The 72,089-nt window shown below is 45.4% G+C and overlaps 1 protein-coding gene across 1 annotated transcript; it reads left to right on the forward strand.

The window, feature by feature from the left end:
• Positions 1-36,545: 36,545 nt before the first annotated feature.
• On the forward strand, positions 36,546-48,201 carry CFAP161 (cilia and flagella associated protein 161). The gene is made up of 7 exons (XM_060120691.1): positions 36,546-36,664; positions 37,503-37,592; positions 38,115-38,347; positions 39,588-39,672; positions 44,250-44,408; positions 47,491-47,564; positions 47,970-48,201. Exons 1-7 carry the CDS (start codon positions 36,596-36,598, stop codon positions 48,199-48,201), a joined length of 942 nt encoding a protein of 313 aa, XP_059976674.1. The 5' UTR covers positions 36,546-36,595.
• Positions 48,202-72,089: the final 23,888 nt, after the last annotated feature.

The raw sequence follows: 72,089 nt of genomic DNA on the forward strand, positions 1-72,089 counted from the left end.
CTCCCAGTCCATCTTCCCCCATCCGCCTCCCCCTTGGCAACCGCAGTCAAATCTTGGTCTTGACTGGGATGGTTAAATAAGATTGAAATGAATTGAATTACTTATTTTGAAGAAGGAGGTCAACGTACTGGGCTTTTCTTCTTTTCTTCAGACCCTTCCAAGGATTCTACATGTTGGTTTCAAGGCTAGTCCCTCCCACAGCAATGCCTGCCTTTCCATTTGGAGCGTTTACAGACTCTGCCATTCCTTCATCCTTCTGGCTGCACTTGTTCATGGCGTGGCTGTTTTCCTTTGCTGCGAACTACCTGTGTTCAGTAACTCTGTTGTCCTCATCTTCACATCCCTCATGGCTGGAGGCTAGTTTCCCGTCCTCCGTGGACTCTCATTTTCTGTGAAACGTAAAATCTTCTATTCCTGAACATAATTTTTGACTTTATTAAAATACTGTCTAATCCAGTTTTTGGCAGAGGACTCTCTGGGCTGTATTTATTGGCAATATTATTATCTACTTAAGCAAAGGAGAAAGAAATCAGAGCTATTTAATGAGGTCCAAAGCCAAGGCAGTCCCTGGAGTTCCCTTTGGTCTCTGCCTTTTCAAATTACAATCGAAACTATTATTGTGTGTAAAGAGAAACAGAACACAGGATCCCTTTGAAGAAGGGAATTGCTGTGTTTCTTTTGGGATGTTCATCAGCGTCTGTCATGTGGGAGTCAAGAGCTCCCCTGTGTCCTGTCAGGTGTTAAGTTCAGCCCCTGAAGTATTTGGAAGAGTTTGTCTCTGTTTGGAAGCCATAACTAGCCTAACTCATCCTAAGTCTGGGGCCAAGAGTCACGTTTCTCCAGACCACCCCTCCTACAAGATTTCTTTGCAAAGAAGTGTTCCCATAAGGTTCAATTTATTCTGTTTGGTCAAACTGCGTAGTTCCCCGGCAGGTTAAGAAAGGGGGAGAACAGAGCTTCAGGACATGCATGGGGAAATTATAACATTAGACTTTGGGAAAGTGACTGAAACCCTCCGTATACACATACATATACGTTACTTTATATTTTTGTAAAGCTCACCAGTGCTCTCCTACCCTCACATTAGGAAATATATTGGTGTCCATTTAAGACAAAAACTGTCTGCCTTCTTGGAGAGTGAGTGGCATGTTTCATAAGAAGTCATGATTGGGACTTCCCTGGTGGTCCAGTGGTAAAGAATCTGCCTCCCAACGCAGGGGACGCGGGTTCAATCCCTGGTTGGGATACTAAGATCCCACATGCCGCAGGGCAACTAAGCCCGCGCGCCACAACTACTGAGCTGGCGCGCCTCAAATAGAGAGAAAACCCGCACGCCACAGCTAGAGAGAAGTCCACGCACTGCAAAGAAGGGCCCGCACGCCTCAACGAAGATCCTGCGTGCCACAACTAAGACTCGACGCAGCCATAAAAAAAAAAGAAGTGATGATTTCTTTGGAGGAAACACCTTGATGAGATGAGGTGGAGAAAGACACAGCCCCTTGAGCACAGCCTGGGTGGCAGGGATGAGTTGAAGGAAGCCCTGAATTGCTCTGCCTGATCATGTGGGAGAAATTTGGGTTTCCTAAGTTATCCCCAGAAAGAGAGAAGAGCAGGGGGGCTTATGTATACCTGCAGGATTCCTTTGTCTTGTTCTCTGCTTGAATGTACTTGGCACATAGTAGATGCTCAATAAAATGTTTGCTGACTCAACGGAAAGAAGCGGGGGATGTGAAGAACTCTTGGGGAAGGCCCTGATTGACTTCTCATAATTTAGGGTCTGGGAGCTCAAGCCATTCAACTTGAATATCAGAGGAATGAGGGACCCAGAAAAGTTGGAAAAGACTGGAATTGGAAACCTTTGGCTTACATTCATTTTACAGATATGAAAGCTAAGCTCAGAGAAGTGAAATGATCTGCCTAAAATTATTATGAAATTTGAGTAGGAGCGATAGGGCCTGACCCAAATCACCCTTCTCTGAGTTTTGTCCTGATTATTTGTTGCACAGGTGGTCACATTTTGTCTGTCCCTTCCTAGGCTCTAACTACTTTTTTTTCTTTCCCATTATGGTTTATTACAGGATATGGAATACAGTTCCCTGTGCTACACAGTAGGACCTTGTTGTTTATCCATTCTATATATAATAGTTTGCATCTGCTAATCCCAAACTCTCAATCCATCACTCCCCCACCCCCTTCCCCCTCAACAACCACAAGTCTGTTCTCCATGTCTGTATGTCTGTTTCTGTTTTGTATACGTTCATTTGTGTTGTATTTTAGATTCCACTTATAATGATATCATATGGTATTTGTCTTTCTCTTTCTGACCTGTTTCACTCAGTATGATCATCTCGAAGTCCATCCATGTTGCTGCAAATGGCGTTATTTCATTCTTTTCTATGGCTGAGTAGTATTCTATTGTATATATGTACCACATATTCTTTATCCATTTATCTGTTGATGGACATTTAGGTTGTTTCCATGTGTGGCTATTGTAAATAGTGCTGCAATGAACATAGGGGTGCATGTATCTTTTTGAATTAGAGTTTTGTCGGGATATATGTCCAGGAATGGGATTGCTGGCTCATATGGCAATACTATTTTTAGTTTTTTGAGGAGCCACCGTATTGTTCTCCATAGTGGCTGCGCCACTTTGAATTCCCACCGACAGTGTAGGAGGTCTAACCATTTCTTTTGGGGCCATAGTCTCACTTAATTGAAGAGTAAAAGGAAATGGAACCATGCGGTGGGTTCCAAAGTGACTGAACTATTGTGAAGGCTCTGTTCTTCAAGATAACTGTATGTTTTAGAAGGGAGTAAGGTATCAATAAAGTCAAGTGGCCATGGATTGCCCAATGATCTATTTCAAGGGGACTCTTGGCATGAGATAGAGATCCACACCAGCCCCTTCTATGGTTCATTCGTCTCCTAATAGTCTCTCAGTCTCAGTGACTGTTAGTGAGTAATAGGTGTTATTTTCATGCCTGGTAAGTGATTCCACCAGATCTCAGGGCCATGTCCTACCAGGAGAAAGGGACCAACGTGCTTCTCAAAAAGTACATTCACTGGGGCAGTGGATAAGAAATGAGAGGAGTGAAAGTTAGCTGTGATTAGGCAGTTGCTCAGAGATATGGCCCAGAAATTATAAGGATGGAAGGCTGTTGACTTGTGCAGGTGTCCCATTAGCCTCTGGCTGGGTTCTTGCTGGGTGAGGGAGCAGAGGTGGCAGACGCTTGGACTGGTACCGATTTGGGGCTCAGCAGTTCCTGATGAGCGAGCCGGCTGTGTGGCTGGGGACAGGGCTCCAGCAGACTAAGGAAAGAGGTGACGCCTAGTGGGAGCTCTCGGGGCCTCACGGTCTTGGTGGGAGAGCTGGTGGGAGAGCGGGGAGAGCTCAAGAGGAGGGAGAGAGTGGCCTGGATTCAACCTGAGAGAAAAGAGACAAAGTCGGCGAAAGGGAGCAATTGAAGGGCGGGATGCTGGAGGGTGGGCACCGGAGAAGAGGCAGGAGGGAGGGATGGGGAGACTGGCACAGAGAGCGAGGAATTCTGAAGTGGAAGAGGGGAGACGGTTGGAACCCCGCCAGATGGAACCCCGTGGTGGATGCGTTCAGACGGCAGGACGGCCAGGCAGCACCGTCGGACCACCCAGCCAGGCACTGGCCAGTGTTCAGATCCGTAGTGCATCCAGACAGCACTGGATTTCAGCGGCTTTTCCCATACCCTGAGGTAGCCTGAGCGGGGTGCAGAGAATAAACGTGGTTAGAAGGTCAGGGACGCTGGGACAAGATGGCAACAGGGTCCGTTTGCAGGGGCTTTTCGTGCGTGGTGCAGCCACCCCTACCATGTCTGGCCTTCCTCTAGGGCCTGTTCTTTGTATTGACAGAGATGAGCATGGAGGAGGCTCCAGAGACTTTTTTTTTTGGGGGGACTTGCCAAGCGGCACGTGGGATGTCAGTTCCCCGACCAGGGATTGGACCCACACCCACTGCCGTGGAAACGTGGGGTCTTAACCACTGGACTGCCAGGGAAGTCGCCCCAGAGACTCTTAAGATCGAGTACCCAAGGAACAGCTATGGCCAAACTGGGTGATTCTTGTTCTCCAGACCTTTTGGCCAGTCATCAAACTCTCAGGAATAAAAAGATCATGGACTCCAACGGGCCTCCTTTAATGGATTTTTTTTTTTTTAGGAGAGGATCAGATGCTTCACACAGCAAGAAAGAATGCTTAAGGTTGTTTGCAGGTGGAAAGAGATTTGCATTGGGGCACTTCAGGGCACTCTTACAGAAACATTCACACACGTATGTTCCACCACATTTTTGTTTGATGCTGACGTGGCGTCTGAGGAGGGTTTCCTGCATCGTCAGGTTTCCCAGGTGTCCTGTGAGTGTTGCCCTTCAGCTTTGCAGGGCTACTCTTTTTTTTTTTTTGGCGGTACGCGGGCCTCTCACTGTTGTGGCCTCTCCCGTTGCGGAGCACAGGCTCCGGACGCGCAGGCTCAGCGGCCATGGCTCACGGGCCCAGCCGTTCCGCGGACCAGGGCACGAACCCGCATCCCCTGCATCGGCAGGCGGACTCTCAACCACTGCGCCACCAGGGAAGCCCGGGGCTACTCTGTAATGTGATATCTGGCTTAGTTTGGGCTCCAGCAGAAGTCGATCCCGAGACAAGGGTTTTGGTGCGGGCATTTTACTTGGGAGGTGAAGAGAGGGGCGTGGGGAAGTGAAACCGTGAAGGGAAGAAAGCCAGTGAAAGGTGCTTTCTCAAGCCCATTGCCACCAAGAATGGCCAAGACTGAATCCAGCAGGAGACTCTGGAAGCCAATGTAGAAACACACCTCAGAGTTATCCCTTCTACCAGGGGCGAGGGAGCTGGGGTATTTATGCCCTGCCTCTCCTCACTCATTAGTTGAGGGTTATCTGAGGGGCAGGAGGGTGTACATGAATTCCCCTTGTTCTTCCATGCTGCTGCCATGTTGGTCACAAAGCCGCAGTGACGAGAGAAAGCCCCTAGGCGAAAAATGCAGGGCTGGTACTTGGAAGTCAGCAGGTGGTGTCCACGGAAGTGGTTAGGGTGAAGGTCCCACCAACCTCTGCTAGGATAGCCAAAGAAAACAGTTGCACCTTCCTTTCCCACAGGCTGTGGGGAGTCCTGTGGGAAAGTCTCGAGACCCTGGGGAGTCTCGAGGGTCCTGGCCGGGAGGGGGGATTTGTATCCTGTCAGTCACTTCTCACACCTGATGTACTTTCATGACTCTGTTTGCCAAGTCTCCTGCAGTGGGTGTTGTAGCTGCTGTTGTCTTTGATTCGCTTTATCATACTTATGGGACAGCTCCTTCCCCTGCATCCTTCAAGCCACGGATGACACCTGTGTCTACAAGAGCCATTCACAAAAGATGTGGGGATAATAGATGGGACCAGAGGACAGCACAGAGGAAGCAGTAACTGCCCTACCATGCCCCCGCACCCCAGACCTCCCCACAACCATTTAACCCTCTAGATTCTGGACAGCTAGCTCATAGCCGGGATCAATTCTCCGCAGGGATGGTTCTCTATCTTTCCTCTTCTCTACAGCTTGGGGCCCCCATAGGCCCTGTCTCTTGCCAGAGGGAACCACCCCAAATTCCTGTCAGTAGGTTATGCAGCTCAGTTTCTCTCTAGGCTCACCTTTCGTAGCTGAAGAAGACCCATCAAAGTGTTTTTATAAACAACAAGAATCACCTTCTCCTTATAAAACACATCAACAAAAATGGCTGAGATCGCAGCCGGCTTTTAAGTACAAATGCGAAAAGACGTCGTCACCATCCTTCAGAGCCTACAGACCAAGGCCAAGAAGAGACACACGCCATATAGGAATGGCCGCTAGAACAGAGGTATGCGCAAATTCATTTGGAGTTAGAAGACCCAGTTCTGAGACGTAGGTCTGCTTCTTGCTAATCTGGAAACCCTGGAGAAGTCATGCACCTTCTTTGAGACTGGGGAAAGTCTTTGCCAGAGAGGCAAAAGTTTATGCTTGACAGCCGACAGGGTAGGACCCGGAACGCAGGTGTACCAAGGACTGGTTCACCGCCCCTTTCACTGGACCATGTGGCCTCTCACTGCTTGGACATTCAAGAAAGCTCCAAAAGGAGGAAGAGATCATTGCATGTCTGAACTTCCCACTATGTATGGAAGGCTTATGTATGATAAAAGTTAAAAGCACAGTTTTCTTAAGCACCATTTTTTATGACTATCACTCTGATGAATAAACCAGAGACTTGTTAGAGAAACCCTTTTCCACTAACTGGGGAACTCATTAGACCAAAGATAATAGCGACAGCTCTATGCCAGCACATCTGTGGGATGTGGAAGAGAACAGAGAAACCTGTTAGAAGGATGATTCTTGTCCCACAGCAGATTTCCTAATGTTTTTCCTAATTTTTCAAGCTTATGAATAATTCACCGAACAGTCTGAACTTGCTGTAGAGACAATTTTTTCAAAACCTCCACTCTTTGCCTTCAATGGCTCTATGACAAATTTCTCATTCCTTTTCCTTAGTGGCCTATCAGGCAGATCTGATGCTTTGGTATAAAACTTCATGATCACATTAAATTGAATGCCCACTCCCCTCCTCGCCCAGCCTGGCTCCAGCCTGAGGGACCTGGAGTGGATGGGATTGGGCTTCTCTTTTACACACTCTGCTCCCTCTTCGGGGTCACCTTCTCCTCCAGTGCATTGAGAATTGATGCTACTAGGGCCGTCTCTCTGTTGATGGCTGTTTCTCCATCATGGCTGTCTGGGTAGCAGGTGCTCAGTGATGGCTCCTCTGTGGGGCCCATGTGTGAGTCTTGTGGAAGGTCCTTTTGGAAGGGGCCTCTGACCTTCACAATCCCCTGATGTAGGAGATCCATTCTGGCCCGGCCCGACCTCTGTTTACTCCCCTAAGCTCCGACCTTGATGATCTATCCAGAGATTCCCACAGATGAGGTTCTCCTGTCTGCTGGCCATCCCTTCTGAATGACATACAAGCAAGAAGACAGTCTTGACTGCTTTTGTTGTGTCTACCCCTCTATGGGAAATCCATGTATCCTTGACCCTCCAGATTGTGGGAATTCGAGCGGCCACTCCCCACCCACTTTCCATCTGCCATTCCTCTCCAGTTCTCTTTCCCTCCCACTCCAATAGGCATGGAAGCATGTCACCACTACTCTGACTAAGCAACCATTCAAGGGGAAGAAGATGTTAATTTCCGCCTTTTCAAGCCCCCCAGGCACTATGTGTGGTGCTCTGGGGCCGCCCAACATCTGGCACTGGGAGTGGAAAACCCCCAGAACTTCCCAAAGAGTTCGGTGACTTCTGATTCCAACCAATTTTCCAGTTTCCTTCCCTGTCTCCTGGTCGTTGTCTGCTTGATAGATAAGAGTGGGGGGAGGGTGGGTGATGGGACCCAGCTTCCTCTTAGTCATCTCTGCAGGGGGGATGATAATTATTTGAATTGCAAACTATGTTTTTCCTCAGCAGAATTTCTCAGTTGCAATAAAAATAAAGTTCCACGGAACATCCTACTACAATTAAGGTCATTAAACATTCTCACTATATCAAACAAATGTATGAATTAATTCAGAGTAATGCACCGACGAAGCAAATGAAGCCTCAGCCTCAGGTGCTCTTCCTCCCGTGGACCCCTTCCAAGGCCCTAGGAGGAGCCCTGGAAATGTGTTCGCCTGGTCGTATGTGTTGACACAATTTAAGCAAACATGACATTTTTAACCAAATTTGGGTAGAATGACTGTCTCTTTCCACTTTATCTTCCTCTCTATTCATTTCCCCTTGTGTCACCTGGTGTTGGAGTGACAGGTCTACTTGGGATCTGTGATTGACTTAGAGATACATCTAGTTTGGGTTTGGTGGGATACATTTTTGTGATTCACAGTCCTTCCAAGTAGAGTTAAATCGGTTTCTCCCCATCCTGTGTAGAAGAATGGCTTTTAGGAACACTCATTGTCTGATTCATCAGCACCATGTTGTCACCAAGTGTAGGGCCAGGGGTTGTACCCTATGTGAATATGCCCTACGGCCACCAGCACGGGACGTATCTGGGTATCAGTAGTGAAACAAAGTTTGAAATACACTCAGACTCGGCCCAGATTGTTTTCCATATGCAACTGTAAAATACAGTCAATTCCAAGGGACCTGCCCACATCAGGAAAATAAATTCCGGTTTAAACTTATGATAAAAGCAGCATCAATTAATGAAGATGAATTTTTCTCATATACAAAAGAAACCTGGACCAAGAGGTTTCCCCAAATTTTACAATTCTAAAACTCTATGTGATATTGCTTGCTTTATTTATTTATTTATTTTTGGCTGTGTTGGGTCTTCATTGCTGCGCGCGGGCTTTTCTCTAGTTGCGGCGAGCAGGGGCAACTCTTCTTTTTGGTGTGTGGGCTTATCATTGCGGTGGCTTCCCTTGTTGTGGAGCACGGGCTCTAGGCACAAGGGCTTCAGTAGCTGTGGCATGTGGTCTCAGTAGTTGTGGCGCACGGGGCTTAGTTGCTGCGTGGCATGTGGGATCCTCCCAGACCAGGGCTCGAACCTGTGTCCCCTGCATTGGCAGGCAGACTCTCAACCACTGCGCCACCAGGGAAGCCCTGATAGTGCTAATAATGGGCTGTAAAGCTGAAAAAAACTTTTATAACCCATTAACAGTAATAAACAATTTTGATCAGCCATGCCAGAGGAAAGACTGAATTTGTTTTCTATTCTTGCTACAGAAAAGGATACTGAAAATGGTCATCATATGAAGAAGATACCAAAGAGCATGCAGCCAAAGACGTAGGGAAGAAAGTATTAAAGAGGGGTGTCAGGCAGTTAATGAGTGAAAACTGTTATTTTTTTCAGCGTTGTGAATTTGTTGCATTTTTGCCCTTTAAACAATGATGATTTGTTTTGATTCCCACTCTTCCCCCCATTTGAAAAGGTCACTTTCATATCTAGTTTTGTTTTGGTGATTTCATATTCTTTCTCTCTCTTTTTTTTTGCTTGCTGTACGCGGGCCTCTCACTGCTGTGGCCTCTCCCGTTGTGGAGCACAGGCTCCGGACGCGCAGGCTCAGCGGCCATGGCTCACGGGCGCAGCCGCTCCTTGGCATGTGGGATCTTCCCGGACTGGGGCACGAACCCGCGTCCCCTGCATCAGCAGGTGGACTCTCAACCACTGCGCCACCAGGGAAGCCCCATATTCTTTCTCTTAATGATGGTTCCTTAATTTTAGCTTCAGGTGTCACGAGCCTGGATCAACCTTGGTTATCTACTATGTGTTTGGTGTTGCAAGGCATTGCTGGAGGTGCCAGACTTGGTCCTTGCATACAAGCATTTTACAGTCTTGTTAAAATAGTCGTTTTCCATGTCTGAAGAGTCTTATAGTGAAATGGAGTCTCCTCCTTGCTACAGGTAGGAGTATCGTTGGTTGGAACTCTTTCAGCTTTGACGCAAAACACTGCCTAATCTTTGACCTACACTCCTGGAAATTATCCTAAACAAATAATTTGTAAGGAGAAGAAGCTCCACCTTCATCATTGTTTTACTATGTAAAATCTGTGAGGCATCTTCATCTTCATATCCAAACTTCATGGAATTATTTAGAAAATGATGGTGCCTGCATCTTCATCTTCTCTTCCAAGTTGGGCAATCAACTTGGAAAAAATGCTTATACAGTTGTCCCATATATATCCTCAGGGGATTGGTTCCAGGATCCCTGTGGATACCAAAATCCACAGATAATTAAATCCCTTATATAAAATGTCATAGGGGCTTCCCTGGTGGCGCAGTGGTTAAGAATCTGCCTGCCAATGCGGGGGACACGGGTTTGATCCCTGGCCGGGGGAGATCCCACATGGCGCGGAGTTACTAAGCCCACTTGTCACAACTACTGAGCCTGTGCTATAGAGCCCGCAAGCCACAACTACTGAGCCCGCATGCCACAACTACTGAAACCCCTGTGCCTAGAGTCTGTGCTCCACAACAAGAGAAGCCACTGTAATGAGAAGCCTGCACACCGCAAAGAACAGTAGCTCCTGCTCGCCACCACTGGAGAAAGCCCGTGTGCAGCAATGAAGACCCAACGCAGCCAAAAAAAAGTCATAGTAGTTGCATATCACCTAGGTACATCCCATATACTTTAATACCTAATACAATGGTACATCCTCCCATATACTTTAATACCTAACACAATATAAACGCTAGGTAAATGGTTGTAAATTCAATGTAAATGCTAGGTAAATGGTTGTAAATACAATATAAACGCTAGGTAAATGGTTGTAAATGCAATATAAACGCTAGGTAAATGGTTGTAAATGCAATATAAACGCTAGGTAAATGGTTGTAAATGCAATATAAACGCTAGGTAAATGGTTGTAAATGCAATGTAAACGCTAGGTAAATGGTTGTAAATGCAATGTAAACGCTAGGTAAATGGTTGTAAATGCAATATAAACCCTAGGTAAATGGTTGTAAATGCAATATAAACGCTAGGTAAATGGTTGTAGATACAATATAAACGCTAGGTAAATGGTTGTAGATACAATATAAACGCTAGGTAAATGGTTGTAAATGCAATGTAAACGCTAGGTAAATGGTTGTAGATACAATATAAACGCTAGGTAAATGGTTGTAAATGCAATGTAAACGCTAGGTAAATGGTTGTAGATACAATATAAACGCTAGGTAAATGGTTGTAAATGCAATGTAAACGCTAGGTAAATGGTTGTAAATGCAATATAAACGCTAGGTAAATGGTTGTAGATACAATATAAACGCTAGGTAAATGGTTGTAAATGCAATGTAAACGCTAGGTAAATGGTTGTAGATACAATATAAACGCTAGGTAAATGGTTGTAGATACAATATAAACGCTAGGTAAATGGTTGTAGATACAATGTAAACGCTAGGTAAATGGTTGTAGATACAATGTAAACGCTAGGTAAATGGTTGTAGATACAATATAAACGCTAGGTAAATGGTTGTAAATACAATATAAACGCTAGGTAAATAGTTGCCAGCGCAGGGCAAAATCAAGTTTTGCTCTTTGGACCTTTCTGGAATTTTTTTCTTTTCAAATATTTTCGATCCTTGGTTGGTTGAATCTGCAGATGCGAAACCCGTGGATACGGAGGACTGACTGTATCCCATATTGAGTAAACATATATTATGAAATGATTTGCACACCGTGACAACAATGTGTGAAAACGTCTGCGTTTGGACAGTGACTGGAAGGGAACAGGAGAGCGGTTGTTACATCAAAGTGCTAGGACTATGGGGGATTTTGTTTTCTCTTTGCTTTTTCTTCAGTGCAGCCATGCTGTTTTTTACATTCGTTTTCCAAGGGAAGAGAATCCAAATGCCCTGGGTGCCTGCTGTCTGGGCTCTTCCCATTTGACTGCACATTCTGATCTCCCCAACCATGCCCACAGGAGCACACTCGTGCGCGCGCGCACACACACACACACACACATTCTAATACACACTCACATGCACTTTCTAGCCACTTTAGTCTCTCCAGGCCCTGGCATCTACAGTGCTGGCTCCAGAAATTAGAAAACCCCTCACACCTACCCTCCCACCCTGCAAGGGCTGACTTTTCTGGCCTGAGCTGAACCGTGTCCTACTGGGCATGGCCCCAGGTCTTCCCAGAACAATGAGAATGCAGGCTGCCCTTTTCAGGAGTTGCCCCTACTTCCATTATTGTTCTTCCAGAAACCTCTGCCTAACTCTGCCTCATTGCCCACATAGCACCTGTACATGCTAGAAATGCTTTTCTGTGTCTAAGTTTCTAGAAGGCTCCATTCATTTCTTCAGGTTACTAGAAAGGTGACCAGCATATCTGGTATCATCCCAGCATATTCCTTAAAATGATGGCTTCATAGCTGGAGGGAAATCAGCTAAAAACATACCTTGCTGCTTGCTTGCTGGGTGACCCGGACAAATCACTTCCCCTCAGTTTCTTCTTTTGAAACATGGAAAGAGCTGGGCCAGACAATTTGTAATATTCCTTCCGGCTCTGATTCCATCACTTACGACCCGTGAATGCTTCTTATTAGTTCCGTTTTGGGATCGGCTGCCACGCTGTGCCATGTGATGACGGGTGACCCTCCGGAGAAGGTTTCGGATGCTGTCGGGACAGCAGTTTGGGGCAGATCGGGGGAGTGTGTATTCCTGCCTCGTAAAGCGCGTGGCTCCAGGGCAGCCATTTGCTATACAAGGAGTTATTCTTCATTTTGTTTCCTGAGTGCAGAGCAGAGTAACAAAGCTAGAGTTCTGCTTGTGGCTAAAAATCACATGCTTAGTGGAACAACTCAGGGCTCTTGTGATGAAGGGGCAGACTTCAGGATGGAGGCAGGGATGGTGAGACAGGGAAAGGAGACTCCTCTTCCTCTTACTGAGCAATGAAGAGAACCCAAAGCGTGAAATCAGGGAGCCTATGGGAAAACTGTTAAAGATATTGGGGAAGATGAGGGCTTAGTGAAACTTGCAGTTGATGAAAGGGTGCCTTTTGCTGATGCGATTATGATTCTAGAAACAACATGGAAGATTTTCTTTAAGGAACTGACTTTTCCTTTATTTTGTGGTCAGTACAGTCCATTGAGCTGGGTACACAAAGGCAGCCTCTGACAGAGACAAAAGAAAAGGTGGTGAGAGGGGCCTCAGGGAGAACGCAATTGTGATTACCTGAAAGGTGGGCACACAGGTGATGGGACAGTTGAGGGCGAGTCTGGGACAGCCTACCGTTAAATGACATTGGACAACTTCAGTAGGTGATATTTTCCCCCTCTGGAAAACCCAAAATGAACTTTTTGGCCAACCCAATATTTAAGGTGAGGGCAGGTCTTGATCATGGCTCTTAAAAGGATCTGTCTTGGCTCAGGACCAGGAAGGCAAGTACCCTGGTTTATGGGAAAGGAGGAGCCAATGCTTTGGGAGAACTTCTCTCTCCTTCTTCCCCAGATGGAGTCAATGTAGCTTATTGATTAATTTATTTATTAGTCTTTTTTATTGTATGTATTTAAAAAATATTTATTTGGTTGCACTGGGTCTTAGTTACGGCAGGTGGGCTCCTTAGTTGTAGCATGCAGCTTCCCCAGTTGTGGCATGTGAACTCTTAGTTGCGGCATACATGTGGGATCCAGTTCCCTGACCAGGGATCGAACCTGGGCCCCCTGCATTGGGAGTGCAGTGTCTTATCTACTGTGCCACCAGGGAAGTCCCTATTTATTAGTCTTTATTGAGCCAGGCCTTATGCTGAATGTTGGGGATATAGAAATGAAGTGTCCTTCAAGAAGCTCTTGAGAACACTGTGAGAGTTCTGTGAGGTCATAGCATGAGGTACATGCAAGAAGGTAAGGCAAGACTCATTGTCCCTGAGGGGAGAGACAGCACAAGTGAGCCCAGGTGAGCCCAGATGAGCCCAGGTGAGAGATGCCCCCAAGGAGGTACCACTTGCTAATGCACACATGCTTTCCACTGGGGACAACGGAGTTGCCCAGGACACACACATGACAAGACTCAAGAACAGGACCAGTCACTGGTAGAATTAAAATTCAAACCCAGGTTAGTATGTAGCAGTTATGACATGCTACACGTTCAATGCTAAATTTTTCAGAATGGATGTAGAAAATCCCTGCCCAGTGAGCTCACAAAATTAAATTTAAGGAGCTTTCACATTGAGTTACTCGCACTATCGACCAAATGTTCAACAGCTTCACTGGGGAGAAAGCGTGAAGAAATGGGCTTGTGTTCTAATGAGAAAAGCATTCAGGTTACCTGTAGGATGAAGACTCATTATTAAGTAACTAGAAGGTTTGCAGACTTTGTTCCAGGAGATCTGGGAGGATGGAATAAAGAACTCTCAGGGGTACCAGCCTCACTTGTGGCAGGAAACTAGATTAAATGGCTTCTAACTTGACAGTTTAACAGGGATCACTGTGGCCTTGAGTTCCTTTTCCACATTGTGGGCTCAGGAGATGGAGGTCCATGAATTAAGGGTCTTTGCCACTGAGCCCCAAAAGATGAGGTCTGGACAAGAGTAGTACAACGGAAACCACCTACTGAAGGGCCTGCAATAAGCTGGGGTTGGTTAGAATCTTCTCTGTCTCCCAGACACCACGGTGCCATCTGTTTGAAGTTAAGAACCAGAAAACTAAGCTATGATGATAGAAATCAGAACTGAGATGAGGACTCGGGGGATGCATTGGAAGTGGGGAGGGGGCATGTGATGGAATTTTCTGGGACCGAGGACGTGTTCTTCATCTCCATGGGGATACACACGCTTTTCAAATTCATCAAATCATACGCACAAGAGGTGTGCATTTCACTGTAGGTAAATGTTACCTCATTAAAAAGATACAGGGCTTCCCTGGTGGCGCAGTGGTTGAGAGTACACCTGCCGATGCGGGGGACACGGGTTCGTGCCCCGGTCTGGGAAGATCCCACATGCCGCGGAGTGGCTGGGCCCGTGAGCCATGGCCGCTGAGCCTGCGCGTCCGGAGCCTGTGCTCCGCAGAGGGAGAGGCCACAACAGTAAGAGGCCCGTGTACCACAAAAAAAAAAAAAAAAAAGATACAGAATTAGTAGGGAAAATTATTTTAAAATATGCCTGATGGTTCATACCTCAAAAGGGAAAGAATATATCCTCAGGCTACATCCCTAACCTTGAGAGGGTCACAAGACAGGTAACACACACGACCAGATGCCAGTGACCCTGGGTCGATGCCCTGGCTCTGGGGGCCAGTCATTGTGAATAGCTGTGCTTCTCTCTCTTTGCCTCTGCACTTGTTTATAAACGAAGGGAATTTTACAAGGAGGTGGCTAAGCTCCGACCATCTGAGACTTCCTGTCCCCACTTTCTGAGACAGAGGCTAGGCTGGATGAGCCATGGGTGTAACCTGATTTGGTGATTCCTGTGATCTGAATCTCTTCCACATGTCTGGTCAGCCCAGTGCAGGGAGCCGGGAGAGCAATCTGATACCTCCAGGAAGTCCAGTGTTCCCTTGTTGCTAAAATTAGAACCAGGCTGCAGCTCAGATCAAGGCCATTCCTTTCCCAGCCCCTCCGTGAGCTAACACTTCTCCCTCTGCCCTGAGCCGCACAAATGCCTCATAATTAGAGCAACCGTCATGTGAGCGCCAGATGACCCAGTGCCCGGGAGAAAGCAAGCAGCCAGGGAGTCCTAGCTTCGCAGAGACCCTTTTAGACGATTAGGAGAGGAGTAGGCGGAACGAGAAAAGAGAAAGAGGGAAAGAAGACAAAAACCATACTTATCCCTTTGCTGCTGCGCTGTGTGTACGTCCCGGCTTCCCCAAAGACAGCAGTGCATCCTTCTTTTTTTTTTTTTTTTAAAGAAAAAAGCTCAAAAAATGCAATTGTGATCTTTCCTGATCATGCATTTCAGTAGCTGGCCTCTATCTGTGCCAGCCAGGAGCAGGTGGCCAGGCCGGGCTTGAATCCCAGCTCTGTTATAGATTAACCAGGATTTGAGCAGCTTACTTAATTGTTTGTACCTGTTTCTTCATCAGCAACACAGAGAAATCTAACTCAAAGGGTATTGGGGGGAGGGAACGAAGTGAAATATATGAGAGCACGTTGGACGTTCTTGGGTAGACTGACCGAACCCAAGTCTAGCTGGAAACATTTGTAGATGACTTTCTGGTCTGGCTGGTCTTGGATTCGGCCTCAGGGGATCTTACTTCATCGTAAGCTGCTCTAAGGGTAGTTTCTTTATTCCATATCTTCCCAATCATCCCCTAGGTTCGCATGTGGAGAGCAGCACCGAGGGTACCTCTGACCGGTACCTTTCTGGTTGACCACGAAATGATGACAAGCAGCTTCTTAAGAGCTGCTTAACTTACCTTGGCCCTGTGGTACCCAAGCTCTCAGTGCCATTTCCTCTACAGTGAGAGGGGCTACATCTGGCCCGCAGAGTTGTTGTGGAGATGAGAGGCAGTCTCTATGGAAACCGCCTAAGAGTGGTGGGCACAGAGTAGATGCTTAAGATGATAGTCATTTAACGGGATGAGTTATTAAGGGTTTTGTTTTTTTTTTAGAAAACATTTAAGCAATTGATTAATTTGCTGCTCTGGACTTTTCAGCTGAATGAAAACATAATCTAATTTCTTTTGGGGAAACACACGTTGCAGTTTTGTACTTGACTGCCAAGCCGTTCAGACCCACGACACCACTCTTACCGTTGCTGCCGTCAGCAGTGGTAATGACAATGGCAGTGATGAGAATGCGAGTTCGAGGTCCGCACTAAGTTCTAGCTTCGGGCCCAACCGGCATCGCATCTTCAACCTTATCAACCAGACACTGTTGCATACGATGGAATCAGAACTGCCCTGGCGTGGCGACCGAACGTCCGCAGCAGGGCTACCTGGGATAAAGCTACAACACATACACGGGAAGGGGAATACAAAATTACTTTTTCTTCTGGGGATCCCGGTGATCCCCTCCTTGGACCTTTCCATGCTCTGTCTCTGAGCTCTCCTTTTCCATGACAGCTACCAATAAGGACCACAGGAAGTCTGTCTGTCCCAACCCCGTGATGTCTGTGGTGGTCTGAGGTGACCACGGGGTCTCGATTCTCAGGTTTCACTGGAGGCAAATATACAGAGAGACCTGCCCTTCTTCTCATCCAGGAGTGCCTTCAGAGAGAAGGGTCCAGGCCTCTGGAGTCATGTGAGTGACAGGGACTAAGCCCACCTTTCGGGAGGTTCTCTAGCTGCAGTAAGCGCAAAAAGGAAAGAAAAAAGATAGAGACCGTTCCTTCTAGACGTACAAATCGCAACCTGAAAACCCTAGTGGTATCTCAGCAGTGGACCCATGGTGAGGCACTGCTGTTCCTCAGGTGCATATGAGGCCCCAGAAAGCAAATACTCCCCTCTTTATGTGGAGACAAAGCAGCCAACTTAGGCCTGAAGATGCTAAGAATTTTCTCTGTGGTAGCCACAGATGGGAGCGCTTAGATTTTAGTTTCTCCGGGCCTCAGTTCCTCCCATACAAAGTACATAAGGAGGTGAGTTGACATGGTCAACTGCCACCTCTCTTTCCCGCCTGTGAAACTCACAGATGGACACCCCAATGCTCCCAGCCTCGCCTAAGGCAGGAAGTAGGCATCCGTGTCTGCCATGTTGGTGGTCTCGCATTTAGTTGTTCCCTGGGGCTGGGTCCTGGTGTTACTGTCCTTTTCTTTCTCCAGGTCTCTTTTGTTGCCTTTCATGACATGACGCGCAGGCTCAGCGGCCATGGCTCACGGGCCCAGCCGCTCCGCGGCATGTGGGATCTTCCCGGACCGGGGCACGAACCCCGCGTCCCCTGCATCGGCAGGCGGACTCTCAACCACTGCACCACCAGGGAAGCCCTCGAGTCTCCTTTGAGGCTAACCAGGGCTGGGCATGCCCTCGCCATGAACAGTGGGTCCCTTAACTTCATCCACGGAGGGACACATACTGTGTGCTTGAACACAGAGCCCTGCCCACTCAGTGCACACCAGCCCCTCTGGAGTCTGCCCCCTGAGGAAGGGGTGGGTTTCTTGTCTGAACTCCTGGCTCACTCCCTGCTTCTACCAGCCTTGAGCTGTTGCAAGCTGGCCACCAAGTTCTTTAAGATGGATCTAGGTGGGGTCTTTGAGATCTGATATTAAACGGACTCATACCAACTTTTCTTTTCTCTCGGTTCTCAAAACTTCTACAAATGTAGGGAAAGCCCTGGATATGGGCCACGCTAAGTCATTTTTCTTGCAGAAATCCCTTCTCTCTTTGAACTGCATCTGAACACAGGAATTGTCCATTGGAGGACATTTGTGTCCTTTTGCAAAAAGCCAGTTGGAGCTGTTGCTCCTTGGGTTACCTCATGTCTGTTATATAAGGACTCACTTGATAAATTTCTCCTTGAACGTGGTGCCAGGAAAAATTTCTCTTTCCAATCTGATTCCAAAGCTTTTGTACAATGCAAACTACACGAGCCAGCGCGTTTCCCCTTTCATCCAGGAAACTCAGAGATAAATCCAGCAATCAACTGCAGTAAACAAGTCATCCCAGGTGCCTTGAAACACATCGTTCTCTTTTACTCTAGCTTTTGCTTTGAGTTTTCTGTTTCTAAAGTTTCCTTAGATCCTTTGGGGAAATAACGAGGTGTAAACGTCCCCTCAATAAATCCATGCATACATACACGTGTACCTGACACAGATGTACCCCACCCCCCATCCCTTTCTTACCATCTCCATGCCAGGTCCTGGGAGTGCAGTGATGAAATGGTGCCTCCTGTGAATTGCTAACAGTTGGTCTATTGGGAAGATAAGCAGATGGACAGAGAACTTGAGTGTAAGGCAGAATAGGGTCAGCGCTGACATCAAGGGACGAAGAAAAGGCTGGAGGTGTTCTGAAGAAGAGAGAGTGACTCCAGAAAAAGACACCAGGATGGGAGAAGGCTTCCGGAAGGGAGGGCGTTTCAGCTAGATTGGGAATGATGGAAAGGATTTCAAAGGCATAGATAGAGAAGGAAGCACATGTCTGACTGAGCGAACAGTTTCAGCAAAGACCGGTATAGGAAAAAATAAATTGCACCTCCCACATTTGGCAAAAACGTCAGGAATCTAGTTCAGTTGGCAGGTGAGACCCATGAAGGAGGCAGTGGGAGGGAAGGATAATATTCTTTTACAGTGATATGTACTTTGCAATGGATAACCAAAATTTGGCTTCAATATATCCTTTTCTTTTAAAGTTTCACCTCTGGAAATACAGGAGGAGGGGTTCGGAGGGCCAGGCTCGTGAAGCTTACCTTGGACATAAGAACCAAAGTTTTGTTGTTTTTTTTCCTTAAGGGGTGGGTGGGGGTGTTGATCAGGAGGAAAAGGAGGGGCCCGTGAGTGTAAATTACAGCAGCGGTTCCCTTAACAACGCCTGCAGATGGGTGAGTTTCCGCGCAGCCCGGTTCTCGGTTCCTTTTCTGTTGCTGAAGAGGAACCATGAGGGAGTGAGGGATACGCAGTGATGTTTATCTTTCCAGCTCTGAAATTTCAAATGCTGGAATCCCCCAGGGTTGGGAAGAGTGGGTGTGGTCACTTCCCACCATTGCTGAAGGCGGGGAGATGCAGCCACTCCGCTGGGGAAGAGGGGGTGTGATTTCCTCCCAAATAGGAAATTTATCTCCCGAACGGGAGGCTGCAGAGAGTCATCAAGGACTTATCTCCAGAAGCAGATGACCAGAGAGGAGCCCTGCCCAATCCTTTACCCCAAAGGGAATGAGTTAGCCGGAGGAGGGAGAGTGAGGGTCACCAGCTGAGGACCAGTGACACGGTCACCACTTTCATTTGTGTTTAAAGAAGAATTCTTCCTGCCAGACTCTTCCAGGACCCTCAGCAGGATCCCAGCGCCCCTCTCGAGTTACTCGATTACATTGGAAGTGGAGGACGAAGGTCACTTCGGTAATTGAGAGCAAAGGGAAATTTTAGTCCTTTCTTCCCACTGAGTCCAGAATTCTGGGACAATCATCTCAGGTCTTAGAAATCATGCTCTGTAGACCCCAAAAGCTCCACAAGTAGCCTGATCTGCGTGGCTGCGGAGATGAAGCATCCTCTCCCTCTCAGCACCCTTAGAACATTACTATGGGGGGGCTTCCCTGGTGGCGCAGTGGTTAAGAATCTGCCTGCCAATGCAGGGGACACGGGTTCGAGCCCTGATCCGGGAAGATCCCACATGCTGCGGAGCAACTAAGCCCGTGCGCCACAACTACTGAGCCTGTGAGCCACAACTGCTGAGCCCACGTGCCACAACTACTGAAGCCCTTGCGCCTAGAGGCAGTGCTTCTCAACAAGAGAAGCCACGGCAATGAGAAGCCTGCGCACCACAACGAAGAGTAGCCCCTGCTCGCCGCAACTAGAGAAAGCCCGCGCGCGGCAACGAAGACCCAATGCAGCCCCAAATAAATAAATAAATAAGTAAATTTAAAAAACAAAACAAAACATCACAATGGGAAGGAAGTCCCATCCTTTTTGATAGAGGAGGAAACTGAAGGCCAGAGGGGCTAAATGTATGTTAAGTCAAACTTATTCATGATACCATTTCAAAAATCCTTACTTTAAAAAATCTATTTTATTAGACATAAAGGTATGTCTCCTGCCCTCCTCATGTCTGTCATATTTCTAATTTTTTTCCTTTTGTTTGTACAAGTAATACACTTCTCTGCATCCATGTTGTCATCTATGAAATGGGGGTGATCTTTACCTCCTAGATCTGTGAGTTTCAACTAAATAAGACAACACACACAGGTAAAGCATTTAAAACAGTTCTCGAACATTCCACGAAAGTTGTCACAGGGGAGAAAATTTCCATTTTTAATTTCTTTCACCTCTGCCTGCCTCCCAGGTTTTTGGTATAGTCTGGGATTTTTGACTATGAAAAACAAAAATTAAAGTTTAATGCTTATAATTATTAAGTATTTCTTCTTCAAGAATGATGTAACAGGACATTATTTTGTCACTCTATTCACTCTAATTATTTCATCTTAGTTCTATGCTTAACTTATTTTATGCTTATATAATACATATTGTTTCAGTGTTCATATAATAAGTCCCTTTATAAAACAGCCTCCCTATTATTGAGTTCTTTAACTTGATTTATAGCCCAACTGCATAATATTTTTCAGGAAAGTTACCTAAGAGGCGTATTCTGAACGGATCCATACCTTGGAATGTCTTTCTGTTGCTTTAAATCATGAACAACAACTTTCTGCGTTTTGAAATCTTGCTTTCCAGACTTTTCTCTGCTCAGAGTTTTATTGATCCAGTAGACGAGGAGTTTCAGGCCAGCTCCCTTTTTATTCCTTTGCCTACAAAGTTTTATATGCCTAGATGATTATAGACATCTTCCTTTATCCTTGAATTAAAAAGAAAATGTCTCCACCTTTTCTTTCTTAGGAGTTCTCCTTCTTACCAAAAAGAGGTTTAAGTTGACCAGGTATTTTCTCCCCAGATATGCATCTGTGATCCCCCTGGGCCCCCAGTTGATTTGTCCTGAATGTGGATGGCTCTTTTTTTTCCCACGGTGGAGGGCTGGCTGATCAAGTCTGTGTTACAAGTTCAAGGATTTGGCCACTACCTTGGATGGCTAGAGGATGGAGTTTAGGAAATCCTTAGATCTGTGTGCTTTGTTTTTCGTAATGCTACTTTACTGGAGCAAAGTTTCCATATCAAGTTTCTGCTCCATTCACTCTTCCTTTTGTGAACCGGTCCAGCCAGGGCTGGGAGCCAATATATTGACAGCCAATAGTTAACAGCCTGCCCTGACCAATCAGAAAGAAGCAGGTCGTACAGTGGCAGAGGCCTAGGGACCGCCTCTTATGCTAAGTATTTATCCTTAATTGTTGAATAATGGCGGCGAGGGTGATGTTTGGGTGGCCTGGTTGGGGTGGGGGGAGGGACGGTCTGGGGAAGCCACTGCAGCAGAGGGACCCTAAGGCAGTTTGGGGTTAACAGCTATTTGCCAATCAGTATGGAAGTGAATCAATATGATAAAACTGGTAGAGCGATGCCAGTCCATGCCCAGCCCCTAGTGTCAGGGATGACTCCTTTGGTCTGTTCCCCAAGGTTCTCCATTAGTGCCTCTGCTTACTTGGGGTCCTTCTGGCAGGGATGCTTTGCAATGCTTCTTGAATCCCAGTAGCATCTTCCAAAGCTCAGAGTAAGGACAGACAATGACAGGACATTCTCCAGGAACCTAAGCATGTGCCCGAACCGAACCCATCACACTGCAGCCTGTACCCCTGCTCTCCTCCGTGATAAAAGGTGTAGCTCTGAGGGTAGTTTGGGGGATGGCAAGGACCATCTGGATATTGAAGGGAGATTGGCATTTAACCGTTACTGAATCTCATCCTACCCTAAACTGAGCCAGAGAATGGCTCTGTCACACTGCAGCCAAACTGTCAGGAGAATGGTGCCAGGAATTACATATGTATTCGACAAAAATAAATCCTCACCCAGGGAGAGGGTCAGAAAAATAGTGGCCATAATCTTGGCACCTAAGCTTTGGGGTGAAGGTTGGGTCAGAGAAGGTGCTGGGACTTGGGCCATGGCCAAGTTCTCTAGGCCAGTTCCTGCACGAGACCTTTTGCAGGAAACATGGGAGGAGATGGTCTCTGCAGAGTATTACATAAACCCAATATGGGGGATTTCCCTGGTGGCGCAGTGGTTAAGAATCCTCCTGCCAATGCAGGGGATATGGGTTCGAGCCCTGGTCCGGGAAGATCCCACACGCCGCGGAGCAGCTAAGCGCGTGCGCCACAACTACTGAGCCTTGCTCTACAGCCTGCGAGCCACAACTACTGCAGCCTGTGTGCCTAGAGCCTGTGCTCCGCATCGAAGAGAAGCCACCACAATGAGAAGCACGCACCGCAACAAAGAGTAGCCCCCGCTCGCCGCAGCTAGAGAAAGCTCGCGCACGGCAACGAAGACCCAATGCAGCCAGAAAATGAATAAATAAATTTATTTTAAAAAACGTTAAAAAAAAAACCCAATATGGAATTGGCCCCCAGAAATTCTGTAGGCATTTGGTTTGCTTCTGGAGAAGGCAGGCTGCTGTCTTTGGCAGGCGAACCCAAAGGGACACTGGTTTAGCATGCAGGTACTCCAAGACCCAGGGCTGATAGGCTAGGACATGTGATGGGGTAAGGGATGCAGGTGGTGTTGGATTCTTAAATTGGGTATTAATTTAGGAGGGAAGAATTGGGATCTCTGAGATTGAGGAAATGCTGTAGGCATGGAACAGCCCAAGGGTTGAGAATAAAGGGGGATATTCCTGAGAGTTTGCCAGACAGGCCCTCAGAGAGTGCCTGGGTTGAAGGACCAAAAATCTCAGTTTACCGCAGGACTGTTAGCTGGAGGAAGGGAAGACAGAGGAAGCATGTCCTGATGACGGCGATGGTGATGTTACAACAGGCAACGTTCATTGAGCGCTTAGTGTGAGCCTGGTTCTATTCAAATCCATTGACTCACTTGTCGGAATGAGTGGACAAAAAGATAGTGTTACTATCCCTATTTTATAGATGAGAAAATAGAGGCATAGAGCGAGGCCGAAACCTGCTCAGAGTCACCAAACAAATACGTGATGGAGTTGGTTGTCAAGTCCTTTTCTTCTGGTGAAGAATGGGCGACTCCTAATCCAGTAATAAACATCAGGCATTTTTCTGCAAAGCGGAGAAAACAGTAGAATTTAGTATGAAAAACGGGGATTGGCTCAATCAGATACCGCCAGGGGGCATCCAGAGACAGGAGCTCGTAGCCAACTCCCTCCCCCAGCTCTTTATTCTCTCACGAAGGCAGTGCATCTGGGGGGCCAGAAAGCTGTGGCAGGGGCATGGGGCGGCGGACACGGCTTCATGGACGTTAATCCAGTTTTTCTGGCAACTGAACAGAGGCAGGCTGAAGTGCTGGTGGCTACTTTCAAGACAGGGGATTTGGAACCCCTTAGTGGAGCAGGTAGGATTGAAATGAGGTTCAAGGTCACCCACAGTGAGGTACACCTATATTTTGTGACCAGTGTGGAAGAAATGGCATGGGTTGGCCACCTGGAACCCCTCAGAGAATCTCTCCTCTGGTCTCCACTTGTGTGGACAAGTCATGCCTTTTAGGAAAGAGTTGCAGGTCAAGGGCTCTGGCTGGCTGGAGTCATAGGCCGTGAGGTCCAGCTCTGCCCAGCTGCTCCAGATTCCTCTCACAGAGCAGCTGCCCGGGGAACCTAAACCCTTCCCACTGGGGTAAGCAAGGCCATGGGCAGTGACCCAAGAACAGATGGAGATGCTTGCCAGGCAGAGCCGGACTGTAGGTCATTTCCAACTCATTCTGTAGGAGGTCATTGGTCCATGTTCCCCGAGAAGAACTTACCGGGAAGGCTTATGCTGGTGAATCTAGAATTTCTGGACAAGGTGTGAGAGTGAGAGAAAGAGTGCGCAGGTTGTGTATGGGCTTGCTGTTATTGCCAACGGGCTGTGGAGTTGGGATCAGCCCTGCTGCCAATTCCTGCTTCCAGTGCCAGCTAGGGTGTGAGGTCAGATCAGAGCTGAGGACAATGGGAAATGGTTCCCTCTGTTCCCTCCTTGGGGGTGGGGTGAGGAAATGGGTTTAGAGAGCCTGAGCCTGAGCCGTGGAAAGTCTCAAGGCATGGAAGGAGACATACAGAGGGAAGCTGGGACCCACAGGGAAGGTGTTTTCTCCCACAGGTGGGCCTTAAGCTGTGCCAAAGGGATGCAACCCATGAGTTACGAGGCACACTTTTGACCATCTATGGAAGGTCCTAGAATGATTGCTTTTGGAGATCACACGCTGAGGGGCCATATAAAGGAATTCTTTCCAAATGCGTTATATTGAAGTCTTACACTTTTCCAGTCTGGAAGTTTGGAAAAGTTAAATCCGCTCACCGTGCCCCCCAGTCGTGGGCTAGAGAGGAGCTGATGATTTTTAGTGTTAGGTTAAAGGGCGGGGTGTATTAGCTGTTGAATCCAAGGGGGCTTGGGCATGTAGACTGGCCAGAGGGCTACTCACCAGGAAGGACGCAGTGGGATCGGGGCCTTCCGCCAGCCCACAGGGGGGTCGGGAAGAGTGGCATGACCTGCTTCTTCCCTTGACATCCAAACATCATCAAGGAGTCACTAAATTTACAAGAAGTTTAGAGTCGGTGGATTCTTTTTTCCCTAACACAGGGCAGAACTGAGAAGGCAAGCTCAGGGGACCCATAAGAGTTTTCAGACATCCCTCTAAGCTTCTGTGTACATAAATAGTGTCATACTGTATATGACGTTACTAGTTTGCAATTTACGTGGTGGATTAGTTTCCTGCAACTGCTGTAACAGATCTTCGTAAGCTCTGTGGCTACAGGAGAAGTGTTTTGCCCCACAGTTCTGGAGAAGCCTGAAATCAAGGTGTTGGTGGGGTTGCTTCCTTCCGGAAGGTCCAAGGGAGAATCTGCTCCGTGTCTTTCTTCTAGATTCTGGTGGTTTCCGAAAATCCTTGGTTTCCCTTGTCTTGTAGATTCATCACTTCAATCTCTGTCTCCATCTTCACATGGTGTTTTCCCTGTGTGTCTGGATCCAAATTTCTCTCTTATAAAAATACCAGTCATTGGGCCCCATTTTGTAGTCTACTGGAACACAGTTCAAGTGTTTCTTGGAACTGTGTCTCCTGGCCTCCAGTCCTAACAAACGCCCCCAAAACTCATTTTTTGGCCTCAAAAAAACCCCACAAACAAACAAACAAAAGCAAACACTGGTCATTAGATTAGGACCCTCCCTAATCTAGTATAACCTCTTTTAAACTTGATTACATCTGCATAGACCCTATTTCTAAATAACGTCATACTCATAGGTACCAGGTAAACATGAATTTTGGGGGGACAACATTCAACCTAGTACACATGGGCACCTCTTCATGTAAATAAATATAGATATTATTATTAAAATATTTATTTATTTATTTGGCTGTGCCAGGTCTTAGTTGCGGCATGCGGGATCTTTTAGTTGTGGCATGGGGGATCTTTTAGTTGCAGCATGCAAACCCTTAGTTGCAGCATCTGGGATCTAGTTCCCTGGCCAGGGACTGAACCCAGGCCCCCTGCATTGGGAGCGTGGAGTCTTAACCGCTGGACCACCAGGGAAGTCCCACTCATTATTATTTTTAAGGGCAGTATAATATTTCACTGGAGTTATATATCATCATTTACTTAAACCAATCTCCTGAGGATTGACATCTAGGTTATATTATTTTTCTTTTTGACTATTTTCAGCATCCGTTTGATATACACCCTTATGCATAGATCTACACTTGTATAGTTATTTTTCTTAGAGAAATACTGTAAATAGGTTTGGTGATCAAAGGGCTTGCACTTTTATTATCTTGCCATCGCTCCTTTTTATAACATTTTTATCTTGACATCTCTTGACCGAGATTCTCACGGAGATAGCCCCAGCAGTGGATGAGAGGGACCGTAGGCTGTGGGAACCTTGCTCTTACACGTGGAGTGTGGGAACCTCCAGAGCATTCCGTGGCCTCGCTGGAAGCTCATTTCAATGCCACAAAAACTTCTGTATCTGACACACAGCAGGCATTTCATCCGTGTTTATCAAATGAACATGGGTATTTATGGAAAACAGACATTTTCCAGGGAAAAACTAATAGACTTTTTTGAGTGCTGCATTGGTAGAGAGAGGACATTTCTGTATGTTCGACAGTGAGTTTTCTTTGGGAACCAAACACACGGGGAGGATGGGAGAGCAGATGCTTCGGGAGGCAGGGGCCGGGTCCTGTTCTGGTACTGTCGTCATGGTGGGGCCTGTAACCAGCGTCTGTGGGGATGCTCTGTAAAGAGAAGAGCTCCTGCTGTAAGATGTGTTCTGACTTCCATTCACAACGCGGGGGTCTCACCGGGGCGGCAGTGGCCAGCCCCCATCTAGGGCTCAGCGTGGTTTTCAGACTGGATTGGGTCACAATCTCTCCATCTGCTCGGCCTGTCCCGGGGCACCCAGGTTACAGGAATGGAGACATGCCTTGACCAAACAAACACCAGCCACCTTCTGCCCCCAGAGCTGGGTGGAAGGAGTGTGTCTTGGTTTGTGGGTGTGGGGAGAGGGCCTACTGTGAGCCTGGGAAGACATCATGGGTCTTCAGGAGGTGAGAAAGCAGTGAGCACAGGACGGGTACTCCGGAAGCTGGCTGGCAGAAGTGAAGGAAAACAATTCACCTGGGACGAACAGGACAGGACTTCTTGCCCACCCCTAAGGTTCAGAACACGCGCTGAGCAGGACAGGAAAGAATCTTATCAATCAGGCCATGATGCTGGTGGGGAAACCGAGGCCTGCCTGATGCCCCAGGGATCTCATTTCAGGGTTCACGTGAGATCTGGGTGGACAGTCGTTCAAAGACAGTAGCAGACAGGAGATGGCCAAGTCCGTGTGCAACCAGTCTCTGTGTTGGGTGGGTGTTGGGTGGGTGTAGCTGAGTATTTTCAGTAAATAACATTTATGACTGTAACTAAGGGTAAGCGTGCTTGTGCTGGACGGTACTGAAGATGGTCCCAAGGGAGCAGGGAAGGGGGAATATGTAACCGAACAATTCTTTGATCCACTTGTACTTTTGGACAGTGCTAAGGATACACCAATGAAACAAAAAGCCACCATCCTCGTGGAGCTTACACACTGGTTCAAATTACCCATTGCCAATAAAAACTTCTAATCACAGCAATTTGCAGAGAAAATACAAAGTGCGTTGAGAGCCAGGAGAGGGGTAACTGGCTTTGTTCAGTCTGGGGATGTTGTTGAGGGAGATGACCTTTGGGATGGACTTGATGAACGAGTAGAGATTACATGGGGAAGAAGTGTCTTGAGTAAGGAAATTCAAATAGAGGAAACATCAAGGGCAATAAAAACATCCTGTTGGGAAGCCTCAAATATTTTGATACTCTTAGAACATACTGTAAAACAATATTATTTACAGGAGGGGAAGCTGAGACTATTATAAGTAGACAGTGATTTAATAGGCTTTTGACATTTGAGTGGTTCTTAACCTCAATGTTTATCACTTCTAGGGAGATGCATTGTAATTTCTAGAAACCCAACTTAACAACTCCCTTTGGGAACAAAGACCCACTCGTAAACTGGGGTCTACAAGGGATCTCCTGCCTTGAGTCCATAGTTTCCTCGTTACGGACAAAAAGCTGTACCCAGGATGTGCCACACGAGGGCGCAATTGCCCAGTTATCGAATCCACCTCACCTCCAAAGAAAGGTCAGAAAAGACCTTGTCCTCACAAGCTCTTCTGGCTGACAAACTACCAATGAGCACGAGCAGTGGACCACAGTGATTATATAAAAGCTGCCAACATCTGCTGAGTGAGGTGCTTGGAGGAGTTCGAGCAGAGAGTTGGCTCCCATTCTTGGTCCTAACTTCTCGAACCACTGAGACCTTTTATCCACTAGTCCTGCTGTTGGGACACAGATCAGAGCTTTAGTTTAGGTGTGGATTACCCCTGGGCCAGCGTGTCTTCAGAGGGTTTTCTTTTTTTATTATTGCAAAAAATTTCATGCTCATTATAGAAAAGAAAACGAAAACAAGCATTCTCATATGGAAAGCCTGAGGCAGGCACTTCCCTGGTGATCCAGTGGCTAAGTCTCCACGCTCCCAGTGCAGGGGGCCCGGGTTCGAACCCTGGTCAGGGAACTAAGATCCCACATGCCGTAACTAAGAGTTCAAATGCTGCAAATAAAAGATCCCGCCTGCCGCAACTAACACCCGGAGCAGCCAAATAAATATTTTTTTTAAAAAAAGGGCTTCCCTGGTGGCGTAGTGGTTGAGAGTCCACCTGCCGATGCAGGGGACACGGGTTCGTGCCCCGGTCCGGGAAGATCCCCCATGCCGCAGAGCGGCTGGGCCCGTGAGCCATGGCCGCTGAGCCTGCACGTCCGGAGCCTGTGCTCCGCAACGGGAGAGACCACAGCAGTGAGAGGCCCGCGTACTGAAAAAAAAAAAAAAAAAAAAGAAACCTGATGCCCCCTCCATATCAGCTATGTATATATATGTGTATAGATTATATATGTACAGATTATGTAGGTTATACCTGTGTATGATTTTATATGATATTATATATTGTATTATATACAGCATGTATGCATATTTAACATATAGACGTACAAATAGATCGTCATGCATGTTTATAAAGTACATTATTTTTCCTATGAATAGAATAAATTTTAAACGTAAAACGGACATCTTACATTATAAACTCTTGTAATCTCATTTTAATTTACAATGTTATGAACATCTCCCAAATCATTAAATATTGCTCTTATATCATGATTTTTAATAGTTGCATAGCCTTCCAAAACATACATGGCTCTGTAATTTACTGAAACAACCCATTATTATTGGGTACTTTGCAATTTTTTCCTGTTAATATACACATCTCCTTGGTATAATATCTGTAAAGTGGAATTTAGAGATATCTAGTACATTTATTTCTAAGGCTTTTGATGATGTAATGCAAAATTGCCTTCCAGAATCATTGTTGCAGTTTTCTTTCTCAACAGCAGCAGATGAGAGGGCTTCCCAGAAATTCTCAGGGTATTTATCAGATTTCGATAAACAGAATCACCCTACCCTAGTTGAAGCTACAGTTTAGTGCAGCTCACAGAAGTCCCTAGAAGAATATTTGAAGGAGAAATTCAACAACTCAAGGACTGAGGTGTGTGTAATTTCTCTCCCCATTTCTTAGAGGGTGTGCTAGTTGTATGATCCAGGTAGCACTGAATTTGGAGGCCGTGGGTCCAGGGCTCTACCCGGGCCATGCACTGGCACTGCCTCTGTGCTCCTGGGCAGTTCAGACCACCCTACTGGCCCACAGAGCTCACCCTAAGAGAAGGGAGAATGATACCTTTATAGGTAATTAACTCCCCATGTGGAATTTTTCTACCGCACAGAGCCATAATATTAAACATTACCACCTTTACTGTCTATTTGGGAATTACGTACTGAAGACATGCTTCATCTCCCAGCTTCTTACTTGGAAACTTAGCGTCTAACAGAAGAAATTAGTAGGAGTCCTGGAGTCACTAGCTGTGTGACCTTAGCCACTTCTCTTCCCCTGGCTGGCTCTTTGTTTCCCCATTTGTAAAATGAAATATCCCTTGAACTTTAAACTTGTGAATCTTGCAAACAGAAAACTCCTTGATCAAGCCACTCCTGATGTCGGTCTTTCCAGTTCAATAAGCAGCAGTAGCTACTGACTGCTTGCTCTGTCCTGGACACTCTCATTTATGCCTCCCAATAACCATATGAAGTGGGTTTTATTATTTCCTCATTTTACAGATGGAGAAACTGAGTCACAGAGAGGTCGTGACTTTACCTGAAGGTCACACAGCCTGCCAGTGGCTAGTTCTGGGATTTGAACTAGGAATGTTTGACTCCAGAGCTTGTGTTTTAAACCACAGAGCTAGCCATAGCACATAGAATTATTTTCCAACTTCCTGTAGTGGTAATACTCAAATAAAATGTTGTGTGGAAAGCGGTGTAACATCTGGGGATGCTATGAAAATACAAGGCCCTATTTTTCTCTGTTTTCTCTCCTTTCTTTCTTCCTCCTCTCTTCCGCATGCTTGTGGTAGCTTTTAGTTCTGGCTCGGATGCTAACTTGGGTATTCCCCATAACCTCTGTGCTTCCGTTTCCTCATTTGTGAATCGAAGGGACGTTCTATCTTTTCCCGTCACATTAAAGGAACTGGAAACGCTGACCGCTTGGGGAAATGTGTCTTTGCATTGACACCCTCCAGAATTCCCTGGAACTTGTTCATTTCTCCACTGTGTCCTAGGGTACTGTTAAGTGTTTGCATGGTTGCCTTGCTTTCAGAACACATTTGTAATTACTGGCTTTCATATCGCAAAAGAATAGGTGAAATGGACCCAAATGGATTTATCCTTGTTGCATTCCAAGTCTTGCCTTCAATGTGTAAAATGCTTCTATGTATATCTTTCTGGAGCGATAAAGGCCAGAGCTTTCTTTTGACCAGAAAGACAAGATTAACGGGTCAGTGGTAAAAAGATGAGTGGTCCCTCGGATGGGGACCTGTGAGGGCTGAAAAGTAGAAAAAGCCCTGGACCGAGAGGAAAGTGGCATCGATCCCAGCCCCTGCTTTTCTTCCTGAAGAACTCCTGGCACTGAGTCCCGCTCTGTAAGCCTCACTTTCATCACCTGTAAAGTCAGGCATGAGACAAAATAGATCAGCTGTTTTCAAACTAGGCTCTGTAGACTCTCGGTGTCCTCCAGGGGGACAGGGTGGACATTTGGGGCTCATCATTTGAGTCTCTCTGTTTTAGGTAATTCAGTTCTGTCTTGCTTTGGTTGGAAAAGGGGGCCCTCCTACTTTAAAAAGGGGGAAAGAGTTTGAAATGAATTTCTGGTACTTTTAAAACAGAATGACACTCCTAGAACCTAAACATCCTCCTTGTGCTTTGAGATCTAGAAGAGACAGCTGGCAGCCTTGCTTCCATGCCTGTGGAAAGTGCAGAGTCCTGCCCAGGGAGCTTCTTTTCTCCTGGTCACCCCTTCCCCTGGGTGCTGGTGTTTCTCCAGACTTCCCCGCCCCGATGGGGAAGAAACCGGTTTTCTTCTTGCTCTCTTAGGCAGGCCATTTGGCTTTTGCTATCTCCTGCCGCCAAATCCTGCCCTTGGCATTTCCAAACCCACCAAGGAGAGGAGTAGAACAGAAGGGCTTCCTCTTCAGAGGGTACACCCTCCTCAGAAGTCAGGATTGTAAACAGAAGGAAATTTCTTCTGCTTCCAGGACTTAAGAGTACATGCAAGCCTGTCACCCAAGAGGTCAGCCTAGGTGGAGGGGGACGGCCGGTTTCCTGCAAGATTGCCAAGGGCAATAAAGAGGGACTGAGAGACTTTAGTCCCACAGGTTTGCCCCTGGGGTGAAGGCTGGCTTCTGGTGCTTGCGTCCGGACAGGGAGAATTACAAGTGCATTGTGGGTGGTCTTTTCCCCAGGGGTCTGGTGCAACCAGAAGGGAAAACGAGAGGTGGAGACACTTTTCTGGTCACATGCCACCCTGTGGTCTTTGGAGAGGATAGAATAAATGACACACTAACAAAATGATGATGTATTATAGTTCGATCAGGACTTTCAGTAGCCTGCCTACTTGTCCAAGGATGGTTATTTGCTGACATCCTTTTGGAGGAGTGTTTCCCGCACTGACCCTCTGGCACCAGGCCTCCCATATGTACTTATTTGTTCAGAATTGTGTCCTCCTTTTGACTCTCCACGAAGGCAGGGCCCATGATTTCCTTATTTATCCCTGAGCACAGTGCTTGGGGCTCGGTGACTCTTGGCTGGGTGAACAATGGATTCTCCCACGGCACAGTCGTTTCCCAAGAGCTCACCGTCCTGACTTGAGCTATTTTATCATTCCTTTCTACCTCTCTACTTAGGCACACCCATCACTTCTCCCCAGGCTGTCTCCTAACTGGGACCCCTGCCCCCTACTTGACCCATCTGCCTGAATCCACAGCCTATAGTCCCAGCAAACTTCCAAAGCTCGACCCCGCCCTTTGTCAATTTCCTCTTCGGAAACTTTCATGGGTCTCTTTGACTTAAAGAAGAAAATCCAGAGCCCTCGCCTCTGTACCACAGGTCGCCCTCCACCATCTTCTCCCCACTTACGTTCATTACTGTGTGCCCCTTTCCGGACCCTAGAGATTCCAGCTTCTTTGCCCCGCTGCATCCTGTTTCCTCTGTCTGTCAAGTGCTTACCTTTGATTCTTTTATCTACATGTCCAAATCCTACCCTTTTTACATAGTGTTATATCATTTGAGCCGCACAAAATCTCTTAAAAATTATTCTTGCGAGATGATTCTTGTTTTTAAAAATTAATTTATTTTATGTATTCATTTTTGGCTGCGTTGGGTCTTCGTTGCTGCACGCGGGCTTTCTCTAGTTGCGGCGAGCGGGGGCTACTCTTTGTTGCGGTGCGCGGGCTTCTCACTGCGGTGGCTTCTCTTGTTGCGGAGCACGGGCTCTAGGTGCGCGGGCTTCAGTAGTTGTGGCGTGTGGGCTCGGTAGTTGTGGCACACGGGCTTAGTTGCTCCGCGGCATGTGGGATCTTCCCGGACCAGGGCTCAAACCCGTGTCCCCTGCATTGGCAGGAGGATTCTTAACCACTGTGCCACCAGGGAAGCCCCAAGATGATTCTTTTTAAAAAGTATTCCACAGTGAACTTAGCTTGGGCAATGCCGTATGTATCATCTTTCTGTGGGTTTATAGAGAGCGCCGAGACATTCAAGGCTCTGAGAAGGACTGCAGTAAGGATGCCTATTTAACCCAGCCTTTCTCAAACTGATCTACAACAGAACTCTTTCCCTCTCCACAGCTGTTAACATACACAGGGTATTTTGGAAATGCTTCCTAGAGAGTTAGCTCTAAAATTATCCTTAACTCGTTTTTATTGATGAAGATGCTGAGGCTCGGAGACAAAAATGGTTGCATAAGCTGAGTGATAGGAACTTCAATCCCATTTTTTTCCTTTAGGACACTTACAATGTTTCTTGTCCCATGAGGACTTGAAAACTTATTTTCTGCAGCCTGGAAGTTACTTGCTTCTAAGATTATAACTCTCATTTCTCTTTCTCAGTATCTGAATTTTATCCTAAAAGTTCTAAAAATGATCTTTTCTTTTCCAAAAATGATCCTGTCCAAGTATTTCTTTGGCTTTTGTTTTCCTGACAGATGTTTCACAAGTAAGTAACAAAAGCCTCCAATTAACTTTTTCCAAGAGCCTCATCAAATGATGAAAGAAAAGTAGCAAATGAGTGTTCCAGTATATACCTGGTTTATGTCAAAATTATAATAATTCTAAAAGGGAGGGAATGGTGTCCTAATTTAAACAGATATTTATTGCTACACCATGAACTGAGTACATTACTCAGAGTCTAGCAATGTATGTGTGCATTTCTGTTTTACTATTAGCTTTGAGCAGTTTTGAAGAATATAAATTTAAAATACTCTATAATTGCAATAAAATAAAGATTTCATAATTTTTCAAAAATAAAAGTAAAAATTAGTAAAAAGCTGTTTCAAAAAACTCCTTGTATGTTTGTTTATAATTTTGTTATTATCACCTGGCTTTTAAATCCACCTGTGTTGTAAGTTGTGAGATGCTTCTTTATGTTACTTTATCATATTAAGATTTATTTAGGGGGTCAGGGGACCTTGTGCATGTTCAGGGCTATACCCCTGAAGAGTGACATCAGAGGGCTGCACCCCATTGGGGAATAGACCTTACCTAACAAGTCTAGCCAAAGTCACGAAACAGATACACAAGTGGATAAGCAAACAACAACAGGCACTGAGGGTGGGGAATCAGTACCCAGAGTTCCTACAATATGTTATCTAAAATGTTCAGGTTTCAACAAAAAATTTTGAGACCTGCAAATGAACAGGAGCATGTGATCCATCCACAGGGAGAATAACAGGCTTTGAGAGGGCCCAAATGTTGGACTTGGTAGACAAAGACTTCAAAGCAATTATTATAAACATGTTCAATGAACTAAGAGAAACCAAGGTTAATGAATTTAAGGAAGGTATGATGACAATGCCTCCTCAGATATAGAATATCAATAGAGAAATGATAAAAAAAAAAGAGGTAAGTGGAGATTTTGGAGTTGAGAAGTATCATAACCAAAATGAAAAATTCACCAGATAGATGGAATAGTAGGTTTGAGCTGGCAGAAGAAGAAATAAGCAAACTTGAAGATTAAATCAATAGAAATTTTATGCAATTTGAAGAACAGAGAGAAAAAAGAAGGAAGAAAAGTGAACATGGCCTTACAGAAACAAGGACATTATTAAGTGCACCAACAATAAGGAGTTCTGGAAGAAGAGGAAAGAGAGAAAGGGAGAAGAATAATATTCAAAGAAAGAATGGCAAATCCCAAATTCTATTTAAATAAAAGAGTGATCTACCCATCCAAGAAGCTCAACAAATTCCAAATAGGATAAATGCAAAGAGAGTGCCTCTCAGACCATGGTCAAAATGATGAAAGACAAAGACAAAGAGAACATCTGGAAAGCAGCAAGGGGCTGTACAACACACTTAGTAGACAAACAAGGGAACCCCAATAAGATTAATCATTGACTTCTTATTAGAGACAATGGAGGCCAGAAGGCAGAAGGAGGGCATATCTGAAGTGTTAAAAGAAAAAACTGTAACCAAGAGTCTTATACCCAGTAAAACTATCTTACAAGGATGAAGGTGAAATGGGCAGACAGGTAAAAACTGAGAGAATGTGTTGTTAGCAGACCTGCTTTACAAGAAATACCAACAGAGACTCTTCAGGTGGAAAGCAAGTAATACCAGGCTGTAATTGGTATCCACATGAAAAAATAAAGATAATTATGTATGTAATCTACAAAAGAGTATAATTCCACATTTTTAGTCCTGACTGATTTAAGAAGCAATTGCATAAAGCAACATGTATGTAATTGTATTGTTGATCCTGTAACATACAGAAGTGTACAATACTTGACCATCATAGCACAAAGAAAATAGGTGAGAGCAAAGCTGTCTTGGTGTAAGGACTTAAGCAAATAACCGAATCATTAGAACCTTAATAAATCATATGGAGACGAAAGTTGCCTTATCATACTCCCGATTTTACAGGGAATATGGAAACAAAGAGAAAAAACATGGACTTTGCAGTCAGAAAATCTGAGTTAAGTCCTTGCTTTGAGCAACTGTTAGCAGTTTGAACTTGGATAAGCCACTAGCATCTTTGAGTCTCAGTTACTTGATTTATCAAGTGCAGTTAGTGGTATAATATCTGACCTACCTTCTTTGTCCCATTTATCCTTTTGAAGGATCCTAGCATGGGGTGCTGTACTGAAAAAGCTCATGGATTCACCAATGTGTGAGAATATTCCTAGTTTTATCCCAACCTGCAGCCTGCCAGCTCAAATCCAAGTTCATCTCCAAAGTCCCCCTTCCCTCAGTCACCACCCATAGATCTCCTCACTCTCATTCTCACCATCCCCCAAGGCAGAAATGAATCTTTCTTTACGTGCCTATGACCCTTCATTGGCACATCCTTAATTGCACTCGTTCCATTCTCTCTGAAGTAATTTGTTTTCATGAACTCTCTTCTCCTGTAGGTTGCTGAAGGGAAGAAAGGTCCCTGTGTCTTTCATTTCTGTCCTCTCTTAGTAAACACTAAATAAAGGTAAATTACTGAATGCATTCAATCAGCATCAAGCCCTGGGGAGTCCTGCAGTACCTGTTTACCCTTCCTTCTCATAAAATTATATTTTGTATAAAAGATGTTGTCTCTGGCATATTCCGGTTTTATCAAGACTTCTTGCAAATCATAGGCTTGTCCTTGCACTTGGTATCTGGGGGAGGCAGGAGGAATGCTGTAAAGTCTGTGGAAATAAGAACCGCCTCAGAAGCATATAAACACAAATAGACTGGCATGACATATTTCTTACTTTGGAGGCAGTGAAAATTTTGAGTAATTTTCTCTTCCACCTTCTTTCTATATTATTTTGGTTTCCAGATGTCTACATTGAGCTTGTATTATGATTAGGATGAAATGGCTGCTTGCTGATAATAAAAGTAGGCTGCAAGCAAGCTCTGCTTCCATTTCAAAGCTCCTCTTTGCTGCCCCCCAAAGCAAGGGATACTCTACTTAAAAGCAATTTTCGTTTAGATTCTAAAAAGATAAAAAAAGTTAAAAATTTCTCTCTAGCGGGCATTTAGGACAGTGAGGTCTGTAGGCTCGAGTTTTTTCTCTTGCCTGCTTTGCAATTAAACTCGAGAAAAACCTAAGAGGGGAAGTGAGGCGCAGGGTCGGGGGGCGGAGGTGGGGCGGTGACAGCCCCTGGGATGGGGCCGCACCAGAGCCCAGCGCAACTCGTGTGTCGTCATTTATTGGCTAGCAGGGTCCCGGACCTTGGCCAATCGCAGGGGGCCGGGTCGTCATGGCGACGGGGAGGCCAACACAGGCGCTGTGACCCGGAAGCTTGTTTGTGGGAGAGCAGGGGACGATGGCTCAGAACCTGTACGGTCCAGGAGTCCGGATGGGCAACTGGAACGAGGACGTCTACCTGGAGGAGGTACGGAGGCAGTGGCCGGGCACGGCCCGCCTACTGCCTGGGGACTCACCCGCCTGGCCTAAGTTCGGGCCCCTACTTAGAGCATCCCAAGCCTCCTTTCGCACCCAGCACACACCCAATGTCCCTAAAATCCCAACTCCCTCTGAACGCCCTAAGAATCTCACTGGCTGACCCGCAGGTCTCACGCCCTTCTACTCTTTACGCGCGTCTCTTGGCCTCCCAAACTCTCAAGGCTCCTGCCTGTGTCTCTCCCTTAGTCTAGAGCCCCACGAAATTCCCTGTGTTCCGCAGAGACTTACAGTCTCCGAAGCTGCGGTCCAGGTGAGCAGGTAGACTGTAAGCAGAAATACTGCCCCCATCCCCCACCTTGTCCCACATCCCCTCCTGAGTGTCCCCGTAGCATCCCTTTTACTGACCTCATACTCATTGCCCTGAATTGTCCTATGGCGGTCTTAACAAGACCCTGGGCCATCCTTTTATGGAACTAGTTGGGTGGGGAGACACTTTCGGTGTCCATCATCATACAACTCGCAGAGACCTCAGTAGGAGGGGATATATGACCTCCGAATGTTACTCATCATTGTCACTGGTTGGAGTAATTATAGGTGATGTTTCTTTTTTTGTGTCTTTCTCATTTTTCTAAACATTCCACAATGAAATAAAAAATAAAGTAATGCTAAAAAAAGTCCCCCATTCCCATCATGCTCGCATTTCTTTTTACGTTCTCAAAGTTTGCTTTCACAACTTGTCGTGCTTTGGACCTAAAAGCTCTCAGTATCTCTATTATTCAGGACTATTGCTGACCCTTTGGGTTTCATTCATTTTTCTCTTTAACCAGGAGCTCATGAAAGACTTCTTAGCAAAGAAGGACAAGGGACAACTTCTCATACAGAGAAACAGAAGACTGAAAGAGAATCTTCTGAGACCGGTAATTTTAAATTCAAGCGTTGTTTTCAAAAGTCTGTCAAATTAAACGTGAGAATATGTTAAGCAAGCAGAAATTCCATAAGTGAGTTGTCGTTTGGAAAATACCAATTCTTCCCTTTAGATAAGCACAACGTTTAAAATTCCCTAAGATCTTAGAAACATGAAACGTTTGCTGTTAATTTTGTTCACCTGCATTTTCCAAATTAAGAAATGAGTAGATTGATACATGCACGCGTAAAATGCCCTTTAGTTGGTGCTCAAGAAGGTTTCTAGGAATGTTGAATACATTGATAATGGAATCAACCCATGAAATTTTTCATCAGCTTTATTTTACTTCCTTTGGGATTATCAGGGGCGTTGATCTGGTACCTTGGGAGCAGACTGGTGGCAGGAAAAGGAAGGAGAAAGATTTCAGGAAATTCAAGTCAATCCCTTCTTAAAATAGGGTACATCTGCAGTGGCCTCGGCGCTGGCTGTGAAGGAATCGCGTGGTTTATCTGAAAAACTCCTATTTAAATTGTAGATGCAGCTTTCGATATCTGAAGACGGATACATTCGCTATGGCGACAAAGTGATGCTCGTGAATCCTGACCACCCTGAGACAGAAGCTGATCTGTTTCTGGGCGGGGACCTGAGCTTGTGTATGACTCCAGATGAAATTAAAGCCCATCTGAGGGACGCATTAGAGGTGCCCTGCGGCCTGAGCGCAGCTCAAACCAAGATCCCGGTTGGCAGAAACACTTTCACTGTTTTGTGGTAAAGATACCTTAATTTTAGGCTCATTTTCATCAGAAATATCTGTTTTTCACTTGCAGCGTAAGGATGCCCTGGGATTAGAGCAGTGCTGATTGGAGGCAAAGGTTATGTGAATATTCTCTGTGATTCTCATATTGCTTTCATATCTTGAGAATGATTGTCAAGGGGCCTTGACAATCCTGTTACCTTAAACATCAGGATAATGGGTAATTTGATTTCAGTTCACATCAGGATAATGGATAATTTGAATTCAATTCAAAATGCTTAATTCAAAAGTATTGCATCCAGGGAATTAAATTCAGACTCTGCCCAGAAGCCAAGTGGGTTTTCCTAATAACATTTCATGAGGCTTTGAGCTCATTTGAGTGCTTTCATTGTTTTTAATGCTACTCTGTTATTTCTACATCAGAAATATATAGTTAAATGCAAGGTAGCAGTCCATGGGGATTTGCTGTTTTAAAATTAATTGTCCACTAAAAATGTACTTGAAATTTTGGAATTGAGCATTTAAATCCTTAGAGAATAGATACGTAATTACAATTAAAAGTCATTGCTTTCAGTTTGTTACTAAACTATGATAGCAAGTTTATATGACAGGGATATAACTAGTCCTTTAAGTCTTTAGAGTTTTTGACTACACGTAATTTATGTTAAAACAGCTAAAAATTGATCACAGTTTCTGTTTCCTGGAAGATTAAGAGGGAAGAGTGTATTAAATGTCTACAAATTTGTTACCTTGCTTCTCTCTAAAGTTGTCAGTGTATGGGGATGTCATATATAGAATAGGGAATATAGTCAGTAATATCATAATAATTTTAAATGGCAACAGATGGTAAGTAGATTTCTTGTGATCATCTCCTAACGTGTATAAATATCAAATCATGATGTATACACTTAAAACTAAATATAACATTATATATCAATTGTACTTCAATTAAAAAAAGATGTCAGTGGACTTGGACCAATTCATTAGCGTAGGACAGTATGACTTTCTCAGTCCACCCTAGGCTCACAAAGTGGGAACACTGTGTGTTCCGAGTGTGTTGGAAGACAGTGAGTAAGGTGCTAGCAAGACTTGGAGGCCAAAAGAAAAGACCTTTTGGTAAGTGACTTATTTCAGTTATGGTACATGAATAGACATTACTAAGAAAATTATAAACCAAAGTGCATACACAAAAAATAGAGCTGGAGAATGATCCTAATACGGAGAATTTACATTATATTAATTCTCCACTGACAGTGCAGCTGGAGAGGTCATTGGTCAGTTCCTTAGATACGGGCAGAACTTTCGCCTCGGGATAGCAGGAGGATTTGCAGACAGAATGGTAAGTCGTAATACTGCACGTCTACTTTGGACCAGTCATTTTTGTTCCCATGTGGGCTAATGGCTACTTACTGAAGTGGACAGAGAACTCTACGGGCATGGGCTCCATCTCTGGCCTCATTATGGTGTCAGCCTGCAGCTTTTCCAAGGCAGTCTGGGGCCAATTCTTTCCTTGTAACCTCACGAATTACAAAAATACATCCTTAAAAGCTAAAGAGTAAGGGGGAAAAAAAAAACCTCTTTGCAATGCAGCTGGTAAAAAGCAAAAATTGATACCACCTCCACTTGTAAGTTAAATGATTAGATTATGTAATATTCTGACAGCTGTTTAATGTCACAAATGCTAACACATTTGCATAAATCGGGGAGCACAAGTCTTTGATCTTTACCTCTACCTTGGGAATCAGGCAGTGTAATAGAACCAGATACTTACGGATTTGAATTCCAGCTGAGATGCATACCTAAGGGCTGGGACTTTGGGTAAGTTATTTAACCTTTTTGAGTCTTTCTATAAAATGGAGATTAGTTACTTACTACGTGTTTAAGAGCTTCACATATGTTAACTCATGTATTCCCCCCAACAAGTCTTTAAAGTAGGCACTGTTTTACCCCCGTTTTACTGATGGGGAAACCGAGGCACAGCCAGTTAAGTGACTTCGCTCCAAGTCACTTGGCTACTAAGGGGGAGAGCTGGGTATCATATATAACATTTTTCACTGAATCAAAGATTCCGTTATTGTATGACGTGGCATCGTCATCACCAGCAGCATCTTATTATTTTCATACTACCAAGAAATCAATGCTGGCAGATAAATTCTGACACGCCATGGACGGTAAGCTGCAGCCTGATTTTAAACGTGAAACTTAGAGGAAATACCCAGTTGTTGAAAGAGGAAGTCAATCATCACTCTCTCATCCAGAGAGTAGCCCTACTAACATCTTAGCTTATTTTATAAAGGGAAAATCTTAAAATATAGGGAAAATTACAAGCATTACAACCTTTAGATATTATTTTTTTTCTTTTCTTTTTCTCTCTTTCTTTTTATTTACCTTCTTTTCCCACCCCTCCCTTCCATCTCTGCTCTCCTTCTCTTTCCCCCAAATCATCTGTTCTTTGCCTGTTTGTTGACTTGGGCTTAAATATCTGCTCTTCCACAGATTATAAAAGTTTGCCACGTTTGTTGCTAGTATTTCCTCTCATTTGTTAACTTGGCTTTTAAATTGTAGTTGTTCTCATCTATTTTTAAGTAAAATCTATCAGTGCTTTTCTCTGTAATTCCTTCCATTGCTCAGAGCCTTTGAAGTCTGCTCCAAAGATATGATAAAAAGAATAACTTGTATTAATTTTTAGATGTCTAAACTTGAACTGTTGCTTAAGTTTATTCTTTCATCCACTTGGGATTTATTTTGATAGAGGCCTTGAGGTGAACATCTAAATTTCCCCCAAATGACTAGTCAGTCATATCTGTGTTATTTCTTGAATAATTATTCCTTTCTTCACTGCCACATGCTGCATGCATTAAATTATTATACGTGCCTTTCTATTTGGATCCTTTGAACTGGAGTTGTTTATTTTTATTCCAGGTCACTCTGATGACTTGTAGGACTAGTTCTTTATCATTACACTTCTTTGTCTGAATTATGTTAGGAATTAATCTTTCAGTCAAATGTAGTCATAATTTTTTTAAGTGCCTCTGCCCCTGTGGGGGGGGGAATCACTTGGTATTTTGATTGGCATTTTAAAATTAAGTAAGCGCACATTTTTAGTAACTTTACAATATTTGTCCTTCAGAGATGTCTCTCTGTTTCTTCAATTATTCTTTTCTATCTCTCAGTAAAGTTTTGTGCTTTCCTTCACATGGACCTGACACTGATCTCGGCAAGGTTATTCCTTGGTATCTTCTATTTTGGAAGCTATTGAAGGTAGGTCCTTTTGACAGGTGCAGCAAAAATCGAAGATAGACATTGATTTTTATACTCACCTTGGATGAAATCACTGACTCTTATGAATTCAGGTTGATTCTCTTAGGACTTCTAGGTAGACGGTCAGCTCATCTTCAAATTATGACAATTTTATCTCTTCTCAAATTCTTATACCTCTTATTTCTGTTTCTTGTCTTTGAATTAGCAAGCTCTTTCAGGGTATTTATGAAAATCCTGTTGATGGTGGCCTTGTAGAGGCCTGATTTTTGTTCCTGATTTTCTTATTGTTTTTCTTTGTATGAATGAGGCAACGTTTGTGGTTGAGATAGACATTATTTTCCATTTGGTCTGAATGGCATTGTCATCCGCGCCATCAGCCGGGCCAAAGCCTCAGTGTATCTTGCACCCATCTTCCCTTCCCACCCACATCCAGCTCCGGCTATTGTCAGGTCCCATGGCTCTTCCTTCACAGTGCAGTTCGGCCCGTCTTTGCGCTCCCAGTGCCGGTACCTCAGTCCACGCCCCCATAGCTTCGTCCCTTTAGTCTATCCTGACGTCATCTCGTACTGGCAGCGTGCTGTCAGGTCAATCCTTTAAAAGCTCAGCTTTGCACACCTTGCACCTCCATTGAAAAGTCAGTAGCGGTGCCCCCATTGCCCTCTGCATGAAGTGCTGCTGTTCACTGTGGCATTTGAAGCCCTCTGTAATATGTCCCTACCCTGCCTGTCCACGCTCATCCTCTCGGGCTCCCTGATACCACATCACCTCCTCCTCGGAGTCTTTCCTGAGCCCCTGGGAGAGCATGTGTTCCCATCTCTCCCTTCCTGTAGCTCTTTGCATCCCTGCTGGACACCATACCTTACAGATGTTTCCAATTTCTATGCTTAGTCATCCCTCCTGTTAGTTGGAAAGCTTCTTGAGGGCAGTACCTCATGTCTGCCTTCCCCAGAGCGCTTCATGACATAGCTTTGTATAGAGAAGGTGTTTAATGAAAACCGATCAAGATATGCAGAAACGACCTCCAGGTGCAGGGCGAAGGCGAATCAGTAAACGGCTAACGAGGAACTAACATTATGGACCTTTCAGCAAGATGGGGTGCTCCTTGGCGAAGTTATAGGCAACCAGAGAGCTGACATAAGTTCCAAGTGTGGACGTCAATTCCAGAGGGGCTGAGGCCCCCTTGGAGGCTCACGTATGAATATCAGCTGTGCTGGTATTGGTTTTAAGAGCACTTCACTTCATGCAGTAAGTTTCATGCAACATTATTTATAATGAATAAAATATTGCTCCAGGCCTGATGTCCTGAAAAAGAGGAGGAGTCAGAATGGGAGAAAATATTTGCAAACGAAGCAACAGACAAAGGATTAATCTCCAAAATATACAAGCAGCCTGTACAGCTCAATATCAAAAAAACAAACAACCCAATCCAAAAATGGGCAGAAGACCTAAATAGACATTTCTCCAAAGAAGATATACAGATTGCCAACAAACACATGAAAAGACGCTCAACATCACTAATCATTAGAGAAATGCAAATCAAAACTACAATGAGGTATCACCTCACACTGGTCAGAATGGCCATCATCAAAAAGTCTACAAACAATAAATGCTGGAGAGGGTGTGGAGAAAAGGGAACCCTCCTGCACTGTTGGTGGGAATGTAAATTGGTATAGCCACTATGGAGAACAGTATGGAGGTTCCTTAAAAAACTAAAAATAGGACTACCATACGACCCAGCAATCCCACTACTGGGCATAAACCCTGAGAAAACCATATTTCAAAAAGAGTCATGTACCACAATGTTCATTGCAGCTCTATTTACAATAGCCAAGACATGGAAGCAACCTAAGTGTCCATCGACAGATGAATGGATAAAGAAGATGTGGCACATATATATAATGGAATATTACTCAGCCATAAAAAGGAACGAAATTGAGTTATTTGTAGTGAGGTGGATGGACCTAGAGTCTGTCATACAGAGTGAAGTAAGTCAGAAAGAGAAAAACAAATACCGTATGCTAACACATATTTATGGAATCTAAAAAAAAAAAAGGTTCTGAAGAATGTAGGGGCAGGACAGGAATAAAGACGAAAACATAGAGAATGGACTTGAGGACATGGGGAGGGGGAAGGGGAAGCTGGGACGAAGTGAGAGAGTGGCATGGACATATACACCACCAAACGTAAAATAGATAGCTAGTGGGAAGCAGCCGCATAGCACAGGGAGATCAGCTCAGTGTTTTGTGACCACCTAGAGGGGTGGGGTAGGGAGGGTGGGAGGGAGGGAGATGCAAGAGGGAGGAGATATGGGGATATATGTATACATATAGCTGATTCACTTTGTTATACAGCAGAAACTAACACACCATTGTAAAGCAATTATACTCCAATAAAGATGTTAAAAAAAAAAAGAGGAGGAGTGCACGAGATGGAGAGGGAGGCTGGGTTTGGTATTCCAAGGAAGGGAAAGCAGTTGCCGGTGATGTGAGGGCGGGTGGTCTCAGCCTCTGCGATGGCCTTTCTGAGGGAGAGGAAAGTTGAATGTTCTTGTACAATCCGTAAGAACAGGGTTTTTGAAAACTGCTTTTGAACACGCTGGCCGTCCAGCCTCTCGGGTAGTTGTGAGGTCGTCCATCTGCTTGCTGTCGTTATCAGTTATATTTATCAAGTGACCACAGGACCCTCATGAAGTCGTCTAAGAGGTCTTGGCTCCAGGAGGTGTACCTGACGGATGAGGACTCCTACCTGAACTGCTGGCAGGCGGCCTTCCCTGACCCCCAGCTACGCCTGGAATACGAAGGCTTCCCCGTCCTGGTGAGCGCAGCCTGGGGAAGGCAGACGTGTGCGTGGATGCTGTGAAGTGGGTGCGATTTGCTCCTGTGTGTGAAGTGGAGGCTTGTCAGGGCTCCGATGCCTTATACGCCTCACACATTTTCACTCTCTCTTTGTCATTTCTTCCTTTTTTAAAAAAAATATTTATTTATTTGTTTTTATTAAAAAATTTAAAAAAACCACGTTTTTTTGCTGCACCGTGCAGCATGCAGGATCTTAGCTCCCTGACCAGGGATTGAACCTGTGCCCCCTGCAGGGGAAGAGCAGAGTCTTAACACTGGACCGCCAGGAAGTCCCTCTTTTTCATCCCTAACTCAAGTGTGGGAGGCACCATTTTGCCCTGTGGCAGCATCCCGCCTTGGTGTCTCTCGACTCCGGTGGTGCCCAGAATCGTCTACAGAGCTTCATAAAGATACCGAGGCCCGGGCTCTGCCCCTGAGATCAGGCTGAGAACCACTGCCCCGAGATTGTAAGGATGATGACACTGCTTTCTTTCAGGCCTCTGTTAAGTCCTCATTTCTAAAGAGGCTGGGTAATCTGGGGGAAGTGAAGGACAGGGTGGGGCCGACGCACAGGTGAGCACGTTGCTGGACGTTTTCTCAGGAGCCTGGGCCCTGCGGACAGGAGCACAGTTCTGGATGGGAAGGCAGGTCTGGTGGGCACAGAGCTGTTTCGAGGACCAGAGGCCATGCTCCTTGCTTGTGAGACATCCAGCAGATGGAGACTAAGGAGTCGTTGGAGGTTATTGGGAGAGTGACTGGATTTACAGCCAGGAAGGACTTAAAGAGCTGGCCATCCAGGAAGGGCCCCCCAGTTACCAGGCACTCTGAATCCACCTGACGCAGTAGGCTTCTCTCCCGAGCTCTGTAGGCGGACCCAGGTTTGCAAGGGTCTTTCTCCCAGCACAGAGAATATACACGTGGTCCACAATGACGCATGCTTGACAGATTTCCTCTCTTCCACTGGTCTTTTCAAGCTTTGCTCCCCTTGGAATTGCCTCTCATTCCCATGATTTAAACTGTCAGTATCTCAGCTTCATTGTCTGTAAAATGGGGATAGATGATGATGCCTAACTTACGAGGTTTTGTGAGGATGAAGCGGTTAGTACATTTACAGTGCTTATTAGAAAAGTGCCTGGTCCAGACAGCACTCCCAAGCATTCGTTGTTGTTAATTTAACGGTGGTTGTTCTATTGTTGCTGTCATTAGGTTAGAGAGGTTGAGGAGTTCAGGCACCAGGAGCTCATTTCTCTGTTGCTAACTCAGTCCACAGCCCGAGGCAGGTCTCTGAGCCACATTCAGACACATCTGCGGAATGGGACATTTCATACCTGTCCAGCTGCTGTCCACATGTCAATACCCTCCACTCAGAGACCATCAGGAGCACCTGGGGTTGAACGAGTCGGCTTCATTCCTTGTTGCAGTGATGGAGAACGCGCACCATGGAAAACCGTGGGGCGTCTCAGTAAGAGGCTGGTATACATGGTCCGAAAGGATACATGCACCCCAGTGTTCATAGCAGCAGTTTACAATAGCCAAGACATGAAAGCAACCTAAATGTCCATGGACAGAGGAGCGGATAAAGAGGATGTGGTACATATAATACAATGGAATAGTACTCAGCCATAGAAAAGAATGATTTAATGCCATTTGCAGGAACATGGATGGGCCTAGAGACTGTCATACTGAGTGAAGTAAGTCAGACAGAGGAAGAAATACGATATTGCTTATATGCGGAATCTGAAAAGAAATGATACAAATGAACTTATTTACAAAACAGAAACAGACTCACAGACTTAGAGAACGAATTTACGGTTACCAGGGGGAAGGGTGGGAGGAAGGGATAGTTAGGGAGTTTGGGATTGACACGCACACTCTGCTATCTTTTAAATGGATAACTAACAAGGACCTACTGTGTAGCACAGGGAACTCTGCTCAATATTATGTAACAACCTAAATGGGAAAAGAATTTGAAAAAGAAGAGATACACGTATATGTATACCTGAATACGTTTGTTGTACACCTGAAACTAACACAACGTTGTTAATCAACTACACTCCAATATAAAATAAAAAGTTTTAAAAATAAAATAAAATAATTAGAAAGAAAGGACAAGTTATAGAATTGGGGCTGTGGTTGGAAGATTTTAGTGAGGGTCTCAGGAAGTGGGGCTTTGCCCTGGATTGGAATCTGTCAGGAAGCAGGGCTGTCTCAGTACATCTTATCTATAGAGGGCAGGCCAGAGCACGACCAAAGCTGTCATGAGTAAGGAAGCAGTGATCACTCCTATTCTCTAGGAGAGGAGGACATTTGGTATTTTGTGGCTTGGACAATGCTCGTGTTTTTGCTGTGTTCACACATGATCACCAAGTGGTCTTCTTTTTGTCTTGACCCATCGTGGTCACAGCGTGGCCTTGTCTGATGTGGGCACTGTGTGAAGTTGATTATATTTCACAGGAGAACACTAAGGCAGAGCGCTGGCTGCCAGGCCAGTTCCCGGATGTCAGGGGCTGCTCTTCCCCATCTCACACTGCTTTTAGCTTACCTGAGTCAGGATTTTGAAATAATATGTCTTTTATTTTCTGATTATAAACAATATGTGTTCGCTTATGGAAAGTCAGAAAAGTACAAAAAATAATATGGTTACCAGTAGTTCCATCTTCTAGAGAAAGCCACTGTTATCATTTCTTTTTCCACGTATATGTTTTTTTAATTTAGTTTTAATTTTAAAAAAATAGGACATCAGGAATATTCTTATTTTTTCCACTTAACACCACTGACCATATTTCAAGTTGTCAAAGATCTTCTCCAATATGACTTTAAATGGTTGTATAATGTTTCATCATATGTGTATCTATAATCATGTATTTATTAATCTATTATGGTTTGGCTTCTAGATTATTCTCTCTCTCTCTCTCTCTCTCTCTCTCTCTCTCTCTCTCTATATATATATATATATATATATATAAATAAATGAATATATACTATATTTCCAAATTTTTGCTTTTAGGAAACGGGAGGCCTTAATTCATAATTCAAATAACATACTCTCTTTATCTTTAAAGGCAAATGCAAAAATTCTTATCAATCACTGCCACACGAATCGGGGACTGGTGGCCCACCGGCATCTTTTCTTAAGGTATTGTATAGCAGGATACAAGAAAATGCCATGCCAGAGGGCAGGGGTTGTGAATATAGGCAAAGAAGTTCAATTTAAAGAGGATGGCCACGCACAGAAAATGTCCTTTGATGACGAAATATCGCCACATAGAACTTTGATGGTGTGAAAACTCCTATTAGAGCCCCTTCTATTATACAGGTCCTTCCCCACAGAGGACTTTAGCTATAATGGGATCCTATATACCTGGTCCTTGCCCAAGTAGGCTGAGTCTTGTTGGCAAACACATAGTGTTTTAGAGACCCCCCCCCCCCTCCAAGAGCTTTATGTGGCAGTCTGTTGAATTACGTGCTTTGAGATGAACTTAACAGCTTACTGAAGGTTGTAATTCCATTTCCAACCAGTGTTAATTCTTTCTTGCCCCAGTACCTATTTTGGAAAGGAAGCAGAGGTCGCTGCACACACATATCTGGATTCACACAGAGTTGAAAAGCCAAAGAACCATTGGATGTTGGTGACTGGGAATCCCAGGAAGGACTCGTCCACCATGTTGGACCTGCCTAAACCGCCGGCGGAGGACACCCGAGTCCTGGAGCACGTGGCGGAGCCGGGGACCAGGAACGCACCTGGCGCGCATGCGTGCACTCGTCCGATGTAGCTTTACAGGAAATCTATCTCGGTCATGCCTCAAGCTATTCTTAAGGAAGGCACAGAGCTCTCTGAACTTTGTATTAAAACAAAGGCTGTATTCGGATTATTGAATTAACGGTGGAGGTCTAGGACACAGGAAAAAACAAGCAAACAAAAAACCTTGCCTTGGGCCACAGCGCAGAAATGGTCTTTGAAAGTGACAGATGGTATTCCTTTGTTGATGACCAAATTCTGAAGACTCAGCTTCCTTTATTTAGACCCTACAGCAGCAGCTTCTATAAGGACTGTAAAAAACTCGTTACTTTTTAAAGCTATGTCTGTGTAATGAAGCTGTCGGAACTTTGCTGAATTCTCTTTCCCCCGACTCTGTACAATGTACTAAGAAATCAAAAATGGGTAGCTGTGGACTGTGGCCTTACTTTAGAGCTGAACATTTTCCCCCTTGTATTTTTGTGTCTCCTTCTAGCTTGCGGGGGTGGACTGAAGACCTCTATTTGACCTCCATTATTTTGTAATGATTTTCATATTGCAGAATCTCCTTATTTCTACTTTATCTTTGAAACCAGTACATTAGTTGTGGCATTCACATCATCAGACAAAATACATATATATCCTTCCATGTGCTTGTCCCTCTACTCATTCTTTGTCGAGTACGGAGCACCTATGATGTGTAAGGTGTTGTAATGGGATGAAGAGACGCCCAAGCCCAGGAAGTAAAGGTGAGGGCTAAGGCTGGTTTGCTTTTAAATACCGTCGGCCCTCCGTATCTGCGGTTTCGCATCCGTGGCTTCAACCAACCGCTGAATGTGTAGTAGTATGTTTACGATCTGCGGTTGGTTGAATCTGCGGCTATGGAACCCGCAGATTCGGAAGCCACATTAAGGAATTTGAGCATCCTAGGATTTTGGTATCCTCGGGGGGCCCTGGAACCAATCCCCAGGGAGACCGAGTGACGACTGTATACCCAGAGGCGGAAAGTAAGTCACGGGTTATGTAAATGCGTTGCAAATAGATGCGGCTTCAAGCCAAGGTGGCTTGAGCCTCTTCGAGGAGACAGGCATTTGCCCTTCACGTGCAGTAGGAGTTAGGGCGGCGGTTCCTGCCCTTGGCTGTGCACTGGATCCAGCTGGAGAACTTTAGCAATTACCGATGCCTGACACTAGCCCAGAAATTCTGAGTGAAGGGTCTGGGGTGCAGCCAGGGCAAGGAGCATTTTCAGTGGTCTTCGGCTGCCTCTGATGTACTGCCAGAGCTGGGATTCACTGCATCAGGAGAGGAGAAGGAAGCGACGGTTCCTTGGGGGCGGTCAGGAAAGGCTTTTCTGAGTGGGCATTAAATCAGAATTTCTGGGGTGGGGCTTTGAAAAATACAGATGCTTGGGTCTACCTCTGGAGATACTTATTTAATTGATTTGGGTTGGAGCCCAGGAATCAGCATTTTAAAAACACTTGCTACTTTTAAAAAAAATGTGCCGCCTGGGTTGAGAACCGCTGACTTAGCTGAGCAGAATTTGGTTTGCCTGTGTATCTCCAAAGGGTGTAACCAGAACTGGAAGTTTAAACAATCTGCAAGCGTCTAGATCAGTTCTGGTGCATTCTTGTCCTGCCATGAGGTGCCCGCGGAAAGCTTTCAGACAACATGGGGACCCACATTGCTTCCTTAAGCCATCTTTCAATGGTTCCCTGACTGAATCGCTAAAGAGCTTTTTTTTTTTTTTTTTTTTTTTTGCGGTACGTGGGCCTCTCACTGTTGTGGCCTCTCCCGTTGCGGAGCACAGGCTCCGGACGCGCAGGCTCAGTGGCCATGGCTCACGGGCCCAGCCGCTCCGCGGCACGCGGGATCTCCCCGGACCGGGGCATGAACTCGTGTCCCCCGCATCGGCAGGCGGACTCTCAACCACTGCGCCACCAGGGAAGCCCTCGCTAAAGAGCTTTAGTCCCCCAGGAATACCGACCAAGTTTGCAAGCATATAGTTAGTGACAACTATGGTGTGACTTCCACCTGGCTGATGGCAACTGTAAGGCCCAGTCATTTTAATTCAAAGATGTTAAAATATGAAAAAGAAATCCCTGTATATCTTGGAATAGGTGAAAGACAATAACTAGAAACTTAGTGCTGTTGAACTGAGCGAACACTGTCACCTGTATATTACGTTGTGTGATCACATCAGAGCTTCTGCCTTGGGTCTGCTGAGTGCATTAAAAATTATTGAGGAGTTTTTACACTCATTTCCTTATTCTCACTATTTTCTGGGCTTAGATTGGATATTGTTCACAGCCATAACCCCATTTCTTGAGGAATATCTGTTGACTGAATCCGTATCCTTTGCAGAGGTGACAATAGGCTTGTAGAAGTTAAGCGATTTGCTCAAGGTCACATAGCTCATAAATAGCAGAATTGGGCAGGACCAAGTCAGATCTTCTAGACCTTCTTCTAAACCAAAGTTTTCTAACCGCACACTCTCAATTTTGGGGGGTCCAGATAATTCTTTGCTGTGTGGGACTGTCCTGCACCTTATAAGATGGTTGGCCACATCCCTGGCCTCTACCTACTAGATGACAGTAACACACCTCCACTTGAGACAACTAAAAATGTCTCTTGTCGTTGCTAAACATTCCCTGGGGAAAAAAAATATGCCATTTGAGTACCACTGTCCCTTGGTCTTCTAGATCTTCTTTGTTTGCCATCGACAGAGGATGCTGTAGGGGGTTTTTCCTTTCTATTTTTTTAAATAGAGGTTAGACTATACGGTGTCTAGGTAGCTTCCAGGTTTACTAATAATCTGCTTCTGGCATCTGACCTGAGCTTTGGTGGAAACCTAGAATTTTGTGTAGGTTGGGCCTCCAGGATAAGGTTGCTATGCGGACCTTTGCGTACTTCACCTTGATACACACAGCCAAGAGTGGTATTCAAATGGTTAAACAACTTACACAGTTTTTCCTGAATATCACTGAGCACCAACCTAACAAAACAAACTCCAGTCACAGTGCTGGGGTAGGGTCCTCAAGGCCCCCTGCTGGGCCCTGCTGGGCCAGACATTTACTCTCTAGTTTCTGAACTGCAAGGAAGTCCAAGGGTTTCCACCCCACCATGGAGTTGCCAGGGTTGCCCGGGGCATCTGAGGGACTTGGGTCAGTAGCTGTGGGAGAGGCACACAGTACCTTAGTAGTGGTCTCCAGTGTGGGATACACAAGCTGGCCCATTGAGATGTGAAAGGAAAAGTTTAGAACTTCTATGTATATCATTATTTTACCCTGTAAACTGCATTAATGTGTGTTTCCTATTGTTCAAAATGTTACTTTTTTTTAATGCACATATAGTTTAGTAGGCATGAATAAAATTTGTAAATATGTGTGTGTGTGTGTGTGTGTGTGTGTGTGTGTGTGTATGTAGTTAATGCTCAAAGCTTACCAGGAAGGATGTACAATAACACAGTGTGGAGACCATTCTGTGTGCTGTGTGTCGTCGTTTGCTGTACGCAATGTGCCACTGAGTCAGTGTTGCTGCGTAGCTCTGTCCCCAGTCATGGACTACAGCTTCCCCCTGCCCAACCCAAGGTTCACGTTTGCTCAATGGCACAGATTTCTATCCATCCTCCACTGTGTGCTGGTTCTCTTACTAGGATGGTGGAGACAGCAACAAATAAGGCAAAGACCCTGCAACTGGGGGCGAAGGGAGAGGGAAGAAGAAACCACCAGTGATTATGCCCCGAGCCTTCTATGATCCCTGTGGGAGAACAAGGAGATGCTCGGGGACTAGGGAAGGCTGCCCTCGGATGACACTCGAGTGAGAAGAGCATTCCTGGCTAGGGAGGCCCGAAGTGGGGGGGCGTTTGGAGCAGTGGTGAGAGGGGGGCACTTGGCGAGGGGCCGGGTCACAAGGGGCTGTGTGCAGAGCTGCTACTCAACAGGTCCACCCAGTAAGTCTTCACTGGCTGTTAAAATAGTGTATCCCTCTGTATTGGTTGGAAAATAGCTACTGACCCAAGTCCCTGAGACGCCTCTGGCAACCCTACCACCTCCCTGGGAAGGACCCTTGGACTTCCCTGCAATTCAGCAACTACAGAGTTAATGTCTGGCCCAGCAGGGGTCTTTGAGGACCCTACCCCAGCCCTGTGGCCAGAGTTTGTTTTGTTAGGTTGGTGCCCAGTGACATTCAGGAAAAACTGTGCAGGTTGTTTAATAATTTGAATACCACTCTTGGGTGCGTGTATCAAGTTACTGAATGTGCATTTTATCTGGAAGGTGGCGGTCGGCCTTCGAAAGAGTGTGAGGACGAAAGGGGCATGATTTTGCTTTAGAAAGAGTATTACGGAAGCAGCAGGGAGGTAAAGGGGTCCCCGGGGACAGATGAGCCTCTGAACTAAGGCAGTGTCAGGGGCCGTGCACAGGAGGGGATGGGTCGGAGAGAGGTCAGAGAGAGAGAGAGAGACAAACCTGGTGTATGTAAGACCAAGAGAAGACGAGGAGGTGGCAAGCAGGTTTGGAGGGCGTGCCCATCCCTGAGACTCAGGACTCAGGAGGACCAGCAGTTGTGCAGGGAAGTTGAGTGGTTGCCTGGAGACAGCGTGATGTAGCCTGTTTGTCCGTGGGTCCAGCTGCAACCTTGCTACAGTGCCTTCCTCAGGATGGTGATGTCCTCCGCCAGGCTGGTTGGACCCACCAAAACCCCAGCTAAATCCTTGATAATTGGCAGCAAATAAAACTTTAAGATTGAGTAGTACCTATAACTCCCTGCCAGGGGAGCACGGAGGAGTCTGGCAAGCCTGGTGGCCAAGACTGGCCACTTCCCAGCTGCAGGGATGTTATCTCTCTGAGAATCAGCGCATCAGCTGTGAAATGGGGAGGGTACCGGCCCGTGAGGGCTGCTGGGAGAACCGGATATGTTCAGTTATGTGAAATCAGGTGCTCTGCGCGTGTAAGTGCTTCCCTGTTTCCCCTCTGCCTTTGTACGTGAGTTTAGCACATGGACATCCAAGTCAAGGAGTGAGTTTTTCTCCATCTCCACACTTGGTTCCAGCCTGGGATTGGACTCCTTTTCTTTCCCACACACAGTACACCTTTGTGCATTCAGTCGAATCCAACAGACCTCATGACTTTTTTATATCAGGTACTGAGCTAGACTCTGGGAAGTATAAACGTGTTCTTACCTTCAGGGCCTCAACTGGGAGATGATGCTTAAGAGACGAAGAGAGGTTATTCCTGTTAAAGAAAAAAAAAAAGCATAACCCAAAGCCATTGACTTGGGAGAAATGCAGGATGTATTAGGAGAGCAGACGGAAGTTCACTTTGATTGGAGCCTTGAGTAAGAGACAGGAGGTAAAGCCTTTAAAAGAAAGGCCAGGAGCCTCCCTGGTGGTGCAGTGGTTAAGAACCTGCCTGCTAATGCAGGGGACATGGGTTCAAGCCCTGGTCTGGGAAGATTCCACATGCCGTGGAGCCACTAAGCCCATGTGCCACAACTACTGAGCCTGCGCTCTAGAGCCTGTGAGCCACAACTACTGAGCCTGTGTGCCACAACTACTGAAGCTCACACACTGCAACAAAGAGTAGCCCCGGTTTGCCTCAACTAGAGAAAGAGCAACACAGCAGCAAAGACCCAATGCAACCAAAAAAAATAATAATAATAATAATTAATTAAAAAAAAAAAGAAAGGCCAGAGTGTAGAAATTTGCATTTAATACAGTATGTAGCAGGGAGCCACTGCAGGTTTTGGAGCAGGGGAGAGATAGGACAAGAAAGGAAGGTTAATCTGGGAGGGACAGGTACAAGGTAAGTGAAAGGCAGAGGTCATTTCTGAATCCGTAATCACAGATGATGAGACCACTAAGGCTTGAACCTATGGAGAGCAGAGCCGATATTCTTACTGATGGGTTTTAGCAGATGAATTAATCTTTTTCTATTGTCCCTTCACCAAAGGCAAAAATAGTAGGAACATTGCTTTTTCCATTAGTAAATTCGCTCAACATCTCTTGATATTATCTGGAGCTTTTCAAAAGGAAAATAGCTGCTTTATTTTTAAGAATAACCACTTAGAACCATTTATAGATTTGATAATAATTCAGTAGAAGTTCAGTTATTATGGAAATTTAACATAAGGAGAGTCAGTTAAATTACTGGCTTTGATTCCTAAAGGGAGACCATGTTGTAAAGAAGACAATTGGTTAATGTGTAAAGAACTCTTATAAGTGAAAGAGAAAACCACAATCATCCCATTAGAAATATAAGGCGCTGGGGCGGAGTCAAAATGGCAGTGTGGGAAGATGCCTAGCTAGTGTCTCCCCACAACTAGGGCACTTGCCAGCCGCTGGTGGGGACCCTGACGCCCAAGGAGATGGGAGGAACCCCCAAGGGAACAGGTAGGATGTGGGGGGACTGAGGGGGGAGGAGAAGTGGAGACCAGACAGGATCAGCACCCCTGTGGCTGGGGAGATCAGGAGAGGCAGGCTGGAGGGGCCCTCCAGGAGGAGCAGGAGAGGAAAGGAGGGTGTTTGCCCCGCCCACTCGAGCCCAGGAAGCCTGCTGGGCTCCCAGGTGAGGTCCCCCGCCCCCTGAGACCAGGAGTGGGGGGTACGCCTGGGCCCCTTCTGTTCCGTTGAGTCTAAGCCCCACCCCCCCCATGGCCCCCAGGGCCTTTTCCAGCCCTGTGGGTCCTAAGCATAAGCCCCGCCCACTACCCAAACCTCGCCCTTGCTTAGGCCCCACCCTCCACAGCCAAGGCATTTCCCCCCCTTTTTTTCTTTTTCTGTCCTTCTTTATTTTTTGTCTCTTTTTTCTTTTCCCTCCTCTTTTTTACTATTGTGGTACTGTTGTACCTTCCGGTTGTTGATTCATCTATATTTTTATTTTTATATTCTTTCTAACATATCTGTTAGTTTCCTAGTCTAATTTTATTTTTCACTTTATTGTTTTTTCTCTCTCTCTTTTTATTTTTTGCCACCCATGTGGCCTGCGGGATCTTGGTTCATGAACCGGTGGTCAGGCCAAAGCTCGGGCAGTGGGAGTTCCGAGTCCAAACCAGTGGACTAACAGAGAACCTCAGACACCAGGGAATATTCAGAAACCAGAAAAAAATATCACAAAAAAAGAAAATTATAAACCAATATCACTGATGAACATAGATGCAAAAATCCTGAACAAAACGCTAGCAAACAGAATCTAACAACACATTAAAAGGATCATACACCTTAATCAAGTGAGATTTATCCCAGTAAGCAAAGATTCTTCAATATACACAAATCAATGTGATACACCACATTAACAAATTAAGGAATAAAAACCATATGATCATCTCACTAGATGCAGAAAAAGCTTTTGACAAAATTCAACACCCATTTATGATAAAAACTCTCCTGAAAATGGGCATAGAGGGAACCTACTTCAACATAATAAAGGCTGTATATGACAAACCCACAGCAAGCATCATATTCAATGGTGAAAAACTGAAAGCATTTCCACTAAGATCAGGAACAAGACTAGGATGTCCACTCTCACCACTCTTATTCAACATAGTTATGGAAGTCCTAGCCATGGCAATCAGAGAAGAAAAAGAAATAAAAGGGATACAAATTGGAAAAGAAGAAGTAAAACTGTCACTGTTTGCAGACGACATGATACTATACATAGAAAATCCTAAAGATGCCACCAGAAAACTACTAGAACTAATCAATGAATTTGGTAAGGTTGCAGGACACAAAATTAATGCACAGAAATCTCTGGCATTCCTATACACCAACAACAAAAAATCAGAAAGAGAAATTAAGGTAACACTCCCATTTACCATTGCAACAAAAAGAATAAAATATCTAGGAATAAACCTGCCTAAGGAGGTGAAAGACTTGTACTCAGAAAACTATAAAACACTGAAAGAAATCAAAGATGACATAAACAGATGGAGAAATATACCATGTTCTTGGATTGGAAGAATCAACATTGTGAAAATGACTATACTACCGAAAGCTATCTACAGATTCAGTGCAATCCCTATCAAACTACCAATGGCATTCTTCAAAGAATTAGAACAAAAAATTTCACAATTTGTATGGAAACACAAAAGACCCCAAATAGCCAAAGCAATATTGAGAAAGAAAAATGGGTTTGGGGGGATCAGGCGCCCCGACTTTAAACTATACCACAAAGCTACGGTAATCAAGACAGTATGGTACTGGCACAAAAACAGAAATATAGCTCAGTGGTACTGGATAGAATGCCCAGAGATAAACCCATACACATATGGTCACCTAATTTATGACAAAAGAGGCAAGAACATACAATGGAGAAAAGGCAGCCTCTTCAATAAGTGGTGCTGGGAAAACTGGACAACCACATGTAAAAGAATGAAATTAGAACACTACCTAGCACCACACACAAAAATAAACTTCAAATAGATTAAAGGCCTAAATGTAAGACCAGACACAATAAAACTCTTAGAGGAAAACATAGGAAAAACACTCTTTGACATAAACCACAGCAAGATCTTTTTTTGACCCACCTCCTGGAGTAACAGAAATAAAAACAAAAATAAACAAATTGGACTTAATTAAACTTAAAAGCTTTTGCACAGCAAAGGAAACCATAAACAAGACAAAAAGACAACCCTCAGAATGGGGGGAAATATTTGCAAATGAAAGAACAGACAAAGGATTAATTTCCAAAATATACAAACAGCTCATGGAGCTCAATATCAAATAAACAAACAATCCAATTAAAAATTGGGCAGAAGACCTAAATAGACATTTCACCAAGGAAGATGGCCAAGAGTCACATGAAAAGTTGCTCAACATCACTAATTATTAGAGAAATGCAAATCAAAACTACAATGAGGTATCACCTCAAGCTGGTCAGAATGGCCATTATCAAAAAATCTAGAAACAATAAATGCTGGAAAGGGTGTGGTGAAAAGGGAACCCTCCTGCACTGTTGGTGGGAATGTAAATTGATACAACCACTATGGAAAACAGTATAGAGGTTCCTTAAAAAACTAAAAATATAACTACCATATGACCCAACAATCCCACTACTGGGCATATACCCTGAGAAAACCATAATTCAAAAAGAGACATGTACCACAATGTTCATTGCAGCACTATTTACAATAGCCAGGACATGGAACCAACCTAAATGCCCATCGGCAGATGAATGGATAAAGAAGATGTGGCACATATATACAATGGAATATTAGCCATAAAAAGAAACAAAATTGAGTTATTTGTAGTGAGGTGGATGGACCTAGAGTGTGTCATGCAGAGTGAAGTCAGAAACAGAAAAGCAAATACCATATGCTAATGCATATATATGGAATCTAAAAAAAAAAAAAGTGGTACTGATGAACCTAGTTGCAGGGCAGGAATAAAGATGTAGACACAGAGAATGGACTTGAGGACACGGGGTGGGAGAGGGAAGATGGGGTGAAGTGAGAGTATCATCGACAAATATACACAACCGAATGTAAAATAGTTAGCTAGTGGGAAGCAGCAGGATAGCACAAGGAGATCAGCTCGGTGCTTTGTGACCACCTTGAGCGGTGGGATAGGGAGGGTGGGAGGGAGGCTCAAGAGGGAGGGGATATGGGGATATATGTATGCATATGGCTGATTCACTTTGGTGTACAACAGAAACTAACACAGTATTGTGAAGCAATTATACTCCAATAAAGATCTATTAAAAAAAAAGAAAAATAAGGCAAAAAGCTTGAACTGGAAATTATATAAGAAATAATTCAAGCATCCAATAAGCATTTCAAAGCAAGTGTAAATGAAGACAATGAGATGCCATTTTTTCTTCCTCTGAAGAAAGGCAGTGACAGAACCATAGAGTGTCAGAGCCCACAGGGACCAAACCTGATTTGACTTCCCCTGGTCATTTTACAGGTGAGGAAATAGGCTGGATCCCGGAAGGGACATGCTTAAGCCCATAGGGAAGATGGGCAGGGTTAGCTGAACTCCACATCTGTGTGACAGTGACTGTTGAGAGGTCTGGGCTAGTTAGTCTCACAATCAGTTAAGTCCATTGGAGAATGGAACTAACTAGGGTAAGATTCATACAGGTGCTGAAGTCTGGATGGATCTAGAAGGTATTATGCTAAGTGAAATAAGTCAGACAAAGACAAATACCATACGATCTCACTTATATGTGGAGTGTAAAAAACAAAATAAACAAAACAAAATGAAAACAGACTCGCAGATACAGAGGACAAATCAGTGGTTGCCAGAGGGGAGGGGGATGGGGAAGTGGGTGAAATAGGTGAAGGGGATTAAAAGGTACGGACCTCCAGTTATAAAATAAATAAGCCACGGCGATGTAATATACAACATAAGTAAAATGGTCAAGAATATTGTAATAACTTTGTACGGTGACGGATGGTTACTAGACTCATCGTGATCATTCCATAATGTATGCAAATGTCAAATCATGATGTAGTACCCCTGAAACTAACATAATATTGGACATCAACTATATTTCAATTGAAAGAAAAAAAGAAAGGAAGAAAGAAAGAGAAGGAAAGAAAGAAAGAAAGAAAGAAAGAAAGAAAGAAAGAAAGAAAGAAAGAAAGAAAGAAAGAAGGAAGGAAGGAAGGAAAGAAAGAAAGAAGGAAAGAAAGAAAGAAGGAAAGAAAGAAAGAAGGAAAGAGAAAAGAGACTGGTTTCTCTCCTGCGGATTTGGTCTTGCAGTTTTCCAAAGCGGCCACAAGATGGCAATATTAAAAATGCTAACAAGTCAGTGCGGCCATCGCTCAACTGCTGAGCTTAATTTAAAAATACTAGGGAGTCTCCAGTTTTCAAAATGTATATTTTAAGAGGGGAAAACCCATAAAGGCCCTGCAGTCAGGGTATCAGTTCATTTTTTTTCCTTGTAAAAGAAATGGTGTATTAGGTGAATGTAAAGGCTGCTTACCAAATGTAAAACAGGTATCTAGTGGGAAGCAGCCGCATAGCACAGGGAGATCAGCTCGGTGCTTTGTGACCACCTAGAGGGGTGGGATAGGGAGGGTGGGAGGGAGACGCAAGAGGAAGGGGATATGGGGATATACGTATACGTATAGATGATTCACTTTGTTATACAGCAGAAACCAACACACCATTGTAAAGCAATTATACTCCAATAAAGATGTTAAAAACAAACAAACAAAAAAACACACAGCATTGCAAGGGGTTGTGCCGAGGGACATTCAGGTTAGGGCACAGCCCCTTTGGGACTCTTCATTGGCATTCCACCTGAAGTCTGGAGTTTTCCCCAGGAAACTGCTTGGCACCCAGGCCCGGGACCCTGCGCTCTGCAGCTGCCCTAAGTGAGAGTAGCATGATGTCCAGGCGGGTGATTCCAAAGCCCTCTCTGTTCCTTTCCAACTTTGCCTAAGTCTTCCTCAACGCCAAGCCTCAGTTTTCTCTGCTGGGTTACTGACTTCCTCTCAGACTTGTTTATAAGATTGAATGAAATGACATAATGTATTCTCGAGAGAGGCAAGAGGGGATAATGGTTATAAGCTCCCCTCTGGGGTCAGACAACTCAGTGAGGATACCGGGCACTTCCTAGGTGTATGACTTTGGAGATCACGGCACCTCTTTGAGCCTCGATTCTCCCATAGGTTAAAAGATGGCTAACATGTCTCCCATCTCATAGGCTTGCTGCGGGATTATATATACTAAGCATTCAGCACTCCATCCAGCACCATGTCAGTAACAATACTAATTATCGTTATGACTTGGGTATCTCACACATATCTCTGCTGTCTGTGTGCTGCCTGGCGTTGCTGCATCCTGATTTTTTAATATCCATCTCCTCCACGTGACTGTGAGCTCTTCAAATACAGAAGCTGCACGTATGCATACATGATCTTCATTTCTGTACCCTCAGCGTTCACACTACTGAAATGCTCACTCCCTCTTCTCCCTAATTTCCAGTAAATCAGTGAAAGCTTGGAGAGGGGAACTGTGTTGCCCAGCATTGCGCACGAATTAGCGCTCCCTCTGCACAGCCCTTGTCACTCTGAGCTGTCATTGTGCGTCTACTCCTCCACGTGCCATGCTTGACTGCAGGCTCCCTAAGGGCAGGAAAACCGATCTGGAGTTCTATCCCCAGTGTTAGAACATGACCGTCAAGATCATCATCATTGTAGCTAACATTTATGGAGGACTAGGCGCCAGGCACTGTTCTAAGTACCTTTTCATGTATTAATCAATTGAATCCTCACATATAACTTGTGAGATGGGTGTCATCGTTATCTGAATTTATAGGAGGGGAGACAGACATAGAACGGTTAACTTACCCGATGCTGTACAACTAAGTAGGGGCGCCAGGCAGTCTGGATCCAGAGCCAGAGCACTTCATCAGTGAGGGGTGCTGCCCGTCAGCCAGAAAGCTTTTGATGCATTTCTGTTGGATTGAACTGAATCAGGAAGACTGGAAGTTGAGCAACATTATAGTGCATTATGGGGAGTCACCATAGGTATGCCTTCGAGTTCTGCATTCAGAGCTGCTTTAAACGCGTCCTCCAAGGGCGCCCGGGAGAGCCTTGCCGGCAGGACACGATGAAACGAGGGGGAGGGAGAGGGTCAGGAGCCTGGCAGCTCCAGAGCCATTCAGTCCCGGCGGCAGCAGGGAGCAGTGGCGGGGGGTGTGGAAGAGGCTGGGAGCTGCCACAAGTCCATGGCGGGACCACAGGGGGCTCTTCTCAGCAGGAGGCAGTGTTCAGTTCCCTGGGCACCCAGGCTGCCTTGGCACAGCTGGAAGCTCAGTCACCCAGCTGCATCCTGCAAACCTGGAGGGGTGGTGTGTGGGCTTCATCTTGGGTACCAGCTCTGGTTGAGTAGAGGCAAGACTGGGGACGTGTCCAGTTTCAGTGGAGAGAGCCTTCCAGCTGTCCCCATGTGTCCAGCAGGGGGCCGTGGGCCATGCTGGGCAAACCTTCCCTCTGATAGACCCCAATTCCTGCCGCTTCTCCAGGCCTCCCTGGGCAGCCAGGCTGCCTGGTGTTGAGGCTGTGGGTTCTTTCTGGGGCACTGAGTGCATCAGGCTGACCCACCTAGGGCTCTACCCCAGAATGCTGACACTGTGGGCGCCATACCCTAACTCACTGCTGGCAGGTCATGCACGAACCCCTCCCTCCCTCCTCCCCCAGAAGGAGGGGAGATGTTGTCTCCGTGGTGTCCCCAGCTATGGGGGAAGAGCCATCTCCCCTCTTCTCTCCCTGCAACATCGTCTCTGTGCTGTGTTATTGTTGGCTGGTGTGAACAAGGTTGAACATCTGCCAAACATCTGCTCATGTCTCCTGTGTGTGCTCCCAAACAGACGGGCAGGAAGCAGCACCACCCCTGGACCAAAGTGCCAGGGGCTGTGAGCCACCACACAGGCACACTGCCTAGCATGTCTGGGGCTGGTGGGATCCCTTGGGGTCTCTGGGAGCTTGCCAGGTGGTGGGAGAGCTCTCGTTCTATGTCCTTCCCCTCTTCCCCGGAAGGGACAGTACTACGGTCAGGGATATTCAACAGAAGAGAGACCTGTTGGGGATGGCTGGGGGTAGGGAGAGGGGGGATATGTTAGAATTCCCCCCACCCTGGGGAGGCAAAGACAAGGGTGGATGTGGGAAGGAGAGTGGCTTTCTGGGTGCTCCAGGAAAGGGACCTTGATGTGAGCACAAGCAGTTTATTTGGTGTGATTCTATTTGAGATGATGTGCAACAAGGAGGAGAAGAAAGTCAATAAAAGGTGCTTTATTAAGCAGTTATCGTTGGGGGCACCTGGGACTCCATCCCACTGAGGAACCTGAAAGACAGCCTCATTCCCCCACCTGGGAGGTGGGCACGTGGGGACATTTCTTCTTCACCTCCCCTCTGCTGTCTGGAGAGCGGCGCCGAGGGCATCAGCTTCCTGACTTTTCTGCCTGCCGCAGGGAGTGGGCTGGGAGCAAGCCTGCAGGTGCAGAGGCCCCAGTGCTTGCAGGGAAGCCACAGAGGGGGACGGGCAGGACACGGAGGGTCCCTCCCACCAAGGGAGAAGGAAGGTCAAGGATGAGGCTAGCTGGGCATTGGCAGAGTGGTTGCTCCTCTTCCCTCTCTCCTCTTTTTCTTTCTCTCTCTACCCCTTTCACTGTGAGTTGCCCACCTCCTACCCTCTCCTGTGGTCCTCTCCCTTCTCCCTCTCTCTGTCATCTCTCTTACTCTCTCCTTTTCCATTTGTACCTGCCTCTCCTCTCTGTTTTACTTATGTGGCCCTAATCCTGAACAAGGAAGGGATGGAATCATAAACAACTTCATTCTATTTCCCAAGGAAGGGCCCTTCCTCCTGTTCTATGGGACTAGGTGGTTCCTCCCTGTCTCCTGGATGAATACTCCACTAGTCCCTTCAGTGGTAAAGTGTCCTTTAACTACTTTATGTTGCTAAACACTTAAACATGGACTGTGGTTAGCAATTAAAATGTCATTTTCCCATGTAATAATCAAATTCTGGGCTTGATGGAAAATTGAGCCTTCCTTCCTCCTCCAGCTCGGCCCCCTGATGGCAGGAGGTTCCCTGTGTAGGTCTCCTCCCCCATCTTACCCACTGCACTTTCTAACCCTTTTGGGGTTGGAGCTTGGGGGAAGAAAAAGAGATCAGGACATCAGGAAAGTTCTTTGCTGACAGGCAGTGCTGGGAGATCCAGCTTCTGCGTGCTCCCATCTTGGCTGATGGCCGTGGTGAGTGTCTGTCTTTTTTTTTTTTTTTTGGCCGCACTGCACAACATGTGGGAGCTTAGTTCCCCGACCAGGGATCGAACCCGCGTCCTCTGCAGTAGAAGCGCGGAGTCTTAAGCACTGGACGGCCAGTGTCTATCTTGAGGGTGCTGCTGTGTCCTCTGGGCATATCTCCCACTCCTGGGATCTTATCTAGAGTTTCCTGTGGAAGACAAATGCTGCTCTTCCTTGTTGCTTGCTCTCAGCCCCTGGGCATCCCCCATGTTTCTGGGTTCTTCCTCCTGAGGTCTGTTTGCTCTTCCAGGGCTCCTTCTGGACAGAACCTAAGATGCCCACATTGTCCCTCTTATGTGCTTCACATCTAGCTTACAGGAACAGTCATGGATTCCTGGAGTCCCAGCACATTCTAGGCAGGCAGATCCGTCCCAGGGCAACCACCTGTTTAGTCACCGGAATAGCATCCCTTGATCTCCCGGGCAGAGGTGGTCCCTTTGCCCTCCCCTCTCCACAACAGACCAGCTCCCTGGGAAGCCTCACTCTCCCTGTCCGTGGCCCCTGTAGGGATCTGGTGAGGACGCACCGCCGGGCTGCTCACTTCGGTGCCCCTAACCGGCAGTGCAGAGCCTGGCATTCAGCTAGTGTGGAGTCGGTGTTTGTTAAGTGGTTGAGCGAGTCCTTCGGCTCTGGGCCGGGCGGAGGGATCTGGGTGTGCTGGCTGGGCAGGCCCCTGGCACAAGCGCCTTAGAGGAGTCTCTTACTGAGGCTGGTATTCAAGGTCAGATCCAGCTCCCACCTGCTCTGTGACGTTAGATGCTGTCTTTAGCAGAGAGGGGGAGCGTGAAGGGCTGGACCAGGAGACCCGAGTCTGGAACAACGGGAATGCCCATGACAGCTTTGCCTCCTTTTCGTTTGCTTCGTACCAAACGAGGCATTGAGAGAGCTGGAGGAGCTGAAGGAGAGAATGAAGGCTCAGACAGCCTTTTGCTCCGGTGCTTTGTACAGCACGCCCAGGAACTGGGACGGCTGGCTTCTCTCGGCACTGCTGTTCATCTTTCACTTGGCACAGGGTTGGTACGACACCCTTGTGCAAATTCTGCTTCTCAGAAAGCTGAGGTTTCCTCCTGTCGTGGCCTCTTTGCCCCCTCACTGTCGCCAAGTCTTCCTCAGTCCCCTGAGCCTTCTCGCACCTGTTTCTATAGTTTTCCAAGAAAGTTGATTTTCAAGGAAAAACCTTTGGCTACAAGGTTGTTGGTTAATCACTGTGACTTCTATTGCTTCCCCTTTGCAGGCAGCAGGGTGATCTAAGAGAAGATTCTTAAAATGAAGTATGGTAGGAACCTGACTGATACCAATATGTTTAAAAAACATCGGGGCAATTTCCACAAAGGGAGATTATATACTGGGTTGAACCTATTTTTTATAGGCAACCATGGCTCAGAATTGGTAATTTTCTATAGCTCAATCTAATATTCGGTGCAAAGTATGAGCTGGGCATCATGGACTCTTGTCATACTTCAGTGGCGAAGGTGTTGTTAAACTCGATAGAGCCATGTAACTTTTCTGGATCTCAGTTTCTTTGTCCCTTTGATGTTGATACTGAAATAAACTATTGATTCCAAAAAAAAAAAATAATAAGATAGGGACAAAACAGCTGTTTCAATCCAATGCTTCATTATGAGGTGTGTTCATTTTACTCATTCATTCATTCATCAAGCCCCTGGTTGTGGTCCAGGTGTTGGGGTTAGATATTCCTAGGCTGGCAGAGTCCTAAAAAAGGTTTCATATAGTCATCACCACATGCCTGCACACCGCGCATGAAAAGAGAGCCTTTGGTCCGCGTCATGTCTTGCGGACTCCTTCATTCCATGCCCCTGCTTGCACCTGGCTTCACACCCTCAGGCCATTGCCTGCGTGGCTGGCTCTGCTGCTCTTCTTGTCTCTTCTCCATGCCTGCCTTTACTCTTGGTTCCTATCCACAGAGAACCTTCTCAACCTTCCTGTCTTCTTGCCCCTCCCCAGGGTCTCCCAGGACTCATCACTTCTGGTACTTGAGGCTGAGGGGTTCACAGTTTTGTGAAACAAAGAAGTAAATGTGACAGGATTGGGATATCTCCTCACAGTGCAATTTGAATGTGCACAACAAAGGACTCTTTTTTTTTAACAAATAAAACTTTTCCTTTAAAAATATTTCATTACTTATAAAATGCAGCAGAGGTAGTAGTGGTAGATGAGTAACAATATAACTTACAAAGTGCAAAAAGTATTTCTGGTGCCGTACTTTTATATAATACAATAAATAATCATGCTTTTTAAATGTGGTATCTTGATTAAGCATGGTTTTGTGTCTTTCCTTTATGAAAATTCATTTAAAAAGTCATTAAAATGTATACCTTTAGCAATTTTGTTTTTTATTTAACTTTGTATTTTATATTGGAGTATAGTTGATGAACAATGTTGTGATGGAACAAAGGACTCTTATACTCTGCAGCTACCGTGATTTTCTTCACAAAGCCCTACCTTTGGGTAAGGGGATGATGAGAAGGGGGCGCATTAGATCTAGTGCAACCCTGGGATCTTCTTCCAGTGCAATAACTCAAACAGACGCTTTAGGTAAAATTTTTGATCTCTTAAGTTTGTCGTCATCGTCTTTCTCTACCCCTACATGGCATGTGGGGTATGCAGAGGGCTTACCAGGTGTGCCTGGCAGCAGGGGAGAAGGCAGGTCCTCCAGTCCACAGTCTGTCCTGTTGGATCCTCGCTGAGCTCTGCCCTGGGTCACCTGGACTGGTAACTGCTGAGGGGTGACCAGCTCCCTCCCCTGGTATCTGTGGACCCTGATGATAGGAGTCTGTGGTTGGAATGATTAGTGATCGGGCCTCTCCTTTGGCCTGGTCAGGACTTCTTGGTCTTTCCTGGTTGGCCTAGCGTCACCTCAGTTCTCAGTGCACTGTGGCTGTCTTTTTTTTTTTTTTAACACTTTTTATTTTATATTGGAGTATAGCCGATTGACAATGTTGTGATAGTTTCAGGTGCACAGCGAAGCGACTCAGCCGTACATATACATGTGTCCATTCTCCCCCAGGCTCCCCTCCCATCCAAGCTGCCACGTCACATTGAGCAGAGTTCTCTGTGCTATACAGTAGGTCCTTGTTGGTCATCTATGTTAAATAGAGCAGTGTGTACATGTCGATCCCAAACTCCCTATCTCTTTTCCCACCCTTCCCCTCCGGTAACCATAAGTTCATTCCCTAAGCATCACCTCAGCATCACCTGAGTTCTCAGTGTGCTGTGCCTGTCTTGATGCCTTCAGGTATGGGCCACTTTGTCCCTGCAGCAGGGACCTGTCTGGTAAGCTCTCCAGCAAAACCCTCAGCTAACTTCTATGCATCCTTTTTGACAAATTGGAACTTCTCGGTCATGTGCACAGCACAGGGGAATGGGAAGCAGCTCGTTAGTGCTAAACTTAAGGGCCTCCCTCCCTAGTCTCACCCGTATCTCAAGTTCACTTTGATGTGATTTCCCTCCAGGTCGTTTGGGTTGTAATTACCTGAGAGGTGAGTCCAGCTTGAATTGGGCGAAAGTATATTCCTCAACTTCCCTAAGTCATGAGGATCAAGGTATCAAGAGGGGATGTATCCCCTCTCCCTTCTTTTGCCAATCTCTCCTCCTGTCCGTTATCCTTCGGGGTCAGAGGTGAGGCTCCATTTCTCTACCTCCTCTGCATCGTACCTGCTCCCTCTTGGTCAGCATCTTAGGCCACAGTCTCCCTCAGAAGGCAGAGGAATTTTCTCTCTATTATGGAAAAAACTAAGAAATTTTGTAACCAGACCTGCTTCCTGATAATCCAGGGGGAAGGGGGATGAAAAACCTATTGGGAAATCCTTTTCTTGCAACAAATCTAGTTTATAGAACCGCTGTGTGACTGGAGCTCCAAAAATCCCATGTGATACGGCAGAAGCTGAACCAGTAGCTTTGCCTTCCTGCTTTACTGGTCCCTATCTGTTTGCCTTTCCTTCCATCTCCAAGCACAGGGGTGTGCCTTAAGCTGTCTAGGAAAAGCACGGAAACAAATATGAAAGAGAAAAGCACATTAGTACCTTTAAAATATTACTACTATCTAAATGCTACCATTAAATACATAGGACTGTGGGAGAACAGAAGAGGGAGGGACTCTAGGATGCTTGATGGGATTAGAAAGACTTCTCAAAGGAAAGGCTAACTCAGGAGAAGGAAGGGCCTGTACACTAGTGCATCATCTTGAAAGAGATTCTTGAAAGACCTATGCAGAGAATGCAGATTTCAAATGATCAAGTCAGGTGAACTGTTAAGAACTGTTATCCCCCAAGCAACTGAATTGCCTGGTGACTTAAGTATTTGTAGTTTTCTTCTGATTACAAAGTAATAAATACTCATTGTGGAAAACTGAGGAAAATAAAATAAGTATCCCTCATTTTTAGTGTGTTCCCTTAACATATATATATATATATATATATATTTTTTTTTTTTTTAAATGGCCGTCATTTAATTTGAGTTTTTTTGTTTTGTTTTTTTGCGGTACACGGGCCTCTCACTGTTGTGGCCTCTCCCGTTGCGGAGCACAGGCTCCGGACGTGCAGGCTCAGCGGCCGTGGCTCACGGGCCCAGCCACTCCGCGGCATGTGGGATCTTCCCGGACCGGGGCACGAACCCATGTCCCCTGCATTGGCAGGCGGACTCTCAACCATTGCGCCACCAGGGAAGACCCCTGTAACATATATTTTGTATGCCATAGATATGCTGCCAGTCTCATCTCAGTCTTTATGTGAACAAGCAAGTGATGTGTTAAACCACTGAATTTGGGGGTTAATTTATGACCACAATATACCCTAGCTTATTCTGACTTATTTAGAAATTGACAGTAGAAGTAAGGTGCCGCAGTAACAAAAACCTACAATACCTGGCATCGATACATTGGTTAGGTGACCAGCAGCGAGGAAACAGGAGTGGAGGAAACCACCAGCCCCTCTCAGGCAGTGGTGAAATATTTGACTCGTCTCCTCTTATTCCTTGGAAGGCACATTTGGTTCCTAATGAACTTGTAGCTCCAGGAAAAGTGATCGGAACATAGAATGTTGGTAGTTGTGTTGGTTGTTACTGGCTCTGTTTAACAAGGTATTACAAGGCAGAGATGCACACAGAAAAGAATCGACTCGTTTCCAAGAGTAATGAGAGGGAATGGAGCAAGGCCAGAAATGAAGGTTGGAAAAATTAACTGCCTCTAGATGATACAGTCAGAAATGGGATTCAGAAAGACTTCTGAGTGGCCAAAGGCAAATTTAGGTTACGGGTGTGGTACCCAATGTGGTGTCCAGTTGGAATCAGGGCAGAAATCAAATTAAAGGTGTGGGTCTGGCGCCTATTATTACAATTTCGCTCTGGTTATTATGTCTCAGAGTAAATAGAAGAAGGATGTAAACTTCACACTTGCTGCTATAGGTTGCCTTAAGGCAGCCACTGTTGTATTGAGTGAAAGAGGCTTGGGGATGTGAAATAAAGCAGATCTAGGAACCAAGTCTTGAAAAAACAATGGGTGTGGTTCCTGGAAGATGAAACTGGAAACTGACTACTGAGTTTGAGAGTCATACTGCCAAAAAGAGAACCCTGGCCTTAAAAATCCTGTGATTATTTGAGACCTTTAACCCTCTAGCCACCCTGAAGCTCCAGCCATCTACAGGCAGCAAACAGGCTGAGAAAGCTATGCAGCCCCCAAGGAGGACATACTTTCCAAAGTCTACTTCAGATGTGGCCAAGGAGGCAATGGAAAATGAAGAACTTTCCAAAAGGGGTCCTTCAAGAGCAGTAAATAATTGCAGTGCCCTCCTGAGCACAGAATAGAGGGCTAGTCAGGGAACACCCCCCCATCCTCAGGCTGGAAGTCTTCACAATGGCTGTCCAGTAGGGTTTCAGAATGTCTGTGGACCAGTGAGTACTGGGTTCTTCTCAGTTTTCTCCTCTTTGAATGGGAATGCTATGGCAATTGAATACTAGGTGGGTAGAGGGCAGCTAAATTGACTTTTTAAATCAGCCTTTGGCAAACGCCACTGGTCAGATCCAACCTGCTGCTTGATTTTGTAAATAAAATCTGATTGGAACACAGCCATGCCCATCCATTTACAGATGGTCAGTGACAATGGTAGAGTTGAATACTTGCAACAGAGACCTTATGGCCCACAAGCCTAACATATTTACTCTCTGGTCCTTAAGAAAAAGTTTGCTGACCCCTGCTCTAGAAGGATGCTTCTCTGGACCGAGGGCAGCCACACCTGGCTCGATACAAGGACCACTGTGCATCTGCTGGAGATTCTGATCTTTTGAGCTGGGGGCTGTGACTCAATGGGACTGTGGGTCATTGTCCGTGGATTGGGAGTGTTTTCTTGTGGGGGAAGGAGGGAGAAAAAGGCTGTTGGTGACCAGACTGTAGCTGAGACATTGAATGCTCACTGAATATCCTTGTGCTCTTTCTAGCTGCCCGCCAGTTGGGCATGGTCAGAGGGTATGTTCTAGGCAACAGATCATGCATGAAAATGACATGTGTCACGTCTGGCCTGAGGCACTGAAAAGCCCATGTGAAACAGGAGGCAAGGGGGCAGGGCACAACCTTTAAAAGAATGACATAGCCATAGTACATGACGAAACTACTGAGAACCAACTAGGTCCAAGAAGGTGGAAGATCTGACTTCCAGTGGACCCTGAGCCTCATTATACGCTCATTGTAATATATTAGCATAAGCTAAGTGACACACCCCCCAGTGCCATGACAGTTCTGAGGCCAACCGTAAAAGGCCAAAAAGTGGGTGGTGGCCCAATTCCTGGGAATCCCCGCCCCTTCCCCCAAATAATTGGAATAATCCTCCCACTCATTAGCCTACGAAATTACCCAGCCCATACAAGTTAACCACGCTGTATGTTGAAGCCTCTTGCCTTTTGCCTCTTGCCTTCCAAAATGACCCACCCTCTGTCTGTGGAGTGTTTCTCTCTAAATAAATCTGATTCTCACCTATCACTTCGTCTCTGAATTCCTTCGCGATGAGGAAAGAACCTTGAATTCACTGGGAATCCGTGTATAAATCTCTATGCCCTCTTTTATTTTAATTTTTTATTTTTTAACATCTTTATGGAGTATAATTGCTTTACAAGGGTGTGTTAGTTTCTACTTTATAACAAAGTGAATCAGCTATACATATACATATATCCCCATATCTCCTCCCTCTTGCGTCTCCCTCCCACCCTCCCTATCCCACCCCCTAGGTGGTCACAAAGCAGTGAGCTAATCTTCCTGTGCTTATGCGGCTGCTTCCCACTATCTGTTTTACATTTGGTAGTGTATATATGTCAATGCTACTCTCTCACTTCGTCCCAGTTTCCCCTTACCCCCCACCCCTGTGTCCTCAAGTCCATTCTCTACGGTTGTGTCTTTATTCCTGTTCTGCCCCTAGATTCATCAGAACAATTTTTTTTAGATTCCATATATATGTGTCTGTCAGCACATGATATTTTTTTTTCTCTTTCTCACTTACTTCATTCTGTATATAACTCAGCAATCCCACTCCTGGGCATATACCTTGAGAAAACCATAATTCAAAAAGAGTCCTGTACCACAATGTTCACTGCAGCTCTATTTACAATAGCCAGGACACAGAAGCAACCTGAGTGTCCATCGACGGATGAATGGATAAAGATGCGGCACATCTGTGCCCTCTGGTCCTCTGTTCTGGAACTCTGCACGTGTCATGTTGAGATGGTGGAGACGAAGGAGACAGCCAGGGTCCACCCCCCACCCCGAGTCACCACTTGGAAAGTACTGCCTGGCGAGGGGCCTGAGTTGCATCAGATTTTGTGTTGATGAGAAATAAACTTCCGCTGGGGTTAAGATACTGAGAGTTGAGGACTGATTTTGCTATTGCAGCTGAAACTGTTATTCTTTAAAAAAATTTCTTTTTATTGAGGTGCAGTTGATGTACATTAGTTTCAGGTGCACAACATAAAGATTAAATATTTGCATATATTGTGAAATGATCACCACAATAAGTCTAGTTAACATCCAACAACAGACATAGTTACAGAATTGTTTTTCTTGTGTTGAGAACTTTTGAAATCTAGTCTTCGTAACTTTCAAATGTGCAAGGCAGTGTTATTAACCGTAACCGCCACGCTGTACATTACATCCCCATGACTTATTTATAACTAGAATTTATACCGTTTGACTCGCTTCACTCATTTTGCTCCTCCGCCAGCCGCCCTGGCTGCCCACTTCCAGCAACCACTAATCTGTTCTCTGTAACTACGAGCTTGGGGGTTCTTTTGTGTTGTTGCTGTTTTTTCAGATTCCACATATAAGTGAAATCATACACTATTTGTCTTTCTCTGTCTGACTTATTTCACTTAGCATAATGCCCTCAAGGACCATCCATGTTGTCACAGATGGCAAGATTTCATTCCTTTTCATGGCTGAATAATATTCCATTGTGTGTGTGTGTGTGTGTGTGTGTGTGTGTGTGTGTATCTCAATGAAATGAAATACATATGTGTATAATATAATATATATAAAAACATAGCATTTTCTTTTCTTTATCCATTCATCCATCGATGGGCACTTAGGTTGTTTCCATATCTTGGCTATTGTGAATAATGCTGCAGTGAACATAGGGGTGCATATATCTTTTCAAATTAGTGTTTCTGTTTTCTTTGGGTAAATACCCAGGAGTGGAATTGCTGGATCATAGGGTAGTTCTATTTTTGATTTTTTGAGGAATCTCCATACTGTTTTCTACAGTGGCTGTACCAATTTACATTCTCACACATAGTGCACAAGTGTTCCCTTTTCTCCATATTCTCACCAACACTTTTCGTTTCCTGACTTTTTGATACTAGCCATGCTAACAGGTGTGAGGTGATATCCTGTTGTGGTTTTGATTTGCATTTCCCTGATGATTAGTGATGTTGAGCACCTCTTCATATACTGAAACTGCTATTCTGTCTGATTTAATATACATCACACCTACATAATATTGATAATTTAAATAAAATTGAGTTTATGCTTGTATTTAATTATCATTCAATTATACAATTTTATATTTATATAATTAATAGCTTTCCATACTATGTAAAATAATCTTTGAAACATGATTTTAATAACTTCCTAATATTTCATTTATTATTTCATTGCTAATGCACCGCGCTTAGGAAAGT

This window comes from Lagenorhynchus albirostris, chromosome 1 (genome assembly GCF_949774975.1).
Source record: "Lagenorhynchus albirostris chromosome 1, mLagAlb1.1, whole genome shotgun sequence".
NCBI classification, from domain to species: domain Eukaryota; kingdom Metazoa; phylum Chordata; class Mammalia; order Artiodactyla; family Delphinidae; genus Lagenorhynchus; species Lagenorhynchus albirostris.

Bases quoted from the DNA above. Each gene is read 5' to 3' on its own strand.
- CFAP161 (XM_060120691.1), top strand. From the start codon at position 36,596: ATGGCTCAGAACCTGTACGGTCCAGGAGTCCGGATGGGCAACTGGAAC. The intron at 38,348-39,587 runs GTAAAGATACCT...CTCCACTGACAG, and splicing joins AACACTTTCACTGTTTTGTG to TGCAGCTGGAGAGGTCATTG. The intron at 44,409-47,490 runs GTGAGCGCAGCC...TTATCTTTAAAG, and splicing joins ACGAAGGCTTCCCCGTCCTG to GCAAATGCAAAAATTCTTAT.